The sequence below is a fragment of the Sapajus apella genome, unplaced genomic scaffold, assembly GCF_009761245.1.
Source record: "Sapajus apella isolate SASKATOON/1434 unplaced genomic scaffold, GSC_monkey_1.0 scaffold1, whole genome shotgun sequence".
NCBI classification, from domain to species: Eukaryota; Metazoa; Chordata; class Mammalia; order Primates; family Cebidae; genus Sapajus; species Sapajus apella.
In genome coordinates, this window is record NW_022436941.1 from 48769710 (window position 1) to 48841798 (window position 72089).

Consider the following 72089-nt stretch of genomic DNA (forward strand, 5'->3'; position numbering starts at 1 on the left):
TGAGAAACACAACACAAGAACTTCACGAAGCACACACAAGTTTCAACAGCCGAATTGACCAAGCAGAAGAAGGGATATCAGAGGTCAAAGATCAACTCAATGAAATAAAATGAAAAGGCAAGATTAGAGAAAAAAGGCTAAAAAGGAATGAACAAAGTCTCCAATAAATATGGGACTATGTGAAAAGATCTAATCTACATTTGATAGGTGTACCTGAATGTGACGCAGAGAATGAATCCAAGCTGGAAAATACTCTTCAGGATATTATCCAGGAAAACTTCCCCAACCTAGCAATGCAGGCCAATATTCAAGTCCAGGAAATACAGAGAACACCACAAAGATACTCCTCAAGAGGAGCAACCCCAAGGCACATAATCATCAGATTCACCAGGGTTGAAATGAAAGAGAAAATGCTAAGGGCAGCCAGAAAGAAAGGTTGGGTTACCCACAAAGGGGAGCCCATCAGACTCACAGTAGATCTCTCAGCAGAAACCTACAAGCCAGAAGAGAGTGGGGGCCAATATTCAACATCCTTAAAGAAAAAAATTTTCAGCCTAGAATTTCATATCAAGCCAAACGAAGCTTCATAAGTGAAGGAGAAATAAAATCCTTTGTGAACAAGCAAGTACTCAGAGATTTCATCACCACCAGGCCTGCTTTACCAGAGCTCCTGAAAGAGGCACTAAACATAGAAAGGAACAACCAGTACCAGCCATTCCGAAAACATACCAAAAGGTAAAGAGCATCAACACACTGAAGAAACTGCATCAACTAATGGACAAAACAGCCAGCTGGCATCAAAATGGCAGGATCAAATTCACACATAACAATATTAAACCTAAATGTAAATGGGCTAAATGCCCCAATCAAAAGACACAGACTGGCAAATTGGATAAAAAGCCAAAATCCATTGGTGTGCTGTATCCAGGAAACCCATCTCACATGCGAGAATACACAAAGGCTCAAAATAAAGGGATGGAGGAAGATTTACCAAGCAAATGGAGAGCAAAAAAAAGCAGGAATTGCAATTCTTGTCTCTGATAAAACAGACTTTAAACCAACAAAGATCAAAAGAGACAAAGAAGGACATTACATAATGATAAAAGGATCAATGCAACAAGAAGAGCTAATGATCCTAAATATATACACATCCAATACAGGAGCACTCAGATACATAAGGCAAGTTCTTAATGACTTACAAAGAGACTTAGACTCCCACACAATTATAGTGGGAGACTTTAACACCTCATTGTGAATACTAGACAGATCAATGAGACAGAAAATTAACAAGGATATCCAGGACTTGAACTCAGACCTGGACCAAGCAAACCTAATAGACATTTACAGAACTCTCCACCCCAGATCCACAGAATATACATTCTTCTCAGCACCACATCCCACCTATTCTAAAATTGACCACATAATTGGAAGTAAATCATTCCTCAGCAAATGCAAAAGAAGAGAAATCGTAACAAACAGTCTCTCAGACCACAGTGCAATCAAATTAGAACTCAGAATTCAGAAACTAACTCAGAACCACACAGCTTCATGGAAACTGAACAACTGGCTCTTGAATGTTGACTGGATAAGCAATGAAATGAAGGCAGAAATAAAGATGTTCTTTGAAACCAACGAGAATGAAGACACAACATACCAGAATCTCTGGGACACATTTAAGGCAGTCTCTACAGGAAAATATACAGCAATAAATGCCCACATGGGAAGCAAGGAGAGATCTAAAATCGACACCCTATCGTCAAAATTGAAAAAGCTAAAGGAGCAAGATCAAAAAAACTCAAAACCTAGCAGAAGACAAAAAATAACTACGAGCAGAGCAGAACTAAAGGAGATAGAGACACAAAAAACCCTTCAGAAAAATCAACAAATCCAGAAGCTGGTTTTTCGAAAAGATCAACAAACTAGACAGACCACTAGCTGGATTAATAAAAAAGAAAAGAGAGAATAATCAAATAGATGGAATAAAAAACGATAAAGGGGATATTACCACAGATTCCACAGAAATACAAACCATCATCAGAGATTATTACAAACAACTCTATGCACATAAACTAGTAAACCTGGAAGAAATGGATCAATCCCTGGACACTTGCCTCCTCCCAAACCTAAACCAGGAAGAAGTCAAAACCCTAAATAGACCAATAACAAGGGCTGAAGTTGAGGCAGCAATTAAGAGCCTTTCAACCAAAAAAAGTCCAGGTCCAGATGGGTTCACAGCCGAATTCTACCAGACGTACAAAGAGGAGCTGGTACCATTCCTTCTGAAACTATTCCAAGCAATCAAAAAAGAGGGAACCCTTCCCAAATCACTTTATAAGACCAATATCATCCTGATATCAAAACCCAGCAGAGACTCAGCAAGAAAAGAAAACTTCAGGCCAATATCCATGATGAACATAGATGGAAAAATCTTCAATAAACTATTGGCAAACCGATTGCAACAGCACATCAAAAAGCTTATCCACCATCATCAAGTAGGATTCATCCCAGGGATGCAAGGCTGGTTCAACATACGCAAGTCTACAAACGTAATTCACCACGTAAACAGAACCAAAGACAAAAACCACATGATTATCTCAATTGATGCAGAGAAGGCCTTTGACAAAATTCAGCAGCACTTTATGCTAAAAACTCTCAATAAACTAGGTATTGACGAAACATATCTCAAAATAATAAAAGCTATTTACGACAAACCAACAGCCAATATCATGCTGACTGGGCAAAAACTGGAAGCATTCCCTTTGAAATCTGGCACTAGACAAGGATGCCCTCTCATACCACTCCTATTCATTATAGTATTGGAAGTTCTAGCCAGAGCAATCGGGCAAGAAAAAGAAATAAAGGGTATTCAAATAGGAAAGGAGGAATTCAAATTGTCTCTATTTGCAGACAACATGATCATATATCTAGAAGACCCCATTGTCTCAGCCCAAAATCTCCTGAAACTGATAAGCAGCTTCAGCAAAGTCTCAGGAAACAAAATCAATGTGCAAAAATCACAAGCATTCCTATACACCAATAACAGACTTAAAGACAGCCAAATCAAGAACGAACTGCCATTCACAATTGCTACAAAGAGAATAAAATACCTAGGAATACAACTAACAAGGAACGTAAAGGACCTCTTCAAGGAGAACTACAAATCACTGCTCAACGAAATAAGAGAGAACACAAACAGATGGAGAAACATTCCATGCTCATGGCTAGGAGGAATCAATATCGTGAAAATGGCAGTACTTCCCAAAGTAATTTACAGATTCAACGCTATCCCCATCAACCTACCAATGACCTTCTTCACAGAACTGGAAAAAACCACCTAAAACTTCATATGGAACCAAAAGAGAGCCCGCATAGCCAAGTCAATTCTAAGCAAAAAGAACAAAGTGGGAGGCATCACACTACCAGACTTCAAACTATACTACAAGGCTGCAGTAATCAAAACAGCATGGTACTGGTATCAAAACAGAGATATAGTTCTGTGAAGAAGGTCATTGGTAGCTTGATGGGGATAGCATTGAATCTGTAAATTACTTTTGGCAGTTGGATATGAAAGTCTAGAGTTCAACAAAAAATAGAGTCTGAACAGAAAACACAAAGATATTAGTTGCATAAGCTGACCACACAAAACATTCTAACCTAAAGATAACTACATAAGCTGGCCATAGAAAATCTTCTCTAGGCCTTTATGAAGATTGGTTCTGCAGCCTCAGTAGGTCCCATAGTCATCAAGCAGACTTCAAAAACTTTTATCATGTATAATGTGGAAAAGTAATCTATTGAGATGATTCACTCATTCTTCCTTCTTTAAGACACACACACACACAAAAAAATGAGAAATGTTGCCCTCCTCCTTCAACAAGATAGCAAACTAACCTGAAAATCTTGGAGAACTGGAGGCTCTTTTACCAAAGTTAACTGGCCTTGAGTTGGAAAAGTCTCTGCTTACAGAAGCGATAGAGTCTGGAGAGAGGTGTGGAGTTGATGGATGGGAAGTGGCCCTAACTGGAAGAAAGAGGATAGCTTCCCTGAGACTAAATGAGGGAGATGGTTTTGGAGGGAGCTTTGGGAGATGAGTTAGCAGGCTCTTCACTTGCCAGAATGCACTTTTCCCAAATAGTCACATAGCTAATTCCACTCTTCACCTAAGGTTCTGCTCATGCTCCTGGAGTCCTTTCCTGACTTCTGTCTAAAATAGCCACCTCCAATACCCCGTCATTATCTTGTAATCCCTTTGGTCTTGGGGTTTTTGTTTGTTTGTTTGTTTGTTTTGAGACAGAGTCTTGCTCTGTTACCCCGGCTGGAGTTGCAGTGACATGATCACTGCTCACTGCAACCTCCGTCTCCTAGGTTCAAGTGATTCTCCTGCCTCAGCCTCCTGAGTAACTGGGACTACAGGTGTACACCACCATGCCCGGCTAATTTTTGTATTTTTGGTAGAGACGAGGTTTTGCTATGTTGGCCAGGTTGGTCTCAAACTCTTCACCTCAAGTTATCCACCCACCTTTGCTTCCCAAAGTGCTGGGATTACAGGCATGAGCCACCATGCCCAGGCTGTTTTTTATTATTTTCTAATGGTAATATCAACCTGAATTTTATCACAGATATATTATACCTATTTACTTACATATTTATTTATATAGAGACTTACTGTTATTCTCCCTCACTAGAATTTATGTCTTCGAAGAGAGGCATTTTGTTTTTTGTTTTTTGTTTTTTTCAGTCTTTCTGTACATAGTACACAGTAATGAATCAATAAATACTTGTTAAATGATTAGTTTTCCATTTTCTTTTGAAGGATATGAAAGATGTAAACAATTGACAGTCTCCCAAAAATTTAACTTTTGAGATTTAAAATTTTTTGTTAAATATTATAAACATATTAAACAATTTATAAAGCATGCATTAGGTAAAAGGAATAAAGAGAACAACCATATATCACTAGTTAACTTAAAAATGGACCACACCTGTAATCCCAGCACTTTGGGAGGCCAAGGTGGGTGGATCACCAGGTCAAGAGTTCGAGACCAGCCTGGCAAATATGGTGAAACCCTATCTCTACTAAAAATACAAAAATTAGCTGGACATGGTGGCGTGTGCCTGTAGTCCCAACTACTCAGAAGGCTGAAGCAGGAGAATCTCTTGAACACAGGAGGCCGAGGTTGCAGTGAGCTGAGATTGTGCCACTGGACCTCAGCCTGGGCCACAGAATAAGACTTTGTCTCAAAAAAAAAAAAAAAAAAAGAAGTGGAATACTGTAAGATCTTTGAAGCCTTTTGTGAGCCCCTTCCTTCATCCCATAGGGCATCATCACCACAAATTTTTGTATTTATTATCTACTTGCTATTCTTTATAATTGTATATGTTTGTATCCCTTTTAAATGTTACTTACTTTTGCCTGATTCTAACTTTATATAAATCAACCATATCCTCTGTATTTTTCAACTTGTGTCTTTGACCCAATATCATTTGTGAGACGAGTTCATGTTACCTTCAATGCTACTGCTTCATAGTATTCCATTAGATGAAAAGCACAATACGGTCATCTAATGTCTTGTTGCAGAATATTGTTTGTATACATTTCCTAACACACACGCTCAAGAGTTGCTCTAATCTATACACCACTGAGAGGAACTTGGGAGTCACAGAGTATATGTATATTGAAGTTCACAGGATGCCAAATGCCAAAATGTCTTCCAAAGTGCATGTATCCAGAGCTGCTACACACCAGGATGGCTTGACCTGTTTGTAAAATATTGATATAATTCCACACTTGATAAACAGCTGCTGCCTGTTCCTGGAGGATCCCCTTGCAATTGCTATGTCCACAGGATAACCTAAACTATCCCAGTTTTCCTGGGACTGAGAGGGTTTCTAGAACAGGACATTTCAATTTTAAGCCAGAAAAGTTAAAACAGGAGAAGTTGGTCATCCTACCTAGCCAGCTTCTTAGCCAAAAGAGGCTTTCCCACAGTTCAGTAACTAAAGCATTAACGCCTGACACAATGGTTAAGCGTTGTGAGCATTGCCTGTGGTGGCACCTGTTTATATTCCCACTGACAGCTTATGTGTTTCATTACTCCCTCTCTTTATCATCACTTATTATACTCCTAATTTTTATTTTTTGCTATGTGGTGAATATAAACTATTATTATCATATTAATATTCTTTTTTTATCTGACTATATTGAAATTTTTGAATAGTCTGGAATCACTTTCCCTACCTGGTCATAACATCCCCTTTTGAGTGTGGTGAAGAATTTTCATGAAGCCACATGAGTAGCCAATTATCCTATGAAATTGTGATCAACCACATTTTGACTATATCGTCAAGATATTTATTGGTTACATTTTGAAGAAAACATACAGTACCAAAATACAAGAAAAAGTTGGTTCTGTCCCCTCTCATTCTCCCCTGCCACTCCCAAATACTCATGATTTGGTCAGAACTGGGCTCAGAGCCAGAGCTCAAGTTGACTGAGAGTGGGGGGATGGTAGGCAATGGGTTTGTGGCTGTCACAATAATGCTGTGATAATGTTGTGGTTTTCCAGCAGGGAACTTGGGGAAGGGAAAGGGCTGCAGCCTGATGACAGCCAGATGAAGAAAGAGCTGCTTCTTCCTTCCCTAGCCCCAAGGCCTACCCCACCACCCAAACCCAAGACCACTTCAAACAAGGCAAGAATGTGGATGCTCTTGCTGGGTCCGCTATTCTGCAAGAGGGAAAGAAGGTAGCTGCTTGGACCCCAATGTCCCCACAGACAAGGGTGGAGAGACAGGAGCATGTGACTACTACCAGCAAAAGAAAAGTGGTGAAGCAGTAGAAAGAGGAGGAAGTGGGAAGAGCAGAAGATCATATATATTTTAAAACTGACTTAAGACTTAAAATCGAATTAGTGTTTGTACAGAAATGTACAGGTGGAATAACTCACTATGGCCTATGATAAAAATTATATGGAGAAATCATGGTGGACTCCTACATCTACGCCCCCTACCCAAGAGGTGGCCCGAGTCGTTAAGTGCAATTGGTTGAGTGGATTCCAGTCAGGTCATTCAGGTGGAGGAGGTGGGGCAGGAGGCAAAAAAGGGGTGCTCCATTGCTCCAGCACTGGCTGGTGCTGACCGGGTGGTTCTCTTGGAGGTCCACACCTCAGTTTCTGCCTGGAGCGCCAGCTGCATTCTAGGGCTTGTTCTTAGGAAGCTTCTCAGCTATTGCCATAAAAATTTCATTCACGTTCTTTGCAGGCTTTGCTGATGTCTCCATGAACAACAAACTGTGGTTGTTTGCATAGGCTGTGCTTCCTGGAATTCCTGGGCTCTCCTGACGGCCAGGTCTGCCTTGCTACCTATGAGTGCAATAACCATGTTGAGGCTGGCCTGCCTCGGTAGCTCCTTCACCCAGTTCTTGGCTAGGGCAAATGTATCTGTGATGGTGATGACATAGACCATGATGGCAGCCTGGGCCCCCCAAGAGTACATGGAGGCCAGGCTGTGATGCTGCTCCTGTCCAACCATGTCCCAGATCTCAAACATGACTGTTGTGTTGTCCAAGCAGACAGTCTGTGTGAGGAAGGCTGCTCCGATTGTGCTTCTCCTGGTACTCGTGAAACTGTCCCTTCACAAAGCGTCACAAAGCAGAGGACAGGCTGGATTGTCCACTGCAGACTCCCTCAGCAGAACTAGTATACATAGACAGATCTTATTGGGTTATACTGTACCTCCCCAACTTGCCACAGCCCATCCAGCTGCAGTGGTCCAGAGAGGTGGGAGCAGGGACCAGTGCTGTGCAAAGAGGCATTCAGTGGGGAGGAGGACCTCCAAGGTGGCTCCGGGGCAGTGACTTTACTTGGGGCCAGGGCTTGGATCAGCTCTGCTTCTCTCCCCAAACACAGTGTCCCAGACTTCGGCCTCCTATCATATTAGTTTTCATTTTTCTGATGTTATTGACCATATTTTCATAGAATAATTGGCTACTCATGTGGCTTCATGAAAAATTTTTCAACACACCCTAGAAGAGGTGATATGACCAGGTAGGGAAAGTGATTCCAGGCTATTCAAAAATTTCATTTCCTAGAAGCCTTTAAGATTTGGCAAAGTTTCCTATCCTGTTCTGGCTTGGGCTGGAGTAAGTGGAGCCCTGTACTGAAAGTGGACCATCAAGCTTACAACCATGAGCATCTATCACGATAGCAAAAAAACTCAACCAAAAGTCTTTCCCTGCTTTTTTTCTAGTGTGTAGGCTACAAAAGCTTCCTGTATCATACAAAAAAAGAGGGGAGCAACAAACCAATTACAGCCACTACTGAATAGCTAGCCAAACTAAGATGAATAATGAATATATCTATTTTATTTGATTTAGAAGTATAGCAGTATGTTACTCTTGCACCTTCACATTGTGAGCCATATTTATATTCCCTACACTAGACTCATCTGACCCCCAAACCAAACATGGTGTAATCTGCTCTAAATGTGTAATCCATGCAAATTCTCATATTATCCAAATTATGGATGTTAGTACAGTCTTGAAAGATAAAGCAAATCCAGAAGCAGTTAAAGACTGAAAAGTGAAGTACCATAGCTGGCCCTCTCCTCCTGTGAAGATGTTTTAATGACATGTTGGAAGAAGGGTTGGACTCAGTGAAGGTAACTGAGAAAGGCTCCATGAAACTGCCGCATCAGATATATGATCTCTTACAACAAAGCTTTTACCCAATTTCTGTGGCTGACAGGAATAAGTCATAATTTTGGCCTTGATTAACATTTCTTTGGCTTCTACATTCTATAAAGTTGTTCATTCATGATCCTTCTGTGGTGCCTTGTTTATAAGAAGAAGAATTTCTGTAGCAGTGTTTGCAGTGCCTTTTTCATAAATATTCTGGTCAATATGTAGTGAAGGTGGAGGCAGTAAAGGGGCTGGAGAATAAGAGGAACTTGGTGATTAGATTTGTTATTTTTTAATCATAGAATCTCTCCATTCAATATGATTTAGAAAATGTGAATAATGATATTTAAGCTATTGGCAGAAACATACAAAGTTTTATAGCTATCTTTTTTTTAGATTTGTTGAGCAACTAAATATAGTAACTATAAATATGATAAATATACTGGGTCTAGACAGCTCAGTAATTAAGAGGACAGTCGCTAAGAGCAGTTTCTGAAACTAGAAACTTTGAAATGCAGGCCTGTCACAGGCTTATGTTGTACATGAACCTTTACAGTCAGAGGTTCTAGAGACATTTATGTCAAGATGTTTCCAAGAGTCTCTCAGAGTTGACTACCATAACTGGGCTTTCACAACACCACTCAGAATAAGCTTCCTCTTGGGTAATATAACTGAAGAGATTTGGGGAAGAACCACCTAATTCCAAAATATCTTCTCACTCACTGTTGTAATGTGGGAAATTCTGTCATTAGACCCTACATACAACTTGAAAGTATTTGACAAGAAAACCCTGCATATTTATTTTTCAAAGGCAGCTATTTTCAGAATATGTGGCTCAAAAATAACATAACAAATGAGAAGGGACCATGGGGTGAAAGCTGCATCATCTAACATAGAAGTAAGTTCTTATAAGTGTTCCTTTATAACCCTATGAAAATGACTGAAGAATTACTAATGAATCAAAGGTAAGACTTGTCTTCTTAGTAACACATCATCCTTATTCCTACTAATGAATCACTGCCCCAGCATCTCTTCTTCCACTTGCCATAGCCAAGTGATTGTCTGCCCTTTACTGCTGCATCTTAAGACTCCCACTGGAGCCCAGCCAACATCTGACCATTCATTCCCCAAGCCATGAAGATGGACTACTTGGCCTGTGTGCTCCGTACAGGAAGTCTTAGGCTGCTTTATTTACTAAACACAACAAATTTTTGTTGTTCAGTATTATTGCTGTTTTTAAAATGTAGATAATATATCAACAGTAAACGAAATCTGAAGAACTAATTAAGAATTTAGAAAACACTTTTGTGATTAAAACCTGATTTACTATTAATGCTGAAAATCTTGGAAATTCTAATGATTAATGTGTAGATCATATATTATTTTGTCATTTTTTATGTAGCAGGAAGATTTTAATTTGAAGAGTCAACTGTAAAATCACATACAGTGGCAGGAAAAAATAAGGAAGAGCAGCAAATCTCTGTGAATATAGAATCATAGAAACCTGTTTGGCAAGGAAATTCCTTTTCTCTTTAGATGTGCTTCATACAAATCAGTTCTCAATAATACTGTGTGGAAGAAATATTTGTGTTATACAAGACAGGAGGATTGTGAAGCTATTGTTATCTATGGCTATACAAACAGAGAGATGTATACACAGACACGCAGAAAAATAAATGTCCCCCTGTGAAGGGAAGAAATAAATCAAGCAATTTGTATTTTAAAAAACTGAATGAATAACCAAATAACGTACATGGAATGAACACTGAGGAAAATAAAGGATTTGGCAAGAATCTAATTAGCCATATCAACCGAGAGAGGTTTGAGTTAGTTTTGGTAAACACAGAGTGCTTTCTGAGTAGAAAGTAAATAACTGCACTGAGGTACTGTTCTAATCACATTTGTTCTAACATTGACCTTATAATAATTAAAAATTGATGCTTGCAACATAATACAGCTGTGCAATCATATTTAAACCTAATCATTTCATAGACAGAGGAAAGTTGTACAAAAAGGTCAAAAACACTTTAATTTCATGACAGTAAATTTACTCTTTATTCCCAAAGTGAAAATGTCTAATTTCTAAAAGAGCAAACCAATAATTACTTATTATAGAACTATTTTAGTCAATACTTAATTTTGCTATATTGATTAGTGTTTAGACATTTAAAATGTACCCTACAGCAAGAATATGTGTTTACAATACGATTCTCCCTACTGATGTTTGTAAGTATTACAGGTATCGATTTAAGACATGTCTCAAAAATGCCAAACTTAATAGTAATCATATTTTTTAAATGACTCTTAAAATTGGAATTTAACCTAAAAAATTTGAATACTAGTGTTCTTAAAGATCTCTTTGTATCATGATCACTAATTCTTCCATTAAATACTTTCACCATGAGTGCTCAATTAAACTACATTATAAACTCTACCCCATCCCAAAAGTAACAGAGAGAAAAAAGTAAATGATCAATTCTACTGTTCACAACCAGAACAAAATGTTTTCTCTCTATTTTATGTACTTCTGATTGTAAAACAAACACTGGGATATTAGTTCCCCCTTAACTTGTATTCTGTGTAACTTAGAGCTCCTTGCAATAAAACAAAATGATGCTTCATCAGGATGTTACTGGGAGTACCAAGGCAATTTACAAACATTAAGTCTGAGAACATCACTGTGAGGCAGGTATTAATATAATACTTCTCTCTTGAGGAGTTCAATGTACTTTACATAATGTTACTTTATTAACTCTTCCTTGAGCTGGGCAAAAAGGCTAAGAATATGTCTAACCATATTCTTATTACCTCACATCATACTGATACTTCATATCATATTACCTTACTCACATGCATTCATAAAAAGAAGAGATAGTTCTATACAACCACATCTTTTAAATTCACTTTCACTTCTAATCTGAAATTATGACTAAAGATAAGGACAACTAAGTCACTCAATATTATTTGGCTTTTACTAATACTAATTTTTAACAGGTATCAATTTTATAAATATGAATTCAGAATTAAACATTTAAAAGAAATTAATCCCAATAATTCTTAAGCAATAATTGTCTTTGAAGGTGGAAAAAATTGATTATTTTCCTTCTATTATAGTATACTGAAGACTACAAAACCACATTATAATTCCATGGAGAAGCTTCACAACATCCTTAAATAAATCTGTGCATTTTTTAGCAAGAGTGCAACTATGCACACATGAAGACAACAAGAAGACATATATAAAGTGAAAGATATAGAAATGCTAATGATATCTAATGGTGCTTACCAAGTGTCAGCCACTATTCTAAGGAATCTACATGTATTCACTCATTTAATCCTCATAACTCTATGAGATGGGCAATATTTTCATCATTTTATAGACAAGAAAATTGAGGCTCTGAAAGCTGATTTAGTCCTAGGTCACAGGGCTACAAAGTGGCAGAGCTGAGATGCAAACACAGAAAATATAATTCCAGAATCCATCCTCTGAACTGAGATTCCTGATCATGGAATTCTGAGTCCATAATTATAATTTTTTCCACTCCAAGTGTAACATTTTCCACCTCACAGTCTACCTCACAGTCATCATAGAACAACTGCCCAAGTTTATGTATCATACTTTCAAAATATGATACTTGTATTTAGAAATCATCACAAGGAGGCAGTATAATATAGTTTGGGGTACAGACCTCAGGATCAGACAGACCTAATGGGCTATCCCTAGGCAAGTTATTTCTATCCAAGCTATACAATATAGATGGTAGTACCTACCTCCTGATGCTGTAGTGAGAATTAAGTTAATACAACACGTTTAACATACGCCTTACTATGCCTTCTACATAGTAAGCATTAAGCAATTGTTGCTATTATAAGTTAGTATAAACTTAAGCCATTCTCAGAACCTGAAACTCAGAATTACCATTGAATTTAGTATATCTCAATGCTGGCATCAATAGAACTGAACTGATTTGTTTCATCAAATATATGTTCTAGGCACTGGGAATTATTTAATCCTCAGAACAAACCTATAATTTCTGGTTTTATGCCCTCTTACAGGAAAATAAGCCTTGAAATCGTAAGTAACACCCATAACCATGACAGTAAGAATTAGATGATTAATCAATTAACTACATGGATCCCACAAAGCAAGTTAAAATGTAACCAATAAGCAGGGAAATTATTTGAAAAAGTCTTCTCTCTCATAAAATTATGAAACTAAAAATTTCTAGACTGAAGTTCACCTTGTTTAGCCTTTGCTATAATTACAGCAAAGCTGTGCCCAAAGAAAGTAGTTAGAATAGAGATGAAAAAAAGAAAAAATACTATCCTAAAATATACACACTCCTCCCATTTCCAGTATACACCAGGCACTTCTATTTATTCCATCATCAGAACCACCGAAGAAAGGTAGCAAGGGCCAAGGTCAGGGTGGGGAGTCTTCAGAGGTAGACAGTGTTACAGGTGAAACAGGCAAAAAGTCTGCACTTGGAGGCTGGGGCTTCAGCCAGAGTAGGGTACAAGATTCTAGATCTGTAAAGCACATTTGCCTCAAATCAGCCTCACCTGCACCCAAACATCCTGTGAAGGCCAGCTTCTAGTCTATTCACAGAAATCTGCAGAAAAAGAGAAAGTGCATTACATTAGTCTCTTGTTGACCTCTTCCTTGGCCCTTGACCTACCAGCATTCCCTAAATTGGAAATGTCTTAGTTATGCAAAACAAAAATAGCTTCTGCTAAATTAGGACACTATTTCCTCATTCCTTCTATTTAATGTAAAAGAAATATTTTTATCATTTGCATAATGGCCTGCTGCATATAGAAAGAAAATTATTTATGATTTTCACTTGTAAAACATGATTTTGAATTGACCATGATACATAATAATCGTGTGAAAACATAATTCCAAATAAGATTTAAGTGAAATAATGGAATTTCCATTTCCATCAGCCAGCATATAAGCCAATATGAAGGAGGTGGCAGATACAAAATAATCATATATAAAGAGGGACACAAGCTCAATGATAAGGGTTCTGCTTACACAGGCACAGAAAGTAGTGGGAAACAATCTTCAGTCCATATATCACAAGAAATAGAATTTTAAAAATATTCACATTATTCCAACAATATATAGGATCTTATGTTCCATTATCAACTAGCAGGTAGCACCCAACCTAGTCATTTCTTCTATACTTAGAATCAGTGACCTCTCTCAATAACTCATTTCAACTTTTAGTAATTGTCATATAAAGGTAAGCTTTTCTTTTATCCAACTTCAGTCACTTATATAATATGATTGAAAAACCTGGAATGATACTCCACACAAACAGGATACTTCATAAACTCTTATGGATGGAATGTTGATTTCAATCTATTTCCCTTTTCTCTGACCTCAGTGGAGACAGGAGAAATGCTTAGACAGAAACTTGGCAAAATGGTTAGAGATAAGAGGAAGTTGATTAGGGACAAGTGCAGAGTGGAACTGAGGAAGAAAACAACATGGAGTGACTCACTGTGCCCCAGAACAGTGTGATCTGTTTTAGAAGACACAGCCAGCCACCAACAAAATGTGAGTTGTAAAGCAGAACATGCTCAAGCATGCCCTCAGAAGATCTACTGCTGCCTTCCCACTCACTTCCATACAGATAAATCAGTCAATCCATCTTTCTCTAACCCTGACCTCTGTGCGGAGTTCCAGCCTACCACACAATTGTAAAATTGAACTGGGTGGCTAGGATATTCTTTCCCCTGACTCACTCTGTCCTTCCTCCACAGCTTTACTGCTGGTATAGAGATATCTTTGGTAAGCTCTAGTGAAGAGAACCACAGTGACCCATTGACACTTTAATGTGAAAAATAATCAGTACTAACAAGGAAAAACGTTGTCTTATCTTGTAGATCCACCAGTATCTTAAACCCAAAAATGTAGAGAAAGATCTCATATTGCCTGTCCGGAAGAAAAAAAAAAAAAAAAAATCAAAGAACCCCGGGGGACATGGTCAGAAGCTCGCTGGGAAAATTAAGATAGGGGAAACAGCAGGATACTTTCTGAAAGAATGGGCTTGCCTCTTGTCCCCTACAATAAAAGGCTCAAGAAAGGGGTTAAATTTGGATGCCCTGCCAGCACCTCAAACTTAAGATTTCTAAAATTAAACTTCTCTAAAAACAAGTTTCTGCTGACTTCCTTGTTTGTTAAGAGTACACTTGTTCTCTCCGGCTCCAAACATGAGTCATCTTGCTTTATTCCTCTCCCACCCCCACCATATCTAATTAAACACCAAGTTGCATCTATTTTTTTCTTCAGCACTTTTTTGCAACTCTCTGTTGCTCTCTTTTCCCATGCTTTATCTCTAATTTGGTTTTGACCCCATATTAGGCCCATTACTCTTCCAAACAATGCGTCTGGCAGGTAGTTTCCATTTTGAGTTTGAGCTCTGCCTTAATCAGGTCCACTCCTTATCAAAAAGAGTCTGTGATACCCACTTGTCTGCTGCACAAAGATGTTGCAAGCTATTTCCAAATGCACCCCAAACTGCCTGTCAGTCTTACCTTCTCCTATTTTCCTCGGCATTAGCCAAGCTAGCTATCATTCTACTCCCCACCACACCCTATTGCCTTAACTCCTACCACATCCTTTTTCTGAAATACAATCTCTGCACCCTCAGAAATTCTAAGCATGCTGCCCACACAAGCATCAATGCCACAAATTCACCTGTGAATGCTTTTTCAGATATTCTGATTCAAAATCATGTCTCAGACCAAAAAATATGTATTTTAAGTTTTTTAAACTAACTCCATGAGTTTCCATGGAAAAAGGTGTTACCAACTCAAATCATAGTTCAAGATGTTGAGATAGAGCCCACACAAAACTATCTTCCTTAAAAAAAACTTAATAAAGCTGCATAATTCAACCTGGCAAAGCAATTAATGTTCAGTAATGATAATAATAACAGATTGATGTTAAATAATAAATTCATGCTTAATAAATTTATGTTCAATAATACTAATAAACAGATGTCATTTGGAGTTTAATTTTATATTTTAGGTTAGGCACAGTGGCTCACACCTATAATTCTAGCACTTTGGGGCCCAATGCAAGAGGATTGCTTGGAGTCAGGAGACTAGCCTGGGCAACGTGGTGAGAACCCCATCTCTACAAAAGTAATCTTCTTTTAATTAAAAACAAAATTTTATGTTTTAGAGGCCTTTTAGATTAAATAAATCAAGCAAGGTAATAGCTTAGTTGATAGTTTCTGTTTAAAATTATTTGCATTCCTAGCAAAAATAATTCTACAATATTTACTATAATGCACTATCCAAAAATGCACAAAAATAACAGTCTGTTTTCTTACATAAATTATTTTGGTTTGCTAAACCACTTTTCTTGCTTTTCCTAAAAGTTCAAATAACTTATAATTTACTATTGTACAATAGCAAGTAGTAGAAGGTTAAAAAAAAAAAAAAGATTTTTTTTAACTTATGTTAGAATAGAGCCTTTTCTTTGCCTGTTTGCACTCTGGTCTCATCATGCTTTTTTGCAATTACTTTGTATCTGTGTCAAGGTCACCTTTCCTTGGAAGCCCTACCACTGACTCAGTCTGCTTTAGCCTCTTTACTAGTTCTTAGGAATGCCACTCTCCATACAAGGAGTTCTGAATACAGATTAAGTAAACACAGATAAAATTGTAATTTTACCTCATTCTAATCCCAAATCTACACTTGACCTATTAGGTGGCACACATCATAAAAGTCAAAAAGTGAAAAAGACACAGTCTTATAGAGAATCAAGGGGAGAGCCATATACCAAATTCAGTTGGAAGAAAAGCAAAGTCATTTCCAGGAGAATGTATGAAAGTCATTTAAAATCCCCTCCGTGGGTGGGGTGCGGAGAAAATATTAGCAGTGGTAATAAAATACATCTCCATAATCATCTCTCTCTGCTTTGAAAAAATATTGAGGAAAATTTTCCGTGACCCTAATGGGGCACTCAGAAAACATTTGTCATGGTCTATCATAGACTATTTACTTGTATTTCTCACCCACCTAAATCTTGTAGTCAATATAAAATGCTGAATTCATCCAGGTACGGTGGCTCATGCCTATAATCCCAGAACTTTGGGAGGCCGAGGCGAGCAAATCACCTGAGGTCAGGAGTTCAAGACCAGCCTGGCCAACATGGTGAAACCCCGTCTCTACTAAAACCACAAAAATTAGCCAGGTGGTGTGAGTCTGTGATCCCAACTACTCAGGAGGCTGAAGGAGGAGAATCGCTTGAACCCAGGAGGCAGAGATTGCAGTAAGCTGAGATCGCGCCATTGCACTCCAGCCTGGGTGACAAGAGCAAGATTTCGTCTCAAAAAAAAAAAAAAAAAAAAAATGTTGGATTCATAGGATGGCCTATAAGTATTAGAAGAATTCAAAAAGATCAATGCAGGTGAATAGTCAAGTGTGGCTTCAGGAAGAAATCACCATCAGTTTTCTTCTTATCCAGACCCACCTTTTCTAAACAACTGGTTTTCACAGACAGCCAGAATCTAATCAGGCTCTCTCTGTTTTCTTATAAAGTCAACTTTGGTATTTATCTAAACACTTTATGGCTCCTTCTGCTAATTTATTAATTTACGTGTTCTTTGTATAACACAGGTGAAGTCAAATCTTTTTCAATGAATATAGTAATAGTGAAGTGGTTCTGGCTTATAAAGTTATTTCTGTATTTCACATGATATTCATAGATCCAAAATTTTAATAAATTGGTTATGATAAACTAAACAATGGGCTATCTAGTACACAGGAATCCTTTTCTGGAAGCCATCTACGTGGTCCCATTCCTTACAGAGAAAGACCATGATGATGTGCGGGTACATTGCAATGAAGGGAGAGAAGGAAGGGACGAGGAAGAAAGGAAGAAGAAATCAAAGACAGAAAGGGAGAAAGGGAGGAAGGAGAGAAGAAAGGAGAGAGGGAGGGAGAACTGAATTGAACTGAGATGTTTATGTCATCTCATAGCATCTTTACCTCTCTTCACACTTTTCTACATCAAACAATATCGAAACAAAACTACCATGAGTTCCCAAACAGCCTTTAAAATAATATTCTCATAGGTACAGAGGCAAGAAATCCATAAATTCTGAAGAGAACTAATTTTCTCTTCAGAGAAGAGACACATGGACAACACAAATCGTAGACATTTTAACAATTTATATCTTATTACAAAATTTCATTCCAACTAAGAGGAAAAGCTACTATTGCAGCCTTAAAGAATTAACTCACTAGGCATGGTGCCCCATACCTGTAATCCCAGCACTTTGGGAGTTCAAGGCAGGTGGATCACCTGAGGTCAGGAGTTTGAGACTAGCCTGACCAACATGGTGAAACCCTGCCTCTACTAAAAATACAAAATTATCCAGACATAGTGGCACATGCCTGTAATTCCAACTAGTTGGGAGGCTGAGGCAGGAGAATCACCTAAACCAGGGAGCCTGAGGTTGTAGTGAGCCGAGATCATGCCATTGCACTCCAGCCTGGGCAACGAGCAAAACTCCTTCTCAAAAAAAAAAAATTAACTCTAGTTCAATAAACACAGCCAAAATAAATAGTCATGAATATATAAAATATTAATATATAAAGATCTAGTCAAATAATTGTTTTTTTACTTTAAAAGTTGTTTAACTTTTATTTTAGGTTTGGAGGTACATGTGAAGGTTTATTACATAGGTAAATATATCATGGGGGTTTGTTGTACAGATTATTTCATCACCCAGGTATTAAGCCCAGTAGTTATCTTTTCTGCTCCTCTCCCTCCTCCCACCCTTCCCATTCAAGTAGGCCCACGGGTCTGTTTTTTTCTTCTTTGTGTTCAGAAGTTCTTATTATGTAGTTCCCACTTATAAGTGAGAACATGTGGTATTTGGTTTTCTGTTCCTGTGTTAAATGGTTAAGGATGATAGCCTCCAGCTCCATCTATATTCCTGCAAAAGATATGCTCTCGTTCTTTTTTATGGCTGCATAATATTCCATGGTGTATATGTACCACATTTTTTTATCCTGTCTGTCACTGATGGACATATAGGTTGATTCCATGTCTTCATTATTGTGAATGATGCTGCACTGAACATTCATATGCATGTGTCTTTATGGTAGAATGCTTTATATTCCTCTGGGCATACACCCAGTAAAGGAATTGCTGGGTTGAATGTAGTTCTGCTTTTAGCTCTTTGAGGAATCACCATACTGTTCTCCACAATGGTTGCACTAATTTACAGTCCCAATAATGTATAAGCATTCCCTTTTCTCCACAGCCTCACCAAAATCTGTTATTTTTGACTTTTTAATAGTAGTCATTCTGGCTGGTGTGAGATGGGATGTCACTGTGGTTTTGACTTAACATTTCTCTGATGATTCATAATATTGAGTTCCTTTTCATACGCTTTTTGGCCACATGTATGTTGTCTTTTGAGATGCATCTGTTCATGTACTCGGACCACTTTTTAATGGAGTTGTTTTTCTCTTGGAAATTTAAGTTCCTTACAGATCTTGGATATTAGGCCTTTGTCAGATGCACACTTTGCAACCTACAGAATACCTCCCATTCTGTAGGTTGCCTGTTTACTCTGTTAGTTTCTTTTACTGTGCAGAAGCTCTTAAGTTTAATTAGATCCTGCTTGTCAATTTTTGCTTTTGTTGCCATTGCTTTTGATCTCTTTGTCACAAAATCTTTGCTCATTGCTATATCCAGGATAGTACTGCCTAGGTTGTCTTCCAGGTTTTCACAGTTTTGGATTTTACATTTATGTCTTTCATCCATCTTGAGTTGATTTTTGTATATGGTGTAAGGAAAAGATCCAGCTTCAATCTTCCACATGTGGCTAACCAGTTATCCCAGCACCATTTATTATAGGGAGTCTTTTCCCCATTTCTTATTTTTGTCAGCTTTGTCAAAGATCAGATGGTTTTAAATGTGAGAACTTATTTCTGGGGCTCTCTATTCTGTTCCATTGGTCTATGTACCTGTTTTCGTACCAGTAACATGCTGTTTTGGTTACTATAACCTTGTAATTTTAAAGTCAGGTAATGTGATGCCTCTAGCTTTGTCTTTTTGCTTAGGATTGTCTTGTCTATTCATACCCATTTTTGTTTCCATATGGCTTTTAAAGTAGTTTTTTCTAGCTCTGCGAAGAATGTTGTCAGTAGTCTGATAGGAATAGCACTGGATCTGTACATTGCTTTGGGCAATATAGCCATTTTAATTATATTGATTCTTCCCATCCATGAGCATGGGATTTTTTTTTATTTGTTTGCGTCTTCTCTAATTTCTTTGAGCAGTGTTTGGTAATTCTCAGCATAGAGATCTTTCACTTCCCTGGTTATCTGTATTCCTAAGTATTTTGTGTGTGAGTGTGACAACTGTGAATGAGGTTGCCTTTCTGATTTGGCTTTCAGTTTGGCTGTTGGTGTATAGGAATGCTTGTGATTATTGTACATTGATTTTGCATCCTAAAACTTTTTTGAAGTTGTTTATCAGCTGAAGGAGCTTTTGGGCCTAGGTTATATGGTTTTCTAGATAGGGAATTATGTCATCTGCAAACAGAGATAGTTTGACTTCCTCTCTTTCTATTCAGATTCTCTTTATTTCTTTCTCTTGCCTGATTGCTCTGGTTAAAATTTCCAATTCTATGTTGAATAGAGGTAGAGATGGCATCCTTGTCTTGTGCCAGTTTTTTAAGGGGAATTCTTCCAGCTTTTGCCCATTTAATATAATGTTGGCTGTGGGTTTGTCATAGATGACTTTTATTATTATGAGTTATATTTTTTCAATACCTAGTTTATCGAGAGTTTTTAACACGAAGTGGTGTTGAAATTTATCAGAAGACTTTTTTGCATCGGTTGACATAATCATGTGGTTTTTGTCTTTAGTTCTGTTTATGTGATGAATCATATTTATTAATTTGCATGTGTTGAGCCAACCTTGCATCCTAGGGATAAAGCTTACTTGATCATGGTGGATTAGTTTTTTTGATGTGCTGCTGGATTTGGTTTGCCAGTATTTTGTTGAGGGTTTTTGCATTGATGTTTATCAAGGATATTGGCCTGAAGTTTTCTTTATTTGTTGTGTCTCTGCCAAGTTTTGGTATCAAAAATGATGCTGGCCTCATAGAATGAGTTGGGGAGAAAGGATTTTTGGAATAGTTTCTGCAGGAATGGTACCAGCTTGTCTTTGTACATCTGGTAGAAATCAGCTATAAATCCATCAGGCCCTGTGCTTTTTTTTGTTGGTAGACTATTTATTACTGATTCAATTTTGAAGCTTATTATTGGCCTGTTCAGGGAATCAATTTCTTCCTAGTTCAGTCTTAGGAGGGTGTATGTGTCCAGAAATGTATTCATCTCTTCTAGGTTTTCTAATTTGTGTGCATAAAGGTGTTCATATTAGTTTATGATGGTTGTTTTTACTTCTATGGGGCCAGTAGTAACATTCCCTTCATCATTTTTAATCATGAAGAAGAGAGATATTCTCTCTTCTTTATTAGTCTAGCCAGTGGCCTATATATTTTCTTACTTAAAAAAAAAAAATTCTTGGATTCATTAATCTTTTGAATGGTTTTTTGTGTCTTGATTTCCTGCTGTTCAGATCTGATATTTGTTATTTCTCATCTACTAGCATTGGGGTTGATTTGTTCTTGTTTCTTTTCTTTCTTTTTCTTTTTCTTTTTTTTTTTTTTTTAAGACAGGGTTTTACTCTGCCACCCAGGATGGCGTGCATGATCTCTGCTCACTGCAATCTCTGCCTCTTGGGTTCAAGGAATTTTCCTGCCTCAGCCTCCCAAGTAGCTGGGACTACAGGCACGCATTAACATACCTGACTAATTTTTGTATTTTTGGTAGAGACAGATTTTCACCATGTTACCCAGGCTGGTCTCCAACTCCCGACCTCAAATGATCCTCCCACCTTGGCCTCCCAAAGGGCTAGGATTACAGGTCTGAGCTACTGCATCCGGCCTTGTTCTTGCTTCTGTAATTCTTTCTGTCGTGAAGTTAGGTTTTTAATATGAGATCTTTCTTTTTGATGTGGGTATTTAGTGCTACAAATTTAACACTGCCTTAGCTGTGTCCCAGAGAATCTGGTATATTATATCTTTGTCCTCATTATTTTCAAAGAACTTCTTGATTTCTGCCTTAATTTCATTATTTACCCAAAAGTCATTCAGGAACATGTTGTTTAATTTCCATATAATATCATGATTTTGAGAGGTTTTCATTGACTTGACTTCTATTTTTATTGTGCTGTTGTCCAAGAGTGTATTTGGTATGATTTCAGTTATTTATTTTTTAATATATTTTATTGCACTTTACTGGGGTACATGTGCAGAACATGCAGGATTGTTGCATAGGTATATACATGGCAATGTGGCTTGCTGCCTCAATCCCTGTCACCTATACCTGGCATTTCCAGCCATGTTATCCCTCCCTAATTCCCTACCCCCCACTATCCCTCTACTAATCCCCCCCCAACAAACCCCAGTGTGTGATGCTTCCCTCCCTGTGTCCATGGGTTCTCATTGTTTGACACCCCCCTATGAGTGAGAACATGTGGTGTTTGATTTTCTGTTCTTGTGTCAGTTTGCTGAGAATGATGGTTAGCAGATTCATCCATGTCCCTACAAAGGACACAAATTCATCATTTTTTATAGCTGCATAGTATTCCATGGTGTATATATGTCACATTTTCCCTGTCCAGTCTATCATCGATGGGCATTTGAGTTGGTTCCAGGTCTTTACTATTGTAAACAGTGCCGCAATGAACATATGTGTGCATGTGTCCTTATAGTAGAACGATTTCTAATCCTTTGGATATATACCCAGTAATGGTATTGATGGGTCAAATGGAATTTCTATTTCTAGGTCCTTGACGAATTGCCACACTGTCTTCCACAATGGTTGAACTAATTTACTCTCCCACTAACAGTGTAAAAGTGTTCCTATTTCTCCACATCCTCTCCAGCATCTGCTGTCTCCAGATTTTTTAATGATCGCCATTCTAACTGGCATGAGATGGTATCTCAATGTGGTTTTGATTTGCATTTCTCTAATGACCAGTGATGATGAGCATTTTTTCATATGTTTGTTGGCCTCATGTATGTCTTCCCTTGAAAAGTATCTGTTCATATCCTTCACCCACTTTTGAATGGGTTTGTTTTTTTTTCTTGTAAATCTGTTTTAGTTCTTTGTAGATTCTGGATATCAGCCCTTTGTCAGATGGGTACTTTGCAAAATTTTTTCCCATTTTGTTGGTTGCCAGTTCACTCTAATGATCATTTCTTTTGCTGTGCAGAAGCTCTGGAGTTTAATTAGGTCCCATTTGTCTATTTTTGCTTTTATTGCCGATGCTTTTGTTGTTTCAGTCATGAAATCCTTGCCTATGCCTATGTCCTGAATGGTTTTGCCTAGGTTTTCTTCTATGGTTTTTAAGGTGTTAGGTCTTATGTTTAAATTTTTAATCCATCTGGAGTTAATTTTAGTGTAAGGTATCAGGAAGGGGTCCAGTTTCTGCTTTCTGCACACTGCGAGCCAGTTTTCCCAACACCATTTATTAAACAGGGAATCCTTTCCCCATTGCTTGTTTTTGTCAGGTTTGTCAAAGATCAAATGGTTGCAGATGTGTGACGTTGCCTTGGTGGCCTCTGTTCTGTTCCATTGGTCTATATCTGTGTTTTGGTACTAGTACCATTCTGTGTAGCATAGTTTGAAGTCAGGTAGCATGATGCTTCCAGTTTTGTTCTTTTTCTAAGAATTGACTTTGCTATGCAGGCTGTCTTTTGGTTCCATATGAAGTTTAAGATGGTTTTTTCCACTTCTGTGAAGAGGGTCGTAGGTATCTTGATGGGGATAGCGTTGAATCTATAAATTACTTTGGGAAGTACGGCCATTTTCACAATATTGATTCTTCCTAACCATGAGCATGGAATGTTTTTCCCTCTGTTTGTGTCCTCTCTTATTTCCTTGAGCAGTGGTTTGTAGTCCTCCTTGAAGAGGTCCTTTACATTCCTTGTTAGTTGTATTCCTAGGTATTTTATTCTCTTTGTGGCAATTGTGAAGAGCAATTCGTTCTTGATTTGGCTCTCTTTAAGTCTGCTATTGGTGTATAGGAATGCTTGTGATTTTTGCACATTTATTTTGTTTCCTGAGACTTTGCTGAAGCTGCTTATCAGTTTCAGGAGATTTGGGGATGAGACAACGGGGTCTTCAATATAGAATCATGTTGTCTGCAAATAGAGACAATTTGACTTCCTCCTTTCCTAATTGAATACCCTTTATTTCTTTTTCTTGCCTGTTTGCTCTGGCTAGAACTTCCAATACTATATTGAATAGGAGTGGTGAGAGAGGGCATCCTTGTCTAGTGCCAGATTTCAAAGGAAATGCTTCCAAATTTTGCCCATTCAGTATGATAATTGGTTGTAGGTTTGTCATAAATAGCTTTTATTATTTTGAGATACATTCCATTGATACCCAGATTATTGAGAGTTTTTAACATAAAGAACTGTTGAATGTTGTCAAAGGCCTTCTCTGCATCTATTGAGATAATCATGTGGTTTTTGTCTTTGGTTCTGTTTATGTGGTAAATTACATTTATAGACTTGCATATGTTGAACCAGCCTTGCATCCCCAGGATGAAGTCTACTTGATCGTGATGGATAACCTTTTTGATGTCCTGTTGCAATCGGTTTGCCAGTATTTTATTGAAGATTTTTGCTCCTACGTTCGTCATGGATATTGGCCTGAAGTTTTCTTTTCTTGTTGAGTCTCTGCTGGGTTTTGGTATCAGGATAATGTTGGTCTCATTAAATGATTTGGGAAGGATTCCCTCTTTTTGGATTGTTTAGAATAGTTTCAGAAGGAGTGGTACCAGCTCCTCTTTGTATGTCTGGTAGAATTTGGCTGTGAAGCCATCTGGACCTGGGCTTTTTTTGGTTGGTAGGCTCTTAATTGCTGCCCCAACTTCAGCCTTTGTTATTGGCCTATTCAGGGTTTCCACTTCTTCCTGGTTTAGGCTTGGAAGGGTGCAAGTGTCCATCCAGGCATTCAGCCATTTCTTCCAGGTTTACTAGTTTATGTGCATAGAGTTGTTTGTAGTAATCTCTGAAGGTAGTTTGTATTTCTGTGGAATCTGTGGTGATATCCCCTTTATTGATTTTTATTGCATCTATTTGATTCTTCTCTCTTTTCTGTTTTATTAATCTGGCTACTGATCTATTTTGTTGATCTTTTCAAAAAACCAGTTCCTTGATTTATTAATTTTTTGAAGCGTTTTGTGTGTCTCTATCTCCTTCAGTTCTGGTCTGATCTTATTTATTTCTTGTCTTCTGCTACCTTTTGAGGTTTTTTTTTTTTTTTTTTTTTTTTTTATCTTACTCCTCTAGTTCTTTCAGCTTTGATGATAGGGTGTTGATTTTAGACCTTTCCTCACTTCTCATGTGGGCATTCATTGCTATAAATTTTCCTCTAGACATGCTTTAAATATGTCCCAGAGATTCTGGTATGTTGCGTCTTCATTCTCATTGGGTTTTGAAGAACATCTTTATTTCTGCCTTCATTTCATTGTTTATCTAGTCAACATTCAAGAGCCAGTGGTTCAGTTTCTATGAAGTTGTGCTGTTCCGAATTAGTTTCTTAATCCTGAGTTCTAATTTGATTGTACTATGGTCTGAGGGACTGTTTGTTATAATTTCCGTTCTTTTGCATTTGCTGAGGCGTGTTTTACTTCCAATTATGCTTTACTTCCAATTTTAGAGTAGGTGCGATGTGGTGCTGAGAAGAATGTATATTCTGTGGGTTTGGGGTGGAGAGTTGTGTAAATGTCTATTAGGTTTGCTTGGTCCAAATCTGAGTTCAAGTCCTGGATATCCTTGTTAATTTTCTGTCTCCTTGATCTAATATGGATAGTGGAGTGTTAAAGTCTCCCACTATTATTGTGTGGGAGTCTAAGTCTCTTTGTAGGTTGTTAAGAACTTCCTTTATGTATCTTGGTGCTCCTGTATTGGGTGTGTATATATTTAGGATTGTTAGCTCTTCTTGTTGCATTGACCCTTTTACCATTATGTAACGCCCTTCTTTGTCTTTGATCTTTGTTGGTTTAACGTCTATTTTATCAGAGACTAGGAGTGCAACTTGTGCTTTTTTTTTTTTTTCCTCTCCATTTGCTTGGTAAATCTTCCTCCATCCCTTTATTTTGAGCTTATGTGTATCCTTGCATGTGAGATGGGTTTCCTGCATAAAGCACACCAATGGATTTTGACTTTCTATCAAATTTGCCAGTATGTGTCTTTTGATTGGGGCATTTAGCCCATTTACATTTAAGGTTAATATTGTTATGTGTGAATTTGATCCTGCCATTGTGATGCTAGCTGGTTGTTTTGCCCATTAGTTGATGCAGTTTCCTCATTGTGTCGATGCTCTTTACCATTTGGTATGTTTTTGGAGTGGTTGGTACTGGTTGTTCCTTTCTATGTTTAGGGCTTCTTTCAGGAGCTCTTGTAAGGTAGGCCTGGAAGTGATGAAATCTCTGAGAAATTGCTTGTTCATAAAGACTTTTCTTTCTCCTTTGCTTATGAAGCTTAGTTTGGCTGGATATGAAATTCTAGGTTGAAAGTTCTTTTCTTTAAGGATTTTGAATATTGGCCCCTCCTCTTTACTGGCTTGCCCGTTTTCTGCCAAGAGAGAGCAGCTGTAAGTCTGATGGGCTTCCCTTTGTGGGTAACCCAACCTTTCTCTCTGGCTGCCCTTAGCATTTTTCCCTTCATTTCAACCCTAGTAAATCTGATGATTATGTGCCTTGGGGTTGCTCTTCTTGAGGAATATCTTTGTGGCATTCTCCGTAATTCCTAGACTTGAATATTGGAGTGCCTTGCTAGGTTGGGGAAGTTTTCCTGGATAATATCCTGAAGAATGTCTTCCAGCTTGGATTCATTCTCTCCGTCACATTCAGGTACACATATCAAATGTAGATTAGGTCTTTTCACATAATCCCCTATTTCTTGGAGGCTTTGTTCATTTCTTTTTACTTGTTTTTCTCTAATCTTACCTTCTCATTTTATTTCATTGAGTTGATCTGCAATCTCTTATATCCTTTCTTCTGCTTGTTCAATTCAGCTATTGAAACTTGTGTATGATTTATGAAGTTCTCGTGGTGTGTTTTCAGCTCCATCAATTCATTTATGTTCTTCTCTAAGCTGTTTATTCTCGTTAGCTTTTCGTCAAATCATTTTTCAACGTTCTTAGTTTCTTTGCATTGGTTTAGAACATGTTCTTTTAGATCAGAGTAGTTTATTACCCACTTTTTGAAGCCTGCTTCTATCAATTCATCAGACTCATTCTCTAACAAGCCTTGTTCCCTTGCTAGTGAGGAGTTGTGATCCCTTGGAGGAGGAGAGGCATTCTGGTTTTTGGTGTTTTCATCCTTTTTGTGCTGGTTTCTTCCCATCTTTGTGGATTTATCTACCTGTGGTCCCTGTAGTTGGTGACTTTCGGATGGGGTCTCTGAGTGGATGTCCTTTTTGTTGATGATGAAGTTATTTCTTCCTGTTTTTTAGTTTTCCTTCTAACAGTCAGGTCCCTCTGCTGTAGGACTGCTGGAGGTCCACTCCAGATCCTGCTTGCCTGGGCATCACCTGCGAGAGCTGCAGAACAGTAAGGGTTGCTGCCAGTTTCTTCTTCTGTTATCTACGTCCCAGAAGGACACCCACCAAGTATCAGACTGAGCTCTCCTTTTTGAGGTGTCTCTTTGGATATACAGGGGTTGGGGAGCTGCTTGAGGAGACAGTCTGTCCCTTATAGGAGCTCAAGTGCTGAGCTGTGAGCTCCAATGTTCCATTCAGAGCTGCAGGGCAGGTACGTTTATGTGTGCTGCAGCAGAATTCATAACCGCCTTTTTTTCCCAGGTGCTTTGTCCTGAGAAGGTGGGGCTTTATTTATAAGTTCCTTACATGCTGCTGCCTTTTTTCAGAGATGCCCTGCCCAGCAAGGAGGTAGCTTAGTCACAGTCTGCCAGCAGAGGCATTGCTGAGCTGCTGTGGGCTCTGCCCAGCTGCTGTGTGAACTTCCTTGCAGTTTTGTTTATAGAGGTAAAGTTAGAACTGCCTTGGTAATGGCAGTCTGCCTCAGTAATGGCAGACTGCCTCAATAGTGGTGGACTGCCTCAGTAATGGCAGGCACCCTTCTCCCCACAGATCTGGACCATTCCAGGTCCAGCTGTGCTTGCTGTGAAACTCTTTATCTAGAGCGTTTCAGATTGCTGGTCTCTGTGGGTGTACGGCCTGCCAAGCCAGATCACCTGGCTCCCTGTTTCAGCCCCTTTTTTTTCAGTTGAATGGGTGACTCTGTCTCCCAGGCATTCCAGGTGCCAGTTGAAACACCCACCCAGATTTGTGTGAGTTTTTGTGCAGAGACCCACTGCACCGGCTAAAACAGCTGTGCTAGAGACTCATGGAGCTTTTCCGCCCAGGAATCTCCTGGTCTGTGGGCAGTAAAAACTCATTTGGAAATGTGGTGATCACTCACGCTCTGTGTTCTCACTGGGAACTGCACTCCAGAGCTGTTCCTATTCAGCTATCTTGGATCAACATCCAATTTCAGTTATTTTACATTTGTTGAGAATTGTTTTATGACCAAATATTGGTCAATTTTAGAGTATGTGCTATGTGGTGATGAGAAGAATGTATATTCTGTTGTTCGTGGGTGAATATTTCTGTAAAGAGTCTATGAGATCCATTTGGTCCAATGCTGACTTTAGGTAACAAATATCTTTGTTAATTTTCTACCTCAATGATCTGTCTAATATTGTCAGTTGAGTGTTAAAGTCTTCCATTATTATTGTGTGGGAGTCTATGTCTCTTTGTAGATCTCAAAGAACTTGTTTTATAAATCTGGGTGTTCCTGCGTTGGTTGCACATATATTTAGATAATTAGGTCTCTTGAACTGAACCTTTTACCATTATGTAATGCCCTTCTTTTGTCTTTTTTGACCTTTATTTGTTTGAAATCAGTTTTGTCTGAAATTAGTACTGTAACTCCTAATTTTTTCTGTTTTCCATTTTCTTGGAGATTTTTCTCCATCACTTTATTTTAAGCCTGTGAGTGCCATTACAGGTAGTCATATAATTTTTAATAGCAAAGTACGAACTAAACATATAAACAATTGATTAAATATATTAACTTAATAAATCAGAATAGTATATTATCACTAAAAGTGATATATATTCACTAAAATAATAGTATATTATCACTAAAAGTGATAGAAATATATTCACTAAAAAGTGTAGAAATATATTCACTAAAATAAAATTCAAATTTTAGCAGATTGCAAAATACTATAAAGTCATGCACTGCTTAACTATGGGGATATGTTCTGAGAAATGTGTGGTTAAGTCATTTTGTTATACAAACATCATAGTGTGTACTTATACAAACCTAGACAGTAAAGCCTACTACACATCTAGTTATATGGTATAGCCTATTGCTCCTAGGTTACAAACCTGTACAGCATGTTACTGTACTGAATAATAGAGGCAACTGTAATACAATGGTAAGTACTTGTGTATTTAAACATAGAAAAGGTGCAGTAAAAATAGGGTCGTATAGGATGTGGGTGGCACATCCACGTCGGAGACGCCCGACTACTTGCTGAAATACGCAGCCATCTCCTCTTCGGAGCAGCGCCAGAGCTACAAGAACGACTTCAATGCCGAGTACAGCGAGTACCACGACCTGCACGCTCGCATTGAACGCATCACTCGGCGGTTCACGCAGCTTGACGCCCAGCTCCGGCAGCTCACCCAGGGCTCCGAGGAGTACGAGACTACTCGAGGGCAGATTTTGCAGGAATATCGAAAAATCAAAAAGACCAACACCAACTACAGCCAGGAGAAGCACCGCTGCAAGTACCTGCACAGTAAGCTGGCCCACATCAAGAGGCTCATCGCCGAGTACGACCAGCGGCAACTGCAGGCCTGGCCCTAGCCGCCCGCCCCGATGGCGGGATCTGGGAGGGTGGGGGGAGCAAAAGGCAGGGGAGAGAGGATTTATTTAAAAAAATAAACCCGAGGAAGATGCTCATCTGAAAAAAGAAAAAAAAAGGACCACTGTTGTATATGCAAAACATCATTAACGCAGTGCGTGACTATACATGGTATACTTGTAACATTTTATAAGACACATATAATCATGGAAAATAAACATTAGAAAGACAGTCACCAAAATGCTAATCATATTTCTCTCTGACTTCGGGATTACAGCTGATATTTTATTTTTAATACTTTATCTATTTTATACATTATCTATAATAAACATATAATATTTTGACAACCAGAACAAAAGGAAGAAAATGCCTGGATTCTAATGATAGCTGGGTCACATTGAGCAAGTTGCTTAAGCTCATTCAGCCAAAGATAATTCATCTAAAAATCTGGGGCAATAATTGTACCAACCTTATAGGGTTGGGTAATAATTTAAATAATATAATACATATAAAATTCTTAGCCCTAGTACATGAGTAAATGGAAATTTGAAGAGACAAAAGCTATACAGGAAATTCAAGTTTCCTCTCCTCTTTTAACCATTTTAGCCATCAACAATTTAGTTAGTTTAACCTCAAGTTCAAACTCTCCTAAATCAAATCATTGTTTCACTAAATTGTGGAGGTTTGTTGAGCCAAAGAACATAACGACGGATGTGGCCCAGGTTGATATTTTCCACTAGCCGCATAACACATTGGTAGTTTCAGTAAATGACCATCATGTTCAATAGAGGAAAGAAAAGAATTATCTTCCTAATTCATACTCTTTGGGAATTCTAAGAAGGAAACACATAATTACTAGAATTTGGCTGGCATATTGAATCTGGGGCATGAAGAAAAGTCATGGGACTTTTAATGACAGAAAACAGTCCAGACCTCAGACTTTTATGTCATCAAATAAAAATAGGTCCTTAAAGTAAGATACTCTAATGAAGAAATGTTTTCTTCTGAGTATACTTCAGTCATTTTAACTGGAAATATAAATTGTTATTATGTATAATTATTATATTTTTATTTTTTCTTGAATACATATATCTATACCAGTATTAATCAGGTAATAATCTGATTGAAGAGCATCACAAGTTCAGAGATTCACTCATTCCTTCCTTCACTCATTCACCCAAGAAATATTTATTAATCACTCAGTATGTGGCATTCGCTATATAAATATGGAGGACACAAGAAAGGTCTCTTCTTGTGAAGAGACATAATGGGGGAAAATATTCAAATAAGAACACAAATAATTATATAATTAAAACATAATTGAAGTTGCAAAGGAGAGGTAGCATGATTCTGAGGAGTGGAGCAGTAGAGGATGTGGAATTAGAAGCAGCAATCTTTGGCCAGGTGCGGTGGCTCACACCTGTAATCCCAGCACTTTGGGACGACAAGGCAAGTGGATCATCTGACATCAGGGGTTCGAGACCAGTCGGGCCAACATGGTGAAACCCTGTCTCTACTAAAAATACAAAAATTGGCCGAGTGTGATGGCGCACACTTGTAATCCCAGCTACTCGGGAGGCTGAGGCAGGAGAATCACTTGAACCCAGGAGGCAGAGGTTGCGGTGAGCTGAGATAGCACCACTGCATTCCAGCCTGGGTGACAGAGCAAGACTCTGTCTCAAAATAAATAAATTAGTTAAAATAAATTTTCAAAAAGAAGCAGCAAGCTTTTATAATGCTGAGAGTTCTCTCTCGTGGCATAGTGGTCTCTCTCTTCCTCTCTCTCTTTTGCTCTGTCTCTCTCCTCTCCTCCCTCCCCCCACTACCTGTGTGTGTATGTGTATATGTGTGAGAGAGAGACAGAGAGTATGTGTGAGTGTATGTACATATTTTCTCTTGTAAATGCCTATCATGGCATAGCCACATCCATGCTTTAATCCAATGAGATGAAACTGTTAGGAGTATATACTAGTTTGCTAAGGCTGCCATAAAAAAATTCCAAAGACTGGGTGGCTTAAACAATGAAATTTTATTTCCTCACAGTTCTATAGGCTGGAAATCCAAGATCAAGATGTCAGCTGGGTTGATCTCCTCTGAGGCCTCTCCTTGGCTTGCAGATGGCGACCCCTGCTGCCCCTTCACATGGCACATGGTCATCCTTCTGCAAACATGCTCCCCTAGTGTCTCTCCCTTTTCTTAAAAGGGCACCGATCATATTGGATTAGGGTACCACCCTAATGGTCTCACTTTAACTTAAACAACTCTTTTAAAAATGTTATCTCAAAACATGGTTACATTCTGAGGTACTGATGATTGGGATTTTGACATATAAATTTGTAGGGGACACAGTTCAGCCCGTGACAGGATATTAAAGGTTTATGGTGTTGGGGGGGATAGTTGCCACACATAGTTGTGCCAGTTATGCATTGCACAGGCTATAGGATGTGTCACTCACATAGCAGTTATCATAAATTTTTATATTTTTTAATAAAAATTTTCCTGCAGAAAGTGTCTATAGAAAGACTTGCCTTTTTCCTTTTTTATATTCTTGAGATATTCAAGAATGAAGTAGAGAAGGTTTGCCTCTTTCTAATTTTCACAAAGGACCATTTGGGCTAACAGTGTTCATTTATGGTGGGAAATACTTTTCCCTAATCTGTTTTTTCCTTCTAAGAGGACTCCCCTACAGTAACACTGCAGGCCCCTCTTTGCCCCTCCTCACTTTCAACCAATCCTCCCTTGAAGAGTGATTTATCTACAATGACTAATTTGGAAACAGCTCCATAAAGGTCTTCTGTCCACATTGACACACTGACACAACAAAGGCCATGTGGAGTAAGATTAAACGTGGAGCTTCTGGAATCAAATGACCTGGGCTTAACTCCAGTTCTGCCACTACGTGACCACAGGTCTTATTTAACACCTGTGTGCCTAAGATTCCTCACCTATAAAATAGAGATGATAAATATAGCCTCCTTTTAGGGTCATTGTAAGAATTCTATCCATAAAGTGAGGTTAATAAATATTCAAGTAAAAATTTCTCTTATGACTTCTGCACTGATTTCAAGATTGCCTTTCTGACTCCCTTCCCAAAAGGCAGGGAAGAGCAGACAAGCTACACTGATAATTATGTGAATGCAGCTCCAAGAGGGCTATGATACTACTGCATATATAGCAAATACTTGGCAGAGCTCTGGGTGTGGAGAAGGTATTCTTGACTTCTGTTGAATGAATTAGTTTACTAAAAGAATCAAGGTGAGACTGAAGAATTCCAGTCTATACTTGATGAGGGGTTTTTATCTCATGAGTTTGTATATCCTCTGAACTGCCTTGTTCTGAACTGACATCTTGTTTCTAGTAGGTACCAAATATGTACTGAGTTGCTATTAGGTTAAATAAACGTACAATATTACAATGTAATTTTACCCTTGTTCCTTCCTGGATGACTTTTCTTTGAAAGATAAAGGGCTTTTGAGAAGGGTTGCATTATTTTAAATGTCCCTGTAGCATTCTGGAGAAGACTAACGGTGATGGTTGTATAACAATGTGAGTGTACTTAATGCCACTAAACTGTACACTTAAAAATAGTCAAAATAGCTAATTTTGTGCTATGTATATTTTACCACAATTTTTTAAATGTCTTTCGAGGATCTATAATGAGAAGGAAAGTTGTGCTGCTCAAACACAAGATACTTTTGAAAATCAAGTTAAGATACCCAAGTGCCTAGCACATGGCAGAAGCTCGACAAAACTTAGTTCCCTTTGCAACAGTCCTGAATCACAACTGCCCTGATGGTGACAAGTCACAAAGAATGATCCCTGTAGTTTCTATTGCCAGATAAAAAGTATTTTTCTGAGAGGTGGGGGAAATCAGTATTTGTAATTCTCCATGTCTTGACACTGTGGATGGTGGCAATAACCCCCGGAAGAAAATTAAAGCTTGGACTCTATTACAATCAATTCTGATACCATGAATTACAAAGTGTCAAAGGAAATTCTTGAGATATTAAAAGAAGACATGCCATCTACTTTCAATTTTGGATAGGCATGTGTAACAGTTGTTTCAAAATAACATAGTTTTTTTTTTTTTTTTTTTCAATTACAGCTCTAGTGAATTTATGTGCCTCATTATAAAGTAATTCTGGAGGAGTTAAGGGATTAGAAAGTAGAGTCATTTACTCTTTCTTCAGAGGAAAACCATAATAATATACAAAGAAAGAATAAAGGACACAAATAATCTTGTATTTAATACACACTCAATATTTTAGTTTAAAAGATATGTTCCTATCCACCTACTCACCAGTTTCCTTGAATTTGACTATTTTTTCCAAAAATCAACCTATTCTTGATTGTCTTCATTTAAATAAATCATGACATAATCCTGAGAACTTGGCAAGAACATCAATGATTTTACATCTGGCATTACACCCCAGTTGCATATTGAGGGAATGAAAAGCTTTTCTATTTCTTTACCTTGTTTCATTAGTATGTGGTGATGCATGCATTACCGCGTGTGTGCAGGCCCAGTTCCCCATATGGAGAGGCACCAGCAATGTCACAAAACCCATTCATCACTTGCTGTGAAGCAAAACTTTCAAAAAAAATAAGAATTATATTTTTACTAAAATATTTTAATCTAAAAATGGATATATTGGAGTTTTTTTGTGAGTAGAGGTATATGTTTAGTGTATCCAGGTGGAACCTGTTGCAAAAGTCTAATGGAGAAATAACTTCAGCTGTCATAGTTGAACATATGTATGGTATGGCACCCATCTTCAAATCATCATACAGCAAAAAACAGTAATTTTCTTGCCAAATCTATGTCCAGCACATTTTCCACTCAGTTCTTGACAACTATACTACTTACTGGGTAAAATATCTGTGCTGTGAGTCTTACGGTTATCTAAAGAACTCTTTAAGTGTCCTCAGTTTCACCATAGTGTCCTCAGTCTCACCACAGTTATTTGCCTTATATTTGAATTTTATAAGTTTACCAAATGTCTCTTTATAGTAGTTGTCTATGCTGTGTAACAAATTAACCCAAAATTTAGTGGCTTAAAATACAATAACAATTTATTATCCTATGGTTTCTGGGAATCAGGAAATCAGGAGGGGCTTAGCTGGGAAGTTATGGCTCAGGATTTCTCATGAGATCTTGCCAGGACCACAGTCATCTTAAGATTTTACTGTGGCTGCAAGATCAGCTTCCAAGATGATGCACTCATGTTATTAGTTTGCTTTTTATGGCTGTTTTTGCAAGAAGTCTCAGTACTTTTCATCTGGAACTCTCTAGACAGCTCCCTGAATAACCAGATGACATGGCAGCTGAATTATCCCAGAATGGCTAATCCAAGAGAGTATAGTAGAATAGGCACTGCACTGCTTTTCATGACCTAGCCTTAGAAGACCCATGCATGCCATCACTTGCATGGCCATGCAGACCAAACCTGGTACAGTGTGGAAGGGGACTACACAAGGAAAGTTGGAGATGAGGATCATTAGAGCCATCTTGAAGGCTGGCTACCATACTTTTAAATAAATTTTATTTTCAAATATATAGGCCTCCATTGTATATATTCTTTTATTTGGTTGGAATCTGATTTTGCATATGTTCACTTTTCTGTCTTGGCTGGGAATTAAAATAGTAGCATAAAAGTAAAAATAGAGGTTATCAACTGTAATAATTTAATCAATCTAAAAATTATAAACATATCCATACTCAGTAAAAGAAAAATGTATCTGATCTAACAGCAACAGCTATTTGTAACCCACTGGAAGCACTTACCTAATAATGAAAACTAAAATCATTTTAAGTAGTTGGTTAAAATTACAGATAAGGAAACTAATTATTTAGAGAAATTATATTGTTTCATCTCATTCAGTACTCTGAGGTAATATAAATCATTAATCTGGAACTATTTGTTAATAAACAAATAAAAACTTTATGGTGTGTCCGATATTCTGAACGCTTTTTTTTTTTTTTCTTTAGATGGAGTTTTGGTCTTGCTGCCCAGGCTAAGTGCAATGGTGTATTCTTGGCTCACCGCAAACTCTGCCTCCCAGGTTCAAGTGATTCTCCTGACTAAGCCTCCCAAGTAGCTGGGATCACAGGCATGTACTACCACTCCCGGCTAATTTTGTACTTTTAGTAGAGACAGGGTTTCTCCATGTTGGTCAGGCTGGTCTTGAACTCCTGACCTGAGGTGATCCACCCATCTTGGTGTCCCAAAGTGCTGGGATTATAGGCATGAACCACCTAGTCCAGCCTTGAAATCTTTTTATTAACGACACATGAAGGGAAAAGAATGATCTTTATGGAGTTTCAAAGCAATGAAAAGGATATATTCATTCAGAATTTATCACTAAACTATTTGTGGAATCTCTAACTTGGTACCCAACTTTATTTATTCAACAAATATGTCTGAGCACCTGTTACTTTGAGATGTTCTAGGGAAATAAAGAAAACTAAGCCAAGGAATTTGCCTTCAAGGAACTTACACCTGGTTGGGTTGATAAGGCAGGTTAACACATACGTAAATACTAACCATTGTGCAATAAGTTTTATAAGAGAAGGGGAAAGTGTAATATGAATTAGTGGAGAAAGAAAACAATTTTAACTGACAAACCCAGCAAAGCATTATAGAATATTGGCATTTGAGCTGACTCTTTAAAGATGAATAGATTTTAACAGTGGGAGATAACAGAGTGGTTATTACAATAAAAGAAGCAGCAAAATCAAAGTGTAAATTCAGTAAGGCACAAGATTACCAACCCATATCAAGCCCTCTTCAGTGTAGGTATATCCTCCCACCACCTCCATATTTTTGGGTAAGAAGCCAGGTAGATTCTGTCTTTCTGAAGATTACATCTTTCTCCTTGTTCATCCTTCGGCCAGTCCAACATTGTCTTTACCTTCTATTGGCTTTTTGGTTTGCATTTTCTGAGGCTGGTTTTCTGTCATTACATCAGTTCTATAAATAGCCTGATTCTAGTAAGTTCCCTCTTTTTGTTGTTCCTGCTTCAATGAACCAGTGAAGGTCTCTATATAGAATCTAAAATTTATTTTTATTTATTTATTTTTAACTAATACATAATAATTGTACATATTCATGGGGTATGTAGTGATGTTTTGATACATATAATGCACAGTGATCAGATAGTGGTAATTACCATATCCATTATCTCACACATTTATCATTTCTTTGTTTGGGGAACATTCAATATTCTCTCTTCTAGCTATTTGAAAATATACATTATTGTTAACTATAGTCATCCTACTGTGCTACACTTTAAACTATTTTGATACAGCTATTGTGTCAGATTGTATTTTCTAACATGGCCACAAAAAGTGTATTTTCTAACATGGCCCATTCAACATTTTCTTTTCATAATATGACCCTTCATTCATCCAGACAAGGCATCTACATTCCCTTTTCTTGAATGTAATCAAGGAATCACTGTCAGCTTGGACTGAAATGGACAGATAAATACTAAATATTAAATAACAACATGAATTTAAACCTCTACCCTTCTACAGGCAGAAAGCAAACTAAGGAGCCCACAGGTGGGCCTGTGACTAAGCCAAAAGTGGCAGTATATGGCTTCAGAGGGTAGCTTCCTCCTAGGACCTTTGCAATGTGACTTCAGAGGCTGGCTTCCTCCTAGGACCATCGGGATGCTCATTCTTGGAACCCAATAATCATGCCATGAGAAAGCTGAAAAACCACACAGAGGCAGGAAGGCCATGAGTAGCAGGTGTTACCACCAATAGCTGGAGCTAAGGTCTTAGCCCCAGTCGCCATCTGACTCCCACCACAAGACCAGTCTCAAATGAGAACTGACTAGCTGGGCCTAATCAATGCCAGAACCATAGGAGATAATCATGAGCTGACTGTTGTTCTAAGTCACAATGCCTTGAAGTGATTTGTTTCATAACAGTAGATAATTAAGAAAGATTCTGGCACCTGGAAGTGGGGTGCTGCCATGACAAAATCCTGAGACATGCAGTATTGTCTTTAGGACCAGGTAGTGAGCATAAAGTGGGAGAACATCAAAGACACTGTTAGTAGAAAATTAGATAGCCTCCAGCAAAGCGTTAGTGGAAGCCCAGAGGGCTGAAGAAGGCTGTCAATCAGGGCTCAAAGAAAGTACAAGAAATGCAACTGGCAACATTGTCACTCCTAGTAATGTGAAAAATGGGAAATATACTTAATGAATGTGAAGATCTAGTTAAGAAGATTTTAGGCAGAATATTGAAATTGCCACATAGCTTCTCACTGCCTATGATAAAAGGTAGAAGGAAAAAGATGGACTAAAGAATATACTGTTAAATATAGAAGATCCAAGGCTTTTTGGATTTGAAAATAAACTGTTTCTTTTTCTCAGCCTCCTACAACAGCAAAGGATACCAAAATCAAAAGTAGCTTCTAGGCATGGATGAAATCCAGTGCACTGTCAGGAAAACATGGTCTACAAATGAAATGTAGGGTAAGACTGTAAAACTCTCCAGGATTTTAAAAAGATTTAAAGTGGTGCCTCATAGAACCTTTCAGTCAGACCAAAAGACTTTTAAGGATCTTCAGAGTGTGCTTTGCCGATCTTCTCAGTTAAATGATTGGGCTTTAAGAATCTCAAGGATGTTGTGTCCCGCAGTCTTATATGAGCCTGAGAGAAAACAAGGTTTATCTGAAATAATAGGAGGGTGTGACTCAGGATTATAAAGTGATATATTTAAACACACAATGCTTTCAAAAGAAGTATTCTGGAGGAATCACTGTCAGCTTCGACTGAAAAGGACAGATAAATACTGAATATTAAATAGCAGCATGGATTTAAACCTCTACCCTTCTACAGGTAGAAAGCAGACTAAGGAGCCCAGAGGGTAGAGCCAAGAGCCATGAAAAACACCTCCCAGGCAGGTGGACTGAGCCCTCATCATGGATATGAAAACATGCTATCAATCAGTGGCTGCTCTGTACCCTTGTCCTACCCTTTGTGAACTATTCCACCATTATGTGTTAGTGATGTAGAAGGGAGACAGCCTATTTCTTTAATTCACATGCTTGCAAACTGAGAGCAACAGTCCTCAAGGAGATGTATCCAAGGAACCACATTGAAGGAGCCTCACCTGCACCTGGGCCTTATTTCAATTCCTAGACCTCAAGTAAATGCCATAATGAAATTATATTTGATAGAAGAGGAAAAGGCAAGCATATTTTGTTTGCATAGAGGAGGAATGTAAATTATTATAGCCAAAGGGGGGACTGTGACAGATACTGCTTTCTGACATAACCACAAGATCTTCCATTCCAGATATGTTCTTGGGATGTGATCTTGACACTTCTCCCACTGACAGGCCATATGTCTCCTCCTTGAGCCTAGGCTGGCCTATGATTATAGCAGAAATAGAGTGATCTGACTTCAGAGGATAGTTTAAAAAAGGGAATACAATTTCTACCTGGGCCTCATGGGACATTCCTTGAAACCAGTCACATGTCATAAAGAAGAGGAAAGACCTTATTGAGATTACAGAAAGTGTTCCTGCCAGTAGTCTCAGATGAGGTCTCAACCAAAAGCCAGCATCAACCTCCAGACATGGGGGGAAGTGAGCCTGGAGACGATTCAGCCCCAGCCACCATCTGGCTACCACCAAATGGAGATCCCAAGTAAGATCCACCTAGTGGAGCCCAGTTTGTCCCCAGAATCACGATTAGAAAAAAACAAAATTATTCTTCTTGTTTTAAGCCGCTAAGTTTGGAGGTAATTTGTTACACAGCAATAGATACCGGAACAGTTTTCTAGTAAAACAATTAATGGCTTTTAATCCTTAAAAATCCTTAAAATTCTTAATCCAAGAAAATTAAGTTAATATTGGAAACTAGGGTTTTTCTCCTATAGCAGCTTTTATAAAGTGATGCCTTTCTTTCAGATAAAAGTTTCACAAAAGTGCTATCTTCTTCTTTTTAAACTGGGAGTATTTGCTTCAGAGCTTTTTTTTAATATAAAAATTTGTAAAATCTGTTGTAGTAGATATTTGTAGCTTTTTGTCTACCCACCCTATCCCCCGGTTCAGGCTGGTCAATAGGAAGTTCTCATGATTCAAGAAATACCATGTGACCCACGATGCTGAGACAGTCTATCTGAAGAATGAACTGCTACTTGTCAGGTATAAGTTAAGTTACTGTGATGAAGAGGCTCCAAAATATTGTTAGGGAAATAAAGCAGAAGTTTAGTATACACTAGTAACCATCCAAAAGTGAGCATTTCTGGGCTGGTAAAGTGGCTCTGCTATACAAAGTTATCCAGGGACACAGAGATGATTACTTATTAATCCCATGATAACCCATTAACTCATTAATCCATTAATCCACAAGGACAGTACCCTCATAACCCACATAACCCAGTAACTTCTTAAAGACCCCACCTCTTAATACTGCCACATTGAGGGTTAAATTTCAACATGAGTTTTGGAGGGAACAAATATTAAAACCGTAACAAAAATATTGGTACCAGAAGGCAAAATTAAGGCATTTAAATGAGAGAGAATAAACGCACAGAGCAGGTAACTTCGCCTAGTCAGCTAAAGTCATAGAGGTCAAACTACAGTTAGCAGGTGAGTAAGCTGTCAATGTTAAGGAGTTACAGCTGATTCAGATGCTAAGCAGAACCAGTGTAAGTTAGTATGACGTGATCATCACACTATGGGGACAAACAGACCTGCAAATCCAACTCTTCCAGAACAATGACTAGATGGCCAATGTTAATGTTTTCATTAACAGAAAAAAGGGACTCCCTTTTTTCTGTTTCCAAAGTAAGTTGACCAGCTTTTTTGGATTGATATGTCCTTTTCTGGATATTCTTGCAATCCAAATGTGCCAGGTAAGGTCGCCATGAACAGTAATACAGATTATATAAATTGTACAATGTACAATGGCCACTTATAAGGCAACAATATCCCCATTCACATGAATTCCATATATTTGTATATTATGGCATCCATGTAACCAGATGGAAGTCAGATATCTTGAGGAAGGGGTATCTTTTGCAGCAAATTATACAAAACTATATGGACTAGTGGCTGGCAGTACCCTTTCTTCTTGCCCCTTAGGAGTGGGTGGAAATTGAATTCCTCATTATCTTATTGGAAAAAGCCTGAGAAACAGCCTAGTTGCCTTCTACTTAAAAGTTCTCTGTTGGTCTAGATCCCACTCCAACTAGTAGTGTGTGACAGAGCACCTGTGTCCATTCTGCCTAGTCCCCTTCTTAAGTTCAGCCATGCTTGTCTCTTCTAGACTCATATAAACTCTGGGAGAGGTGTGATGGCTTGAGCAGTTCTTTTACTTATAAACACTACTTCCAAATTGCATCCAAAATGTATGAAGTAAACATACTCTAACTAAAGAGTGCACTTATACCATAAAGGAAGAAAGAGGGAAGAAGTGCATTTTTGAAAGACATAACACTCCAACATCATCTTGTTTCCTCTCAACCACCCTTAAGCTTTCTAATCACCAAGCCTCAGGTCTTCTTTAGGCCCCTCCCTGGTCCAGAAGCTCTAATTCCCTTCTGAATAATTTCTACCTCTCCTCAAATGAGATAAGTCCCCTTCCACTGTCCTTTTTTGTATCTTCGGAATGTTGTTGCCTCTGGTCTCAGTCTGATTTTTTTTTAATTTAGTCTTGATTTTAATGTTCATCTTTCTGCTCCAAATTTCTGCCTTCCCTGAAAGAAAAGGAGTGGACTTTAATCCTGTGAACACAAGGAAGAAAGTATGTGCCAAGATTCCATATCAATCTTTCCACCAACAATAGTTGCAACACATTTCCTTTCAAATTATCTAAAGGTAAACACACCACCCCTGACACCAAGTGTGCTAGTCTCCTAAGGTTTTCATGAAAAACTACCACAAATTTGGGGTGGTTTAAAACAACAGAAATTCATTATTTCACCATTCTATAGGCTAACAGTCTGAAATTAAGGCATTGGCAGTGCCATGCTTTCTGAAAACTCTAAGGAAAAATCTTTCTGTGCTTCTTCCCAGGTTCTGGTGGTTGCAATCCTTGGGGTTCCTTGGCTTGTAGATGAATCACTCCAATTTCTGTTTCCATAGTTACATGGCATTCTCCTTCTGTCTGTCTGTGTTCTAATTTCCTTCTTATAAGGATACCAGTCACTGGATTAGGTCCCACCCTAATCCAGTATGACCTCATTGTAAATCAATTCCTAAATTACTTCACTTAGAATAATAGTCTCCAATCCCAACCAGCTTACCGTGAATGCCATTAATTTATTTCTTTTTATGGCTGAGTAGTATTCCATCATATATATATGCCAGTTTCTTTATTTTAATCCATTCATTGAAGGATGGGCATTTGGGCTGGTTCCACATTTTTGCAATTGCAAATTGTGCTGCTAGGCACATATAGGCCTTGAAGTATTTCTCTACATGTTTGTAACTATCTAGCTGTCTGGAGCATATGAGTTTGCAACCTCTTAAATACAGTCCAGTTTTTCAGGCCTGGAACCACTTACAAGGTGAGTATGTACATATCTACAATGTCATCTATTATGCTATTTTTAAAATTTAACTCTCAGAAAATAAATTTATTTCCAAGTTGTTAGAGGAAGTTACTCATAATAACTGCAATATCCTGACAATGTGAGCTTTGTATTGCTTTCTAGACTAATATATAATGACCCAGTGAGCAGAAGTTAAGAGAGATGTGGATTTTAATAAACTATGGAACAAATTTCTAACCAATAAAGTGATCTGAAAATGGAATGGAGATCTGTCTCAAGAAGTAAGTAGTCTTTCTATAGGTGTTTGTTCAGAGGATCGGTAGCACTGTATCAGCAATCATAGATAAAAAAGTTTACAGTGTCTAATATTGTATATAGTAGGTGCTTCATAAATGAAAGGTAAAGCAATGATAGAAGTTTCCTCTGAGGTCTTCCAAATCTGAGATTCTGTAATTTTACTAAGGATCCATTAGAAGAATGTCATTTAGTATCCCTAATATTTTAGACACTTAGTATTTTTATTAATAATATTACTACTCTAATTATAATAGCTGCCAACCATTGAAAAATCTTTTTTCTAGGGCTTTATGGTAAATGCCTTAATGCTTTCTCATGTAGAAACCTATATAAGGTAAATATCATCATTCCCACTTTACAGGTGAGAAAACTAAGGCTCACCCTGTTTAATCAACATATGCAAGGTCACAAAAAAATAATATACAAAATACACAATCTGAATTTGCCTGGTTCTAAAGTCATACTTTCTGCCTCACTTGAAAATTATTCTCCATTTGGTATTTTCTCTCTGAAAGGTAATCGGCCATTTTGTTCTTTGCAATGGTGTACGAAATGGATAATAATTTTCAAGTGAGGCAGACACATAAATGTCCTCAAAGATACCTGTTACTCACTTGAACCAAAAAGATAATACTGTTCTTCTTTGATTGGGTCTCATTGAGGTCGGAGTTATAAAGAAATTATTTTAGACAGATAGGAAAAAAGGGATGGGAGGGCCAGTTTTTTCTCAAGCTACATGAATGACAGGCCTGGTCAAACCAATCCTCTGAGCCCTATGCAAATCAAACACCACCTTCACCAGCCATGAATATACCTGCTTGATACTACCTGAAAGCAGGATTCCGTCTCTCAGCTTTGGAGCCCCCCTCCCTCTATCTCTGTACAGGGAAGCTGCTTCTTTCTTTCTTCCCCTTCTTTCTTGCCTATTAAATTCCTTGCTCCTTAAAACTACTTCACACATGTCCATGTCGTTTTTTTCTAATTCAAGTCAAGAGGAAGAACCACTTTGGTGCACTGGCTGGGAATCTGAGGTACAGCCTTCAACAGAGTGGTGAGTATGGGAGCAAGCTTAAAGTCTGTTCTATCATTCCTAAGCACACTTCGCCTCTATATTAAAATAAATTAAATAGCTCTTTCTCTTTCTCCCTCCCTCCCTCTCTCTCTCTCTGTCTCTCTCTCTCTGTCTCTCTATCTCTCTGCCAAATAAATCACTTTCTGCTAAAAAAAAATAAAATAAAATAAAATAAATTAAATAAATCAATGGGCATCTGTCAGCCTAGTACACATGCTTAGCCTTTGCTGCCGTACTCAAGTCAGGGATGTAAGGCTTGCTGGGGAGAACATGGAGAACTCCCTGCTATTTTAATCCACTCATTGATTGATGGGCATTTGGGCTGGTTCCACATTTTTGCAATTGCAAATTGTGCTATTATACAAAGATAGGCCTTGAAGCATTTCTCTATGTATTTCTCTATAACTATCTAGGTGTCTGGAGCATATGAGTTTGGGTATTGGGAATGCTGACCATGTTTGACCTAGCTTCTTTTCATAGCGAACCTTGCCATCACATGAGGCTGGGAAAAGTTCTGAGGCAACTGAGAATTTCTAGCCAGGGCACACCCTGGTGTGATTCAAAGGCCTCTGGACTGGGCGCAGCCTCTGACAGCCCACTCTGGGTGTTGACAAAGAACCTCACCTGTCCTGTTGGAAAACTCTTCTTCCTTCTCTATCCACGGCCTCTTACTCTTTCTCTACGTGAAGTGTGCAAGGAGGTTACTTGCTACCACTTCTCTGGAGAGCACATAGCATTTCTAAGCCGACAGCATCATCTCTTGGAAGTAAATCAGGCTCTAGGCCTCTTCTGGGAATGGAAAGTTTCTGCCTTTAGCAGTTAGGAGTAGAACGTCTTCTGTAGCCAAATTTTTGTCTCGATATTGTCCCACTGGCAGGGAAACAGCCATTCGTTTCCTACGTTCCTTTAAGATACCAATTTTATCTTCTATTAAGACAGTGCTTAATTAGTAAGGGGATTTTTAAGTCCAGACGTTAACCAGACCATTTTCTTATGAGTAAATGCTTTAGCAAAGGTTATAATAGCAGAATATAGAGTTCAATCTAGCACGCCCCCTCCCTTAAAGGTGCCTTGCCCAATTACATGGTTTTTCTTGGAATCCATCTTTTGGAAGGTACACAGGACACACAAGTCTAGGACGTCAAAGAAAAATAAAAGGCAGAGAACTGATTGCTTGGGGACAGCGTGACTAAGGCCCAAAATTCAGTTCCTCTGGTGCCATGGCTTGGAGGGTCACGCCTGCAGTAATGGGCAGCATATTTAAAGGGTCCCGGGACTCCAGGAATGACCGAGAGAGAATAGTTGGGGAGACGGCCTCTATTGTTTTCTTCTCCATCCTGGATCACATATCGAAAGGAAGAAGAGTAAAAGGACATTTTTATTCTCACTTCTCTTTCTAGATGGGCAACAGATAGTCTTCAACATGCACTCCCCTGGAATTTATTTTAAAGCACTGAGACTCCTTTGATCCTGAAACTTTGAAGAAAAGGTTCCTCATATTCTATTGCACCAGGGCATGGCCTTCCTACCCTCCTGGGGACAGGCAAACTTGACCTACAGCAAGCCTTGATTTTAATATTATCCAACCGTTAGAACTTTTCTGCAAACAGGAGGGCAAATGGACTGAGGTCCCCTAGGTACAGGCTTTCTTTGCTCTGCAAGACAACCCAGACCTTTACACGTTATGTACAATCACCTAATTCTTTCAGCAGTCATGGCAGGCAAGCCCACAGGGAATAGTTCCCCAGAACTAAAGCAGGCTCCAAAGGAGCAATCTGAAAGTGCTACTGAACGTCCTAACCCTTCCAATCATACCATCAGCTCCACCATCTCCAGTATATCTTACTCTCTCCTCTTCACTGTTACCCCTCCAGGTAATACCTGATGGGAATGGTGCCGCAAGGGTTCAAGTTCCCTTCTCATTGCAGGACCTTAAGCAAATAAAGGGAGACTTAGGTCAATTTTCTGATAACCCTGATAGGTATATAGAAATTTTCCAAAATTTAACTCAGGTTGTTTGCTCTCACATGGAGGGATATTATGTTGCTGCTAAGTCAAAATCTCACTGCAACTGAAAAGCAAGCAGTTCTGCAGGCAGCAGAAAAATACGGAGATGAACAATATGCCTCCTATAGCAGACCAAAGAAAAAAAGAGGATAAAAGGAAGGTGAGGAAGAGGTGGAAACTTCATTCCCACAAGGAAGGGAAGCAGTTCCAGTAGATTACCCTAACTGGGATCCCAATAACTCAGGAGATGATTAGAAAAGGAAACACTTCTTAAGGTGTATATTAGAAGGCCTACAGAAGACCAGGGCTAAACCTCTCAATTACTCTAAACTGTCCATGATAGACCAAAGACAAGACAAGAATCCCACAGCTTTTATGGAAAGTCTGAGCGGGCACTAATAAAGCATATCTCTCTATCCCCCAATTCATTGGAGAGACAGTTTATCCTAAAGGACAAGTTTATTACACAGGCAGCTCCCAATATTGCTACAGAAGCAAGTGATAGGACCAGATAACACCCTAGAAAACCTCCTGAGATAGCCACGTCAGTCTTTTACAATAGAGATCAGGAGGCCAGAGAAAAAAACAGGAAGTACAAGAGAAAAACAGAGGCTCTAGTAACAGCTTTATAAGCTTGTAAAGCCAAGAATCCACCAAGTACACTCACTAGCTGTTATCAATGTGGTCAGTCAGGGCATTTTAAGAAGGAATGCCCAGGAAGCAAGATAATGCCACCTTGACCCTGTCCAGCCTGTGGTGGAGACCACTGGAGATGAAGCTGCCCCCAGAGGCGGAGGTCACTGTGTTCAGGACCAGTGTCACAGACAGTCCAACAGGACTGATGGGTCCCAGGGCTCAAACCCCTGGCTCCAGTGACTCAGACTACCATTACACCCTCTGGTGATTCTGGAAACTGAAGGAAGGAAGAAGGAAGGAAAGTAGATCTCCTTCTGGATACTGAAGCCAGTCTCTATCTCCTCCACTCTAATCCAGGCCTCTCCTCTTCCCATAGCACGACCATAAGGGGCCTCTCAGGAAAAACTCTAACTTAATATTTTTCTCAATCCCTTAGCTGCAGGTGGGGAGAATTACTATTTACACATGCCTTTCTAATCGTGCCTAAAAGTCCCACCCCTTTACTAGGTAGAGATATTCTAGCTCACATGGGGGCTAGCATCTTTATAGCCCCAGGACAAACTCTTTGTCTCCCCTGATGAAAGTTAACATTAACCCAGAAGTGTGGACAACTCAAGGAAAAATACGTCAGGCTGTAACTGCTAGGTCAGTCCAAATATCTCTTAAGGATCCCACTTCTTTTCATAACTAGAGGCAGTTATGGAAAGAAGCCCCTAAGGCCAGAGGCTAGGAAAGGGCTAGCAGCCATTATTGATAACCTAAAGATGCAGGGCCTCCTCACACCTTGTAATAACCCCTGCAACACCCCAGTATTAGGAGTGCAGAAAACCAATGGAGAATGGAGACTACAGACCTTCGACTCTTTAATGAAGCTGTAGTTCCAATCCATCCAGTAGTACCTAATCCCTATATCCTGTTAACTCAAATACCTGAGGGAACTAAATGGTTTACAGTCCCAGATTTAAAGCATGCCTTTTTCTGCATACTGTTACATCCTGACTTTCAATACCTGTTCTGGGAATCCAGGAGCAAAGGAATCTTCAAAGATTCCTCTGGCCAGACTGCCCAGTTAACATAGACAGTGTTGCCTCAGGAATTCAAGATAGCTCTCATCTGTTTGGACAGGCACTCTCACAAGTTCTCTTATCCTCAAGTTAGGTCTTGCAGTACATGGATGATATTCTGCTTTATGCCCCAACTCAGGAAGCTTCTCAGGAAGGCACCAAAGCTCTTCTTAATTTCTTAGCTAGCAGAGGATATAAGGTTTCAAAATCCAAGGCTCAGCTCTTCAAAACCTTGGTAAGGTACCTAGGCTTAGTGCTGTCAGAGGGGACCAGAGCATTGGGGGAAGAAAGGATTAATTCTATCTCCTCCTTCCCCCTCCCAAAAACTCTCAAGTAACTAAAAGGATTTTGGGGTATTGCAGGATTCTGTAGGCTATGGATACCTGGTATGGTGAAATAGCCCATCCATTGTTTAACCTCATAAAAGAAACTCAGGGAACTAAAACTCATCTTTTAACCTAGGAACCTGAAGCTCAAATGGCCTTTAATCAGCTAAAGCAAACCCTGTTCAAGGCACTAGCTCTCAGCCTTCCTGTAGGGAAGGCCTTCATTCTGTATGAATCAGAAAGGAAGGGAATAGCCCTGAGAGTTTTAACACAGGCCCAAGGACCAGCTCAACAGCCAGTGGGTTACCTAAGTAAGGAACTTGATTTGGTGGCTAAAGGTGGCCAGTATGCCTCCGAGCCATTGCCTCAGTGGCTCTGCTGACCCCAGATGCCTCCAAATTTACCCTGGGAAATGATTTAACTGTTTACACCCCATAACATGGCAGGACTACTGTAGGAAACCTTTGGCTAACAGATAGCTGACTCCTTAAATATCAGGCCCTACCATTAGAGGGTTCCAACATTCAATTAAAGACTTGCTTTAGGCTAAATCCAGCCACCTTCCTCCCTGAGGAAATTAGGGAACCTGAACATAACTGTGAACAGTCATAGTACAGACCTATGCAGCCAAGGAGGATCTCGGGGAAACTCCCCTAGAGATTCCAGACTGGACTCTCTTCACAGATGGGAGCTCTTTTGTAGAACAAGGGATCCACAAGGCAAGATATGCAAAATGACGTCATTGAAAGTATGTCTCTCCCTCCAGGCACAAGCACTCAATTAGCTGAGCTAATAGCTCTTACAAGAGCAACTGAATTAAGCAAAGGAATGGTAACTAATATTTACACTGACTCCAAGTATGCTTTCCTAGTTCTCCATGATCATGTGGCCATTTGGAAGGAAAGGCATTTTCTTACCACCAATAGATCCCCTATAAAATATCACCAGGAAATTAACAGGTTACTATCCTTAGTTTTTTTGTTGTTGTTTTTTTGTTTTTTTGTTTTTTCCATGAGAAATCACAGTGTAATGCATTGTAGGAGACATCGAAAGGGAACAGATGAGGTAGCCAAAGCAAACTGATTAGCTGATCAGGCAGCCAAGACAGCGGCAAGAGAGCCTCAAGGCGTCAACTCACTTCAAACCCCTCTAGTCTGGGAAGGCTTTGTAGGAGAAATTAAACCTCAATATTTCCCTATAGAAGTAGAATGGGCCACTTCTCAAGTGGATACATTTCAGCCATCAAGAAGGCTACAGTCAGAGGATGGCAAGCTCCACTTGCCAGCCTCTAGCCAATGGAAAGTCTTTAAATTCCTTCACCAAGCTTTTCACTTGGGAAAGGATAAGATGTATCAATGTGCCCAGGATGATTTTCAGGAGAGAACTTGCTAAAAACAATTAAGCAAGTTGTTAATGCTTGTGAAGTCTGTCTTAAAAACAATCCACTGAACAAGCGACTCCTTTCTCCTCAAACCCAAAGAATAGGAGGTTATCCAGGGGAAGACTAGCCAATAGACTTAACCCATATGCCAAAGACAAAGGGCATTCAATACCTGCTGGTAGGTAGACACCTTCACTAACTGGGTAGAGGCATTCCCAGGCCATACAGAAAAAATCTCTGAGGTAATAAAAGTGTTAGTTAATGAAATAACTCCCTGCTTTGGTCCACCTAGGTATCTTCAAAATGACAATGGACCCTCATTTAAGGCAGCTGTCACACAAGGGGTCTCAAAAGCACTAGGCATAGAATACCATCTACATTGTGCTTGGAGCCTTCAATCCTCAGGAAAGGTAGAGAAAATTAATGATATCATCAAGAGACACTTCAGAAAATTATCCCAAGAAATTCACTTTCCTTGGGTCACTCTTCTTCCTATGGCCTTACTACGAATAAGAAATATCACTTCAAAACTAGGTTAAAAGCCAAGAGTAAATCCATTGAACCTTCCAGTTACCATATGAAAGGGAGTTTAGAACTACAAACCAGAGATCTCTGCTGGGAGAATTTGCAAACCTTGGAATTTTCTTAAATGCTTCTATCTTGTATATCTTCTCCTTTTTCTAAAACAATTAGTTGAAACCCCATAAAGAGAAAAGGCCCTGGGTGCTTTGGGCACAATAAAGAAAAAGAAAGTTACTCTTGATAACAACCAGGCCTAATGAGGAGAATAAGCAGATTTTCAATTGCAGTGGTTAAGTGGCCAAGCCCTACAGAAAAAAAAAAAAAAAGAAAGAACTTTGAGCACTGGAAGCTATGGGGGACCTTTCTCAATAAGTAGGAGGCCAATTCATTGCCTCCCCTGGGACACAGAGATAATTGATTATTGTCTACAGCACAGGCACTCAGAGTTACCTTAAAAGAGTGGTTCTTGTGAGCCCCAAATATCTGAAACAGGTCTCAGTCAATTTAGGAAGTTTATTTTGCCAAGGGTAAGGATGCGCCCATGACAGCCTCAGGAGGTCCTGACAACATGTGCCCAAGGTGATCAGGGCACAGCTTGGTTTTATACGATTTAGGGAGACATGAGATACCAATCAATACATGTAAGATGTATATTGGTTCAGTCTGGAAAGGTGGGACAACTCGAAGTGGGGAAGCGGCTTCCATGTCATATGTAGATAAGAGACAGTTGCATTCTTTTGAGTTTCTGATTAGCCTTTCTAAAGAAGAAATTCCACAAGGAATTTCCTTGTGTACAAATTGTGAGCGAGGTATGTACCTTTTTTATCTTTTGTAGGAATAGAATGAAAGACTGGTTTGCCCTAAGCAGTTCCCAGCTTGACTTTTTTCTTTGGCTTAGTGATTTTGGGGTCCCAAGATTTATTTTCCTTTCACATTCTTATAATATAATGTGGTTTCTAGGCTGAGTGTAGTGGCTTATGCCTGTAATCCCAGGAATTTAGGAGGCCTAGGGGAGCAAGTAGCTTAAGCCCAGGAGTTCAAGACCAGCATGGGCAACACAGTGAAACCCCATCTCTACAAAAAATCCAGAAAAAGAGTTAGCCAGGCCTGATGATGTATGCCTGTATGTGACTGTAGTCCCACTTATTCAGGAGGCTTAGATAGGAGGATCACCTGAGCCTGTGAGGTCGAGGCTGCAGTAAACTGTTATTACCCACTGCACTCCAGCCTGGGCAACAGAGATAGACTCTGTTTTAAAAAAAAAAAAAAAAAAAAAAAAGTGGTTTCCAGGCCAATAGCAGCATCACCACCTGACAACTCGTTTGATATGCAAATTAGCCAGCCCCATTCCTGACCTATTGAACCCAAAACTCTGTGGATGAGGCCTAGCAATCTGTATTTTAACAAGCTTGTAGGTGATTATGATTCACAGGAAACTTTGTAAACCATTGCACTAGGGAATAGGATTTGGATCATTGCAGCGTTTCACTGCAGGAGGTACTATTCCCCTGAAAAAAGGTAAAAACAAAAGCAAATTGATTAGAAGGTAACTGCGCTAGAAAAGCTAGAGAAAATGATTCATTTATTCAATATATTTGCCAGCGAAAATGTCACAAGAAAGGCAAGGCAAATATTGAATGATCATGAATCATCACTCTCAATAGTATCTATCTTCTATGTATACTGCTATCCAATCCACATTTGTTTGCCAACAGTTGTACTTGTTAACCAAAACCAAGAATACTCACTTTGACATAAAAATAAGACTTAAAATTAGTGAAATTTACCATATCAGATAGCAATGAAGTTGGCTGAAAACAACATAAGCCTAAGATAAATATATATTATTCATTCCAGTCAGACACTTTAGAGAAAAATAAAATAAAACCCAGACTATGACTATCAATGAAATATAAGGCACTGATGTTATAAAATGAAAGGTTTATTATTCAAATATACTCATGAACTTATTTAAAATTGGAGAAGTCCTTAATACACTGGTAAATGTTTATACATTCTAATTAGTGGAAAAAATGAAGAAAAAATTGTATACAATCTCATGACCAAACCTATCTGAACCCCTGATGTTTTGTTTCCCAGATTTCAATACATTAACTTTTAGATTTAAGTTTCTCATAACAAATAATCAGTCTTTATCATCATTCCACATAGAATCTACACATCTTATCTTTTCCTCAAAGACTGAGTACATCAAAACAGGAAGAAATGTTTGAAAACAAACCTTTTATTGGAGAAGAAGAATCTCAAGACCTCTCACCATTAGTAGAAGACAATGCCATGGGGTGGCATGAAGCAAGGTGGCTAAGCTACAAATAAAAGCAGACTCCTTGCTATAGAGCATTACACAAGTGTCAACAGTGATTAAGTGATAGCAAAGGTTCTCAGTGCCAGAGGCTGGAAACATGAGTTAAGTAAGCTTACACAGTTAAAGGAAAAGCAGTCCTGGAATTCTACCCACCATAGCTATGGTAGGTGACAACAGATATTTCTAATCTTCAAGTGGTTAGATTTTCTTCATTAAAACAATAAAAACCCAGAGATGATACTGATGCATGGACACTAGAGCAGCAAATAATTTTCATTTAGTTCAGATAGACTCATTTCAACTTTGCTATATTCAGAGACACCTAATAATATCACCATATGCTTTGAAAAGAACCTATATATCGCTGCATTTAAACAAGCATATGGTGAAATATTTTTCAGTGTTATCTTTTAAATGAAGTGAAGAAGAATGGATGTAGTATACAATACTTCTAATATATGAGGAGTTGAAGACCTTTGAGATATAACATCAGAACAGCTGGATTAATAATTTTCTTGACATATTTTTGCATGTTTGATTAATTAATCAGTGTCTTGAGACTATGTCATTTTATATCAAGATTTGAGTGTATATGGGTTAATTTAGTAATGGATATCATTTTAATTGGATTTGAAATTGGGGTATATATCTCCAAGGATCTTTAACTGGTCAGGATAGTCAAAAGTATTAATTAATGTGCTTCAGAATATTAACTTATTTTCTCAAAGTCTTATGGTTCTGTTGAATTCATAGAGTTGTGAAAGTTTTCCTCTCAGTACTAACTTAATGCCCATACAGCTGTTACAAAAGATTAGTCAAACGTGAAATTATGAAAAAAACTTAAGAATATTTTATCCTGGACCCCTTCCTGACACACTAAAATTAACTCCAGATGGATTCAAGACTTAAACATAAGACCTAACACCATAAAAACCCTAGAAGAAAATCTAGGCAAAACCATTCAGGACATAGGTGTAGGCAAGGACTTCATGACTGAAACAACAAAAGCATTGGCAACAAAAGCCAAAATAGACAAATGGGACCTAACCAAACTCCACAGCTTCTGCACAGCAAAAGAAACAGTCGTTAGAGTGAATCAGCAACCAACAGAATGGGAAAAAAATTTTGCAGTCTACCCATCTGACAAAGGGCTAATATCCAGAATCTACAAAGAACTAAAACAGATTTACAAGAAAAAAACAAACAAGCCCATTCAAAAGTGGACAAAAGATATGAACAGACACTTTACAAAAGAAGACATACATGAGGCCAACAAACATATGAAAAAATGCTCATCATCACTGGTCATTAGAGAAATGCAAATCAAAACAGCATTGAGATACCACCTCACGCCAGTTAGAATGGCGATCATTAAAAAGTCTGGCGACAACAGATGCTAGAGAGGATGTGGAGAAATAGGAACACTTTTACACTGTTGGTGGAAGTGTAAATTAGTTCAATCATTGTGGAAGACAGCGTGGCACTTCCTCAAGGACCTAGAAATAGAAATCCCATTTGACCCAGCAATCCCATTACTGGGTGTATATCCAAAGGATTATAAATCGTTCTACTATAAGGACACATGCACATGAATGTTCATTGCAGCACAGTTTACAATAGAAAAGACCTGGAACCTACCCAAATGCCCATCGATAATAGACTGGACAGGGAAAATGTGGCACATATACACCATGGAATATTATGTAGCCATCAAAAATGATGAGTTCATGTCCTTTGTAGGGACATGGATGAACCTGGAAACCATCATTCTCAGCAAACTGACATAAGAACAGAAAATCAAACACTGCATTTCTCACTCATAGGCAGATGTTGAACAATGACAACACATGGGCACAGGGAGGGGACCATCACACACTGGGGTCAGTTGGGGGGAAATAGGGGAGGGACAGCAGGGGGTGGGGAGTTGGTGAGAGATAGCATGGGGAGAAATGCCAGATATAGGTGAAGGGGAGGAAGGCAGCAAATCACACTGCCATGTGTGTATCTATGCAACAATCTTGCATGTTCGTCACATGTACCCCAAAACCTAAAATGCAATTAAAAAAAAAAACTTACTACAAGGCTATAGTAATCAAGACAATGCTGTATAGGCATAAGGATAGACAAAAATTAATGGAATAGAATTAAGATAGAAATAAACCATTATCGTCAGCTAAAAGTTGAGAGATGGGAAAAAATATTTTTAAAAAACCCGCATGCACAGACACTTTTCAAACAAAGACATTTATGCAGCCAACAAACATATAAAAAAAAGTTCATCATCACTGGTCATTAGAGAAATGCAAATCAAAACCACATTGAGATGGTAATCTCACACCAGTTAGAATGGTGATCATTAAAAAATCAGGAGACAATAGATACTGGAGAGGATGTGGAGAAACAGGAACACTTTTACACTATTGGTGGGAGTGTAAATTAGTTCAACCATTGTGGAAGACAGTGTGGCAATTCCTCAAGGATCTAGAAATAGAAATACCATTTGACCCAGCAATCCCATTACTGGGTATACACCCAAAGGATTATAAATCATTCTATTATAAAGACACATGCACACATGTTTATTGTGGCACTGTTTACAATAGCAAAGACTTGGAACCAACCCAAATGCCCATCAGTGATAGACTGGATAAAGAAAATGTGGCATGTATATACCATGGAATACTACACAGCCATAAAAAAGGATGAGTTCCTGTCCTTTGCAGGGACATAGATGAAGCTAGAAACCATCAATCTCAGCAAACTGACATAAGAACAGAAAACCAAACACTGCATGTTCTCACTCATAAGTCGGTGTTGAACAATGAGAACACATGGACACAGGGAGGGGACCATCACACACCGGGGCCTGTTGTAGGGGTGAGGGAGCTAGGGGAGGGATAACAGGGGGTGGGGGGATTGGGGAGGGATAACATTAGAAGAAATACCTAATGTAGATAATGTGGGCATGGATGCAGCAAATCACCACAGCACACGTATACCTATGTAACAAACCTGCAGGTTCTGCACATGTACCTCAGAACTTAAAAGTATAATTAAAAAAATGTTTTTAACCCTTAAAAAAAGAATATTTTATCAGTTATTGATTTTTAAATTAATTTACTGAAAATACACATGTAGTATCTAGGAAAAATTCAATTTTGTGTTTCTTGGATGTCTAAAGCTACTTTCTATAAAATAGCAGTGCATTGGCTGGTATTAATATTAAGTCACTGGAACAAAAATTTTTATCAATCTGTTTTAGAAATATGTGTGTCAAAATACTCATCAAGTAGTTTGGAGGTCAGAAAATATCAGAATTAGTTGTAGTCCTTCCATTAATTATTTGTGCAACCTTAGTCAAGTTAACCTGTACTTTTGTATTTGGTGACCTTATTTGTAAAATGATGCTACGCTTTTAAATTGCCATGGTTCATTGATGCCTTGATCTATAAAGCCTACAGAGAGGAAAGATGGTTATCTATTTACTAATTTTGTTGTGTTTATTGAGATACTTACCAATCACTTAAGTACACAAAATACAAAATATTGCACTCCTTGCAGTTTACAGATACAAAGTGTCAAGAAATTCTTAAACAACTTCACACCTAACAATGAGCCAATACCATAGTGCTCTGGTGCATATCACGTGGATTCCATTATATTTCCAGAAACCTCTTGAGGTATGGCATGTGGTCTAGGAATACCTTCCAGGAATCATCTATACAAAAGATCTGGCACTTACTACCTTCCCATTATGAGTGCTGGCCCACGAGAAAACAAAACCAAGGATTATGCACATTGTCCTCTATTTTATTTTCTTGCCTTGTGTAGGTGAGTAGAGCCAGAGAGAAGCAAAGCTTTGTGAGTACTTAATGTGTCCTTTCAAGGCCCTGAATTGGTCACCTGCTTAACTCTCTAGCTTCATCTACGTTAGCTAGTAGTGAGGCTCCTCCTCACCATCCATGCTCCAATTAGAGTGGGCATATCTTGCCTCCTGTTTCAGGGTCTTGGCACCCATGGATTCCTCCAGAAGACTCCAATTGTATGTGTCATAGGTCTACAAACACTCTTGACTTGGCTCATTCATTCACATCACTGTCAAAGTACCACTTTCTCAGAAAAGCTTTCAATAACCCCTATTATAGGTCACATTCCTTTCTAATGAACACTAAATATCATGATCCTTTCCTTCTTCATGTACCTACATTTGTAATTATATTAATTGATAAGATTATTTGAATAATATCTGTTTCCCCAACTCAATTATACCATCCATGAGTGTGGACTTTGAGTCTTTTTGCTTACTAATCCTTTTTGCTTACTGATCCTCTCATTCAACACTATCATTTAATCCTATCATTCACAATTGCAACAAAAACCAATTCTGGATGATTTATAAACTGGAATAGATAGTGGTTAAAATCCTACATCTGGCATCAAGCTGCCTGGATTTGAATCTTGACTACCACTTATTAGCTCGTGACCTTGGATGGGTTCCTTAACCCTTCCTGTGCCATAGCATTCTCATATATAAGATGGGGATAATTAGACGATCCACCTGTTAGAATTCTAGTGAAGGTAAAGAAAGTTTATTCATGTAAAGCACTTAATAAGAACAGAATAGAGTAAATGTTAAAACATGCAATAAATCTTAGCTATTATTAAGCAGAAAACAAATGTATTAATATTTATTTAAAATGTTAACATTACATGTTAACATAGCATGTTATTAAGAAACTATTGGGTAATATTCTATGATTCTGGAAAATGTAAAACTATACGGATAGAAAACATCAAGGATTGAAGTGGATGAGAGTTGACTGCAAAGGTTCAGCATGAGAGAATTTGAGACATGATGGAACTGTCCTATATAAATGACAGTGGTGGGTACCTAACTTTATATATTGTTAAAGTTCATAGAACTGCATATCCCATGCCAAGCACTGTGGCTTATGCCTGTAATCCCAGCACTTTGGGAGGCCGAGGTGGGCAGATCATGAGGTCAGGAGTTCAAGACCAGCCTGACCAACATGATGAAACCACTTCTCTACTAAAAATATATGAATTAGCTGGGCATGGTGGCACACGACTGTAATTCCAGCTACTCTGGAGGCTGAGACAGGAGAATCGCTTGAACCCAGGAGGTGGAGTTTGTGGTGAGCCAAGATCGTGCCACTGCACTCCAGCCTGGGCAACATAGTGAGACTCCGTCTCAAAAAAAAAAAAAAAAAAAAAACTGCATATCTCACAGAGTGAATTTATTGTATGTAAATTTTTTAAATGAAAGGGTACTATAAAGCTCACATAATCACAGTGATATTTGGAGAATTAGGCCTAGAAATTGGACAGTGGGTAGCAGAGGTTCCACCACCACCACAAACATCCAGGGCATGGAATGTGAGAAGCTGCCCTTGGGGCTCATTACCCCCATTTCCCAATTTCCCCTGGAGACCAGATATTGATGCTTTCATGGCAAACACCTACCACCAGACAGCTTTTCCACCCCTACTTCTTAGGCCATTAGCTACCAAGTTGAAGTCTAAGGTGAGTGCAAAAGATTAGCTGAACCTAGATCATGTACACTTATCTTAGCTGCAAGGGAGGCTGGAAAGTTGAATGTCTATTTTGGCTTTATAATGACAAGCAAATGCTACCCCCAACAACATTAATATGGTGGAGAATTATCTCCATCATAGGAATGGATTCAGATACTGGGAATCAAAATATAAAACTAAAAATGAATACAAAATATATATGTCAATGGTAGTTTTCAATAAATACTTGAATCAGATTACATTAGGCAGCTGAAATCAGAACTTTCAGAAAAGCAGCTCTTATGAACTTTAAGATTAGTTAACTATTTCTATCTCATTTAAATATAAACTGCATTTAACAAAAAACAATATGTTATTGTGGAAAGAAAACTGAATCAAGCATCCATAGATATTGAAGTCATAGACAAATCCTTTGTCCATCTAAAGGCTTTACTCCTATATCTATAAAACAAGACCTATTGTTGTGAATTGTTTTGAGTGTGAAATGAAGGAAAGATTATGGAAGTCTTTAAAACTCTAAAATCCTACATAAATGTAAGTTATAAAATAATAAGGTACTTTTAAATGACTTAGATCTCTATGTATTGAAATGGTAAAATCTCCAAGATATGTTTGCTAGAGAAGAAATTTCTATCCCGCTTTATATTTCTATATCAGCCCCTGGGAGAGGACTTAATACCATCTATGCTTCCCAGCCATCTGTCCACGTTCTAGCTACTCTTCTGTCTGCTATGAGAAGAATAATTGCTAATGTCAACCTCATTCTTGAATGAAATGCTACTAGTGACAGAGGTATTTTTTTTTCTTTTTTTCTTTTTTTTTTTTTTTTTTTGAGACAAAATCTCACTGTATTACCGAGGCTGGAGTGGAGTGGTGCGATCTCAGCTTACTGCAACCTCCACCCCCCAGGTTCAACCAATTTTTTTGCCCTCAGCCTCCTGAGTAGCTGGAATTACAGGCAAGTGCCACCATGCCCAGCTAATTTTTCTATTATTTTTTAGGAGATATAGGGTTTCGTCATGTTAGCCAGGCTGGTTTCCAACTCCTGGCCTCAAGGAATACACCCGTCTCAGCCTCCCAAATTGCTGGGATTACAGGTGTGAGCCACCATGCCTCACCAGAGTTACTATTTCTTAAAGGCAAGAATAGTTTCATCTACTCTCTGTTGCTGCCTGTTCCTACACTGTCAGTTCACAGAGCAGAGTCTGGTCTCTGAAGCAGGATGCCATGCTCACCCATAGGCTAGGTAAGTACCTGGACTTAGGAAGCAGGGAGCTGGAAGCCCTCTTAGACTTCTCGGCCTCTTCCTCATGGACCATCACCACTCCATAGGGACATCTTCCTTTTAAAGATATGGGACACTTGCTTAGCCATTCTATTTTAGAAATTATTACTTGTACTTTACCCTCCATTGGCCTGTTGTTTCTTACTCAAGAGTCCTGGAGAAAAGGCAGGTCAGCAGTAGAATTTAGTATTAAAATTCCAACCAACAAAACAGCAAATATTTTTTTTTTTTTTTTTTTTTTGAGACGGAGTTTCACTCTTGTTACCCAGGCTGGAGTGCAATGGCGCGATCTCGGCTCACCGCAACCTCCGCCTCCTGGGTTCAGGCAATTCTCCTGCCTCAGCCTCCTGAGTAGCTGGGATTACAGGCACGTGCCACCATGCCCAGCTGATTTTTTGTATTTTTAGTAGAGACGGGGTTTCACCATGTTGACCAGGATGGTCTCGATCTCTTGACCTCGTGATCCACCCGCCTCGGCCTCCCAAAGTGCTGGGATTACAGGCGTGAGCCACCACGCCCGGCCAAATATTTTTAATGGAAGAAAGAAAAGTCTTAGAACAATGTTCTAAGAACTACATTAGAGTATTACATTATAGTTTTATTTCTGTCAAAATAAATATGTTCCCAAATTCTGAGTATATGCTTCAATGATTTTGACAATAATTTTTTGAAAAGACACAAACCAAACTCTTGAATTATGCCTGTAATAAGGTCATATGGGTGAGCCCTCATCCAGTATGACTGTTGTTCTCATAAGGAGAGATTAAGACACAGACATACAGAGAAAAGACATGTGAAGAGACCAGAGGACTATGGCCATCTACAAGGTAAGGAGAGAGGCCTTAGAAGAAACCAGCCCTACTGACACTTTGATCTCGGACTTCTAGCCTCCAGAATTGTGAATAAAATAAATTCCAATTGTTTAAGCCACCAGTCTGTGGTACCTGTTATGGCAACAATAGAAAACTATTATAATAAAGTAGATAAATTATTTTATCCTACTTCCAGATTATTCTGAGGTTTAAGAACTGGTAGTGTGCTCCAGTGGACTTGTCCTGGATATCAGTAATTTTCTAGCTCTATACGCTTTTCACAGTACCCTGCTCTTCCCGTGAGCTTCTATTCCATGAAGTCAGGATGGGTCTGCCAAACAAAGTATGGGCACATTGGCACTGAAGAAGACTCCCAGCGAAAGCTTGCAATCAGCCTCTCTCTTAGAATCTGAAATCTGAGTAAAGTCACATAGGATAGAAGGAACTTGGAGCTGAAGCATTTGAAAGCTAGTGCCCTATACAGATTCTCCATGAGTGATCACCATACAGATCCTTTGAGATCCTGTTTGTTAACCTTCCCAAGGCCTTGAATTTTCAGCTTACCCTCTGCTTTTAAACCTGTGGAGCATACTTCTAATTCATTCCCTTTCTTGGCCTAAACTCACTAGAGACAGTGTCGGCTCTGCAGCCAAAAACACCTTAGTAATACACATATTATTTTCTACAGCCAGGTTCCTTCCATGATAGTCTCTTAATAAATGAGTTAATAGTATACTCTTGGGCTCCATAAGAAAAAAATGTTTAAAAATGCCTTGCAAAATAAAATTATCCATCATACCTATCCAATGTAGGTAGGTGACAACACTATTTCTCAGATGAGGAAGGTCAAAGAACAGATGCTAATGTATGAACAAACTTTTGAAACACATCCACCAGAACCTACAAGGAAAATTAAGGGCAAGAGAAAACAGGACATGAAAAATTCAAATTGCAAGTCAGAGTGTGTACCTGCATGAACTACGGCACGCAGCTAACATGGAGGTGGAAAGTGACTGAGTGCAGGGGTTTTGCAATGTTACCTTTGCCCTATTGAACTATTACAACCCAAAACCAGATGGTTGCTACAGAGAGGATCTACTTCATCACCAATGTGACTTAACATCATAACTTGGTAAAATAATTTTAAAATAATTTTTAATAGTAATGTTTCTCTATCCCTGAGCAAGTAATACGCAAAGAAGTTCTGTCTGTGCCAAAACGGTGATTTCCCACAATGAAAATTACTTATTCTGCATTTATTATTTATATCATTGTCACATTGTTAGCATCAAGTTTATAATAAATGTATTCTCTCATCCACCAATAATTTACAATTTTAAAAATCATCTAACGCCAGGTAATAGAATTCGATCTCTAAGTTAACCCTTTTTCTGCTTGAATTTTAAAACATCAATACAGTTTTCATTTACTTTTCCATTCTCCTTCAATCTGAATAATTAAATCTCATTACCTTTTTTTTCCTAATATCTAGAACATTTTTACCTGTGGTTTCTGATTTTTTTTCCCATTGAAGAATTGTTACAATAGTTTTCCAAAGCGTTATCAGCCACAATCCAAACTGATTTGATCATTCATAAAACTGGCATCATTCATACTGTCAGCTTGCTACCTTAATTAGCAAGTATTAGGAATGACCTTTTACACTCCAAGAAAATAAATCACCTCCCAAAGCTATTTAACTACTGGGGTCAGCAAGGAAGCCTTATTATAATGTCCTATACCTAAGGAAGTGTGCAGGTACCTCCACTACCAGCCACAGAGCTAAGACTTATTTTACCCGACTACATATCTACAAATCAAAATCTCCCTTTTCATTCTCCTTTCCCCCTTCTTCATCTCTGTTTATAAATATTTACACTTCAGTGTTCTGGATCAATCAGTTTCAGTTCAACAAATTAGTCCCCAAATAGAATTGCACAGGAAGATAAAATAGTTATGACTCAGGATATGCTAAAAAACCTCTATGGTGCTTTTTTTACTTATGTAACAGTTAACACTGCCCCCCAAATTCCCACGACTGATAATCACAAGAGAAGGTTAAGGCCTCATCTCTCTAGAACAACTCTTAAAATATGGCAGCTCTAGTAAATTAGAAGACAAATAGACATTCACATATTAGGGGCTCATGTGCTAGGAATGAAAAACTCAGCAGCAAATAGCATAAACCTAGACATTTACCTGTGATGTGATCAGTTATCTGTAGAATCAAAGATTTAAAGGCGGAAATAAAGAAATGAGATGGCATAAGAAGTTATAATATAGAAGGAGATTTTTTAAAGTCTGCTTCAGTGAGAATGGTGGGGGAAGGTTCACATTTGCATGGAATGTAAAGTTATAAATTAAAAAATTGGGTATAAAAGTGAATGTTCATTTTAATGTGGAAAAAAGAAATAATGAATTGCTAATTTTTAAAAGCTGATATATATAACACACCTTCTTAATATGTTTTTCCATCTTTTTATTTGCATATTCTTTGATCACCTTTTCAAATGGCAGTAATTTGGTCATATTATCTAGAAAGAGAATATAAAAGTGCTCCAATCTTTCTTTTAGCCTGCTTAACAGACTTTTTATTACTGGTAGATTTTAAAAGTTTTTTTGTTTCAACACCTAATTTGTAATGTCAAGTAAATTTTTAGGGTTGTTTGCCAATTTGAGAAAACCTCTCATTAAGTTTCTTTTATATGTAACTAGTTTTGGGTTCTATACAATTCCAAACTTGTTTCTCTGTGTTGCCTACATGTTTTCAGAGCCAAGGACAGGTTTACATCAAAATATGTTCTCTGGTCTTGCACCTTCAAATCAAGCTGCCTGGTGAGTGGGCCCACTCTAGAAAGCCATTCCTACACACTCTTTAGTTTTGAAACCACATTTTATATGTAGAACATACATCAGTAGCTATTTTCTTTTTATAACATTTCTCTGAACCAAGTCACAAAATACAGAAGCATTTAGAGTAACACACAAACCTACACCTACTTTTATATTCTATATAAAGTAAATCACATGAATATGCCAATAATTTCCTCCACACCAGAGCCATTGATTTTTGTGATTCTGCTTTCTTTCAGGCCTTTTTAGGTAACAGTGCTAACCAAATTACCTGATTATTCATAAAGCTCAATGAAACATTAGATCATATTTATTTTCAATAATTAAATTCATACCCAGGTGCTGAACAAGAAAAACACCCCTTCTTACATAAACCAAAACCAGTTTTAAAAAGACATTGCTCAGAGGGAGTGAATGCAATTGTATTAGTCCATTTTACACTGCTATAAAGAACTACCCAAGACTGTGTAATTTGTAAAGGAAAGAAGTTTGATTGACTCATGGTTCAGCATGGCTGGGAGAGCCTCAGAAAACTCACAGCCATGCCAGAAGGCCAAGGGAAAGCAAGGCACCTTCTTCACAAGGCATCAGGAAGGAGAAATAATGCAGGAGGAACTACCAAACACTTATAAAATCATCAGATCTTGTGAGAATTCACTCACTACCACAAGAACAGCATGGGAGGAACTGCCCCCATAATTCAGTTACCTCCACCTGGTCTCTCCCTTGACACACGGGGATTTGGGAATTATGCAGATTACAACTCAAGATGAGATTTTGGGTGTGGGACACAGCCAAACCATATCAGTAATGAATCAGAATACCCTACATTTAAAGCTACATGTAGTAAGGTAGGCAGTTGCACACGTGTTCACTTGCAAGATAAAGGGGAAGTTGTGCCCTTCATGTTATTTTATTCTTATAAAATTTTGTGTTCTATCATAAACTACACAGTTTACCAAAGAACTGATAATAGTCCCCAAAGTACATAATATCAAAGCTAGATTTTAAATCCACAAAATAAAAACAATATTTCCATAGAAAATTGAAAGTATCCATTCATACATTCTTATTATGGCTATGACGTTTCTGATTTGTATCCTTTGATTTTATAAAATTAAAAAGCTCTACAGGCAATTTTTCACTCTAAATTTTATAGTTTACTGAAATACAGAGACCTAGAAATACTTCTTTATCATGCATTTGGTTCTTTACAAAATTCCTTTTGGAAAAAATGTTTAGGAGTTCAAGACAAGATAAATGTTTTGAAACTCTCTTTGATTATAGACAATAATAAAATGTTACTTACAGTCAGCAATTCTCACTCTTGGATGCATATTAGAATCACCTGGGGAGATTTTAAAAGTCCTACTGTCCAGATCACATCTCAAACAAATTAATAAAAATTTCTGTTTAAGACCCAGGCATCAGTGTTTTTAAAGGTCCCAAGTAATTCCAAAGTGTGTTCAAAGCTAGGAATAGTTGTTCTACAGTGTGTTTATAATCAGCTGGCAGACACAAATACATTTTAGAAAGGGCAAAAGAAAGCATTTTAATTTGCTATGATTTAATTCAAAGGGAAAAGCTGTACAAAGTACCCAAGTTGGGAAAAGGAGTCATTCCAGAAATAATGAACCATCTGATATGACTATAATAATGAAGCTCACAGGTAGGCTAGGCCCAAATGCTATGAGGAGTGTTCCAAGGTGGGATCCATTATATGATGGTACATGTGGGGCTAGTGAGGAAGAAATCCCTCTTCAATTCTATTTCTCTTCTAGTCACAAGGAGATGACAGTGCCAGTGTCCCTGCAGAACCTCTTCATGACTTACTGATACTGCTTTTGAATGAGAGAGCCAGCCTTAAGCTAAGAGTATTAAATGAGAACTTAATAATGTTTCATTATATATTTAGCAGGTATTTTACAATTATGGCAAGTGCTGCTTTTACATTTATGGAAAGGAGATACATTTTTCTTCTAAAATAAAGTTATTTAAAGTTTTTTTTAGCTGAGTTTTTTTAAGTATTAGAAGTAAAAGTAGAATACATATAGAATTTTTAAAGTCACAAAATGAGAAATCATTGCTTTAAAATTGAGGTCCAAGCTGACTGAAAGCTATGGCCATAAGGTCATGTTTACTAACCTTTAGACTCGGCCCTAGTATCACTCATTTATGAATGGCCTTACATAAAGATACAATGGATCCATGTAATCAACATTGAAAAGCTCATTTATATAAATTTCTAACAAACTGCAATTATGACCCATTGGTCAGTTTGGAAAACAAAGTAATGGGTCTTACCAACATACATTTTTAAAATAGAATATATTAGAAAATATCAGAGTGTATCATTATCACACTTAGCAAGCATAAGGGTTATTTTGTGATACTTTTGTTTCATTTAGCACATATAGATACTGTAAAATATGTTTCTTACTGTGAGTCTCAGTTGAATATTGAAAATACTACTTTTTGTATATTAACCAAACTGTTACTGCTTCGTGTATATTAACTGAACTGTTCGGGCAATTCTATAAGGGCTTTATTATTATTATTATTTTATTGTTATTATTATCTGTAGGCAAGAGTGAACTGAGGCTTAAAAGAAAAAAAAAACCATTCATTTGCTCCAGGTCAGAGAAAAAAGAACAGCCAAATGGGGACTTAGGCAGGGTGATTCATCATGCTCTTAAAACTGTTCTCTAATTCCATGAGTATCTTTCCTTCCCTTCCATAACTGCTAATTCATAGGTCCATGGCGGGTGGCCTGCCTTCAACCATTTAGAATGAATCTTCAAAAGAATTTGTTCTGTTTTCTTTGCTGACATGACACAAATTAATCTAGTTCTTTGTAAAAGGCTCAATGTAACCATACCAAGAAATCATCAGAAAGTATGTCTGTAGTAGATTAAAGATGGCTATACATTCTTTGCTGTTCTGTCTTAGAGGTAGAGTTGATGTTCCCACCACTTGAATCTGAGAATACTATGACTGATTTATTCAGTGTTGCATAAGTGATGCTTCATGGCATCCGAGAGTAGATCACAAAAGACCATACAGCTTCCTTAATAACTGGAACACTTGCTGTTTAAGCCCTGAACCTCCATGTAGGAACTTCAGCTACCCTGGGGCTTCCACGCAGGGCAGGCAAGATACACACACTTAGGTAGACTGCACCAGCTATGTACTGCCTCCCAGCCAACCCAGCTGAGGTCTCAGACATGTTTTGAAGTAAATGTGGACCTCAGACATCAGAACATTTATAAAATAGCAGGGAGAGACTTCTGCAATGTTATATAAAACAGAATAATCATCCAGCTGGGCCTTGTCCAAGATTTCAATCCTGAAAATGCAAGCTATAATATAAGGATCATTGTTTCAAGCCATTGAGGTTTGGGGTAGTTTGTCAGGCAGCAATAGCCAACTGGACCAGAACTTGGTACTTGGAAGTGGGGGTGCTTTCACAACAAAACCTAAAACATAGGGCATTGACTTTAGGACCAGTTAGTGTCAAAAACGTGTAGGCCCTTAAAGTGACCATTAGCAAAAGCTGGAAAGCCCTTAAGGATGGTGGTAGTAAACTCTGGACAGGCCTCAAAGAGTTTGGCCAAGACTGGAACTGAGGATATTGTTATTGGAGGTTGGAAAAAGGTGACATGTTATGCAGAAGCAGCAACACTGTCATCTGTGAAAACATGGAAAATAGAAAATATTCCTAATGAACAGGTAGATTTGGCCATGATTTGTTAGGCAAAATGTTAAAAGTGCTAACTAGTTTCTTTTAGCCATTTATGATAAGATATAAATATAGAAAGATGAGCTGAGAAAGGAATTTGAGGCAGTCTATTCATTTGTTTTAACAATAAAACATTAATATGGCCAAAAGAAATCAAATATTTTATTCCTCAGGGTTTTTTTCAATGAAATCTCTTCAATATCTGTTCTACTCCTTGTACTGGTCAAGGAACATCATGTATTAGGTTCACTAAGCAAATGGATAAAATATATGATGTAACTTCAGTAATAATATTGAAGTTATATTCAAGATACAGACACCTACGCAGTCTTGAACAAAGGATAAATGGCAGAGGTGTAGTCTAATGCTATTTAACTAATTTTAACTAAGCGACATAAAAAGAGAAAATATGAACATTTCCACAGATTCTGAAATACTTCTTAAACATTCTGAACCTATTGTTAATTATCATATGAAAAAATTATCTTGGCTACCCTTAGATAGGATTGCTTCGATCTATTATTGATGCAAAATAAAATTTGAACAGAAGTTTTTCTGAGGAGGTAGCAGAAAAGTTTTTAGTATAAAACAAGAAAATATAAATTTAAAAAAGATGAAAGAAAGACTTTGCAACATGAAAGATTAATTCAATACTTCAAGAATCACTCTCCTGGAATAGGCATTTATGTTCAAAATATGAGAAAAATATCAAACTGCATCTTTCAGGATAAATTTGGCTGATAAATGTCATACAAAATAAAACTATCAATTAATAAAATCTGTCTTTCCTGTAGTAGTAAGAAAAAAATGGCACAAATGTTTGGTTATAAATTTTTCATCACACCTGAGTAACTTATACATCAAAGTGACACCATAAATAATATATATGAGAATAATTCACATTTGTCTTAGTTTGGATTTCCCCAGCAGCACACTCTGCAACCAAGATTCTCATGCAAGTTGTTGATTTGGGAGATCTCAGGAGACACTGGCGGAGCGGGAAGTCAGTGAAGAGTGTTTTATCAAAGCAGTTACCATTGTGGGGAACTCAGACTTGGTTTAGAACATGCCCAAGGGGCAAGAAAGCTGGGGTGTTTATTCATTGGCTCTCATGGTTTGAGGGCTGCTCCCTGAAAGTGTTGATTTGTGGACCCTTCCCACCTGCTGGGAACACTGGCAGGGTGCTCAGACCCGAAGAAAGCCCTAAGGCAGTAGCAAAACCATTGCACTACAGGGGTAGGATCTGAGGACATATGGACAGTCTCTGATATGAGACATTTTAGAGCAGGGGTAAGCAAACATTTTCTATCAAGGACAGGAGGGTAAATATGTTAGGCTTGCAGGCCATTACATTCTCCGTCACAGCTATGCAACTGTGGAGTTACCACACAAAAGCAGCCATAGATCATACATAAATGAGCACAGCTGTGTCTCAACAACACTTGACTTACAGACACAAATTTGAATTTCATAGAATTTTCATGTGTTAAGAAATGCTATTCTTCTTGTGATTTTTTTTCAACCATTTAAAAATGCAAACACTATTCTTAGTTTGCAGTCATGCAAAAACAGACTGTATTTGGCCTTTGGACCATAGTTTGCCAATCCCTGTTTTAGACTATGAAGATATTAACCAAATACTTATAAAATATCAAAGGAGATGACATTCAGTTTGTAAGAATACTACATGAGAACATTTAATAACCAACTGAACACAAAAATAGCCCTAGTGTTTCAAAAAATAATTTATTTTCATGTTGGTTCACTGCTATATGCTGGAGTTACAATAAATTATTAAATGAAGTGAACATGTATATGAAAATCCAAGTGGTACAAATCACCTCAGACTTATTTAAAAGCTGATAGAGTCCATCTCATTAACCTGTTCTATTATGTTCTTTTAGGGTAGGGTAATCTTATATCTGATGACTATTGAAACAAAAATGAGGCCAACCAAGCATGGTGGCTCATGCCTGTAATCCCAGTACTTTGGGAGGCTGAGGCAGGCAGATCACTTGAGGTTAGAAGTTTTTGTAAAGCTACAAAAAATTAGTTGGGCATGGTGATGGGTACCTATAATTCCAGCTACTCAGGAGGCTGAGGCACAAGAATCACTTAAACCTGGGAGGCAGAGGTTGCAGTGTGCCTAGATCATACCATTGCACACCAGCCTGGGCAATAGAGTGAGGTTCAGTCTCAAAAAAAAAAAGACTGACTATGTGATAAAGATTTTCAAGTACACTGTGTTAATTTGCATACTTAAATTAACTGTGAAGTTTAAGTAATGCAATCTTAAAAAGCAACTGCAGACTACACTGGGCACACTGCCTAAAGGGTAGCCTTGCTCTGCAAGAAGCAGTAAAAAAAAAAAAAAAAAAAAAAAGGCCAGGCGCGGTGGCTCAAGCCTGTAATCCCAGCACTTTGGGAGGCCGAGGCGGGTGGATCACGAGGTCAAGAGATCGAGACCATCCTGGTCAACATGGTGAAACCCCATCTCTACTAAAACTACAAAAAATCAGCTGGGCATGGTGGCACGTGCCTGTAATCCCAGCTACTCAGGAGGCTGAGGCAGGAGAATTGCCTGAACCCAGGAGGCGGAGGTTTGCGGTGAACTGAGATCGCGCCATTGCACTCCAGCCTGGGTAACAAGAGCGAAACTCCGTCCCAAAAAAAAAAAAAAAGACAACTACAGAATGTCATTTTATAAAAAGATATCAGTGAACCAGTTGGAAGCTGGGGCTTCTTCACCTTGGGCTATTTGTGTAACAAACACATTTTTTTCCTTATTTTATTTATTTATTTACTTTTGAGATGGGAGTCTTGCTGTGTTGCCCAGGCTGGTCTCTAACTCCTGGCTTCAAGCAATCATCCTGTCTCAGCCTCCCAGACCACTGGGAGCCACTGCACCCAGACTACTTTTCCTTAAATTGCAAACTTACTTGGGTCAGGCGGGGTGGCTCATACCAATCCCAACACTTTGAGAAGCCAAGGCAGGAAGATTACTTGAAGGCAGGTATTCGAGACCAGACTGCGCAACATAATGAGTCCCCATCTCTACAAAAAACAAAACAAAAAAAACCACAAAAAATTAGCCAAGTATGAAGGCATGTACCTGTAGTCCTAGCTACTCAGGAGGCTGAGGCAGGGTTATCACTTGTGCTCCGGAGTTTGAGGCTGCAGTGAGCTATGATCATGCCACTGCACTCCAGCCTGGAAAACAGAATGGGACCCTGTCTCTAAAAACAAACCAAAAAAAAAAAAAAAAATAGATTGTGACTGGAATTTACTTGGAATTGGTTTCTAGGATGAAAGGAAGAAATGCTGTAGATTGCAGAAGAATATAAAGTCTCCTCCTCAAAGCATTCCTTTATGCTAACACTATAGCAGGCAAAAGGGTCAGAGTACCAAAGAACCTAAGCTCAACACTGTAGGGGACCAACCTAACCTCTCTGATTATCGTTCATTTATAAAACAGTCATTTAACACCAACTATGCAAAAACTCCTTGCTAGATGCTGGAGATAGACACAAAAACTTTCCTATTTGTAAAATGGATATAATTATGTGCCTTAGAGCAAGCATTCTGAATACACAGATAGGCTTCAAGACATTCTGCTGAAAAATATTTGTTGATTAAACCAATATCTCTCAAATACCTTCTATGTACCAAGCCACAGGTTTACAGCAGAAAACAAACACTAGATAAATTTGATGAACTCATAGGGCCTACAGTATATAAAGGATACAGACATTTAACAAGTAAACAAAGAAGTAAAACAATTATAGACGTTTGTAAGTACTAAGAAGAAAATTAGTAGAGTGCTATGGTAAAGAGAGACTTAGAAAATTTTGTTCTTTTGAGTATAGTTCGCCAAGAACAAATTTTTCTGAAGAGGTTTCATTTCAGCTGAGGTCTGAGAGGAAAGCTACAAGACGCATTCAAAAAGATGATAGCAAGTGCAAAACCCTCTTGTGAGAAAGAGTTTGATCTGCTTTGAAAACTGCCAGCATGACCAAAAGATACATGGCAGAATGGAAATGGGGTCAGAGACTAAAGCAGGTGCAGGTCATGTAAAGGCTTGAGAACACGAAGATCTGATTAGAGAGTTAAAATAAGGGTTGAGGCTGACTCCCAATTTTCTGATTATAATAGGATTGATGGTTATGTGTAGTTTGCAGAGAAAATGGAAACTGAGGAAAAAAGTTTGGGGCTAAAATCTAAAATTTGACTGGTATATATTAGCTTGAGGTATGTTTAAAACCCCAAGTAGGAATGTCAAAAAAGCATGTAGGTATATGAATCTGGAGTTCAGAGGAGAGATTTTGACTAAAGAAATACTTTGGGAGAGTACTTATACTTAGCCTGCAGGAATACTTGAGGGAAATATTTAGCATATAGGATTGCAGGGTCTGAGATTGTCAGAGAAGGATGCTACATTGTTCAATGAATATTTGCTGAATGAATAAATAAACAACTCTTTTAAATTGTACGTCATAAGTCAGAGAGATAAAAAGTTAAATCTTGACTGTGCCACTTGTGAGCTGAATGATCTTCAGTAAATCGCTTAACCACAGTGAGATCAATTTTCTCAACTGTGAAAAGGGAAACAATAATAACCAGCTCAGTGGGTTGGTTTGGGGATTAATGAGATTACAGTTATAAAGTGCTTAACAGTGAGTGATGCACAATAACCTCCAGTATATGTTAACTTTCCTCCACTTTACTTCTGCAATACCCAGTGCTGTAGGTGAAACTACTGCACCTTTACCAAGCAGCTCCTTCCCCTCTTGCCTTTTTCCCTCCTTTTCTTTCCTTCCTCCCTTGTTGCTGTCTTGTGCGCTCTCGCTCTCTCTTTCTCTCTCTCCCTCTCTCTCTCTCTGTGTGTGTATGTGTGTATACGTGTATGTCTTTCTGTCAAAATCCATTGAGTGTCTACTACTTATATGTATAATGCTTCTTTTGGACACTGAGGATACAGCAATGAATAAAAGTGTAGTAGGACAGAACACAAGCTATCTTGTGCTTTACATTACCCTAAAAATACAATTAAACCAATGACCCACTTAACTAATAACAATGATAAAACTCAGTCACCAGAAGAAGAAAAAAAAATTACTTAAAAGCAGCCATAAAAGAATGAAATTTTGTCCTTTGCACAACATGGATGAAGCTGGAGGCCATTATCCCAAGTGAATCATCTCAGAAAACAGAAAACCAAATGTCACACATTCTGACTTCTAAGTGAGAGCTAAACAATGGGTACATATGGACATAAAAATAGAAATAATAGACACTGGGGACTCCAAAAGGAAGGCGGATAGGAGGGGAGCAAGGGTTGAAAAGTTACCCGTAAGGTACAATGTTCACTATTTGGATAATGGGTACACTAGAAGCCCAATCCCCACCACTACACAATATACCCATATAACAAACATATACATTTACCCCTAAATCTAAAATAAACACGTTATTTTTTAAAATTGTTAGTACAAAGAAGAGAAGCAAAGAAGTTTCCCTTAGTTTCTAGAGAGGTAACTAAAAAATTCCACCAATATGAACTCTTCCCTCCCTCAGCATTTTGTTTACCCCAGGCTGTGCCCCATCAAGTTACTTCCTGGATTGTGAAAGGAAGCTCTAAGGAAAGAACAAGGAAGTATACAACTTAAGGCACAACAACAATCACAGAAGCACTTTAATCAGGAGGCACAGGAAACTCTTATCTTGAAAAACTGAAAAAAAAACTAAAAAAATCTGTTAATCCAGTTTTTCTGTCATAGTTTAACATGAGCTACTGTAATCTTTCTGTTAAAATCAAGCACTTTCTCACAAAACGTGAGCATTTATATCCTTAACCTCTTAGACATTTTCCAGCAGTAAAGCTGGGACAACACTTCCCATTGGAAAGATGGTTGCAAAACTTCATTGAGACCATCCACTGAAAGCATCTAGCACAGTTCTGGTAGGGACAATGAACAATGTCACTACCAGCCCCTTCGCCTCTCCCTCTTGCATTTTTA

General features: G+C 38.3%; 1 pseudogene; it reads right to left on the minus strand.

Annotated features, from left to right (window-relative positions):
* Window positions 1–6934: 6934 nt before the first annotated feature.
* Window positions 6935–12770, minus strand: LOC116556382 (annotated as a pseudogene).
* Window positions 12771–72089: the final 59319 nt, after the last annotated feature.